We start from the raw sequence: 72089 nt of genomic DNA on the forward strand, positions 1-72089 counted from the left end.
TCATGTTTAAATTTATGCACAATATATGCTTGTATTGCTTATTCGCAGGTAAACCGGCAAGCAATGGCCATCTCAGCAGGAGTGGTCCCGCTCCAGTTCCCGCATCCATATCAAACCTAAACATTTCCAAAAACCTACCACACACCTGACCCTAGATATTGCGTCCGTTCTTGAAAAATCTCCATCGGCATACTCCGCCGATGGATGCGGAACTACATATGGCATGATTCCTGTAAGACCAGGGATATGTAGACAGCTCGAAGCTAGGGCGCGGCCTAAACCTCCTCGAACCGTTGCGTTCGGTCAAAATTGACCATCATATCTTTACCCGATAACTCTTTCATCCTTCCCGGGTAAAGAGAGACAGCTATTGATACCCAATTTTTTTGTATATTTTATTATGCAAAATACTTTCAAAATAGCATATGTATGCATATATAAGTATTTCCAAATGTTTTATTATTTTTCCTTAATTTTTAATATTTTTACATCGATTTATTGCCCTATTTCATCCATAAAACCCAATAATTATTCCCAAAATTATCATTTTGGTGATTCATTTATTGTATTCTCATATTTATGCTAAAATATAGGTAATCTAAATTTTGCATATTTTTACAAAGTCATTTAGTATTTTTAAAGTTAAATTGTATATAATTACAACATTAGCCTCTTTTAAGATTAATTACGTTTATATTCATAAAAATTAGGTCTGGTATTTTTAAATAGTTAATTATGTGCTATAAATATTGGGTTTCTACGTGCTCGATTATTATGGTCTCAAAATCATCGGAGACCTATATCCACCTCCCATGGCTTCTACGTGCTCGATTATTATGGTCTCGAGGCTATCGAAAGAGCTTGGTCCGGGCTTGTTCGATTGCACTTCATGACTGTTCTCCAGTCGTCTCCGACTTTTTCTGCGGCCAGCCATGGCTATTCGAGTCAGACTCTTGACTCTCATGCTTAGATCGTTGGTTTTCAAAGCCTTTCTCACCACTTGGGGTTCTTCTGAAACCTTAGCCTTTAAGGTTCCTTCGATTTCTTTTTAGATCTGTTTCAGATCTATGCTTGCTCTGAACTTCTAAGTGTTTTCTCAAATTTTCTTTTAAAACTCTGCTTTCAAAACCCCTTATCTTTTCGATTAGGGTTTCTGTTAAGTTATTTCAAAATGTTTCTCAGATTCTTTGACATGTTTGGCTATGTTTGCTTATATCGTTCTTCTACCTGAGTTTGCATGTTAAAACCCCTAGTTTCTTTTAACTGTTTACTAAATGAATGTTTGTTTGCCTGAATTTTGTCTGATTTGTTTGCTTATTCTCTTTTAAAACTTTCATATTGTTGAAAATCTGAGGGTTTTGGGTCTGAGACTATTCGTTTAAGTGCATGACTCGATTTGAAGTTCTTTATTTCGAAATATTTTACTCCCTTTGTGTGATTCTTCTGATTGCTAGGTTTCTATCTTCTCTAAAACTCAAATATGCTCGAAAGCCTAATTTTTCTAAAGGGGTTTTCCTCACCTGCTACTGTGAGACCTTGGCATGCTTTTGATATTCTATGTTTTCTTCACTACTTGACCTACTGGACTATCATGCTTCGAACGTTGCTATCTACTGAATCTTTGTGCTACTGTTGTGTGCTATTTCTTCTTGCCAACAGGCCTAGCCTCACATGTATAATGTTTATGCACCCTATTTATATGTTGAGTCTCCTTCTCTGACTAATTTTCAAACTCGTGACTAAGTTTAAATTTTTCCTTTGTGAGATTCTGATTTCACTCGCTTATTAAGGTTAATTGATTTCTTTCCTGTTTTGCCTTACTGAATCCTTTCCAAAATTAGAGTATCTCTGTACCTAGACACGAATTGCTTACTTGTTATTTTACTACTTCTTTTATGGAAACTTTCAGCCTGCTTTTTAATTGATTGCTTTCCTTATTTCGAACCTGTCACTTCCCGTTAAGCAAGTGACCCCTTAATTAAGGGCAATCACTTGTATAATTGATTCTGAATCATAATTGTTTCCATGTTTGTAGCTTATTACCTCTTTCTTACTCGTTTTCAAAAACTATAAATACCCGTTACTTCTTCTCTTTCAAAAATACGAACACTTTTAGTCCTGAACTCACACTTACACTCAAACACTCTCTCTTGCTTTACTATTACTTGTGCTACTGCCTGTTTAGCCGGCTGAAAGCCAAAGCTATATTTCGAAGTCCTGCTACTTTTCGTTACTGCACTTTGCTTCTTTGACTGGTATGTTCTAATTAAGTTTTTCAGCACCAACAACAACATGCTTACTTACTGATTTTGCATTCTTGTCTGCCTGTTGTTGTATTCAATTCAGTACCATTATTTAGCATGTTGTAATTTCCTTTCTCCTGTTCTGAATCAATGTATTATGAATCCCAAACCCCTGCCCCAATGTGATTAATACTTGTGGTTAGTTTGGGGCATGACAGCATTGAATATTGCTGAGCATGACCCAAACTTGATCCTCCTAGGATCATAACCTCCATGTTACCCTTATATGTTGTGTGTTCTGGTTGATTTACAATCATGACAACACTCTCTATTGTTGTGCATGCCCAAAATTAACCCATGCCTAAGTATATAGGACCCCATCTAAACACTTAGGCAAGATTTAGAGTAATACCTGTAAAATTGAATCCGCCTTTGTTAATTGTTACAACCACAGGCAGGCCTGATTCGGACTTCTTATCTGAGTTATGTAATAAACTAATCTGCCTCAACAATTAACTTCCCTCGTCTTTATGTGCTTTAAATCAGACCTAAAAAGTATGTGCAAGTCATGCTAGTTATGTGCTTTTGTTTTGAGGAGGTATACATGAGTCTTTTGTCTGTTTACATGTTTCCCCTTTATATGCCATATTATCTATTTTTGTATGTCGCCTTAGATTTTTTATCCTTTGAAACCAATCAGCCTAACATCCCCTCCCTTTAGGAATAATAGTCCTAAGTGCCTTCGGGACTGATAGGAATGGGACGGGTAATAGCATGCAATAGTAATCGAGACCAATCCGCACTGTAATACCTTAACGGGGTGGGAAGGGTAGATATGGATATGATGACCGGTGCGCTAATGCCACGTGTAACCTCTCTTTTGAGGAGTGATTACCGGGTATTGCATTGATGTGATCCATATTTTTGTAAACCTAGGACCCCCTTTCTTTATTTCCCCCTTCTTCTTTTTTTAAGCATTGTAACTCCTTGTTAAAAATCAGCTCTTTTAATTGCTCTTTCAAACTTTGTTTGCTTTCAAACTATTGTGCATTGAAATCCCTTCTTATTTGAGCCTTATCTGCTTATATGTTAATTGCACCCCAAATTCACAATAACTGTCTGGCCGGGAACCACACTAGTGAATCTTGGGGGGTGCCTAACACCTTCCCCTTGGGATAATTTCAAGCTCTTACCCAATCTCTGGTTACCCAAACAGACTTAGAATTGAATCTCTATTGGTGTTCTAATGCACCTTAATCATTAAGTGGCGACTCTTCAAATGCAAAAATCCAGTTCCCAAAAGGAACGAGTTGTCCTTCCAAATGTCATAAACCCGATTTCGCGAGAAAAAGGGGGTGCGACGGTAGATAAATTGCAGATAAAGTTGTATAATATATAATTAGTTGTATGAAATTTGTTTTTACTATATATAAATCAGATACAAAATATACAAAAGATATATTGTATAAAAATTGTATTTAAGTGGTATGAAATTGTAGTTGTATATAACTGGGTAAAAATAATGTATGAAAATTGTAGAAATAATGCTATATCATGGATCCTGCAATTAGCAATAGAACAAAATTGGCAAAGTATTTACTTGAATATTTGCTTGGTGAGACAAAGCGTTTTGTTGTACTTGTCTTAACGGGGTGATTCTGGTAAGGTTAAATTTTCTTTTTCGTTCTGTGAACCATTGCTAAATTGAAAAGAAGAATCGAGTCTAAAGGGATCAAAAGAAGGAAAAGACGGGATCAACCATGAAAAGAACTCGTCTGAAAATTATTTTCCCAAAAAACTTACTGATGTGATTTTTGTATCTTTTAAGTGGGAATTGGTATTTGGGAGAACTATACAAGAAATGACAGGGTGGAGAAAAATAGCTTCCATGATTACTGTATATTAAGGCGGAAGAAAAATAAGGAAAGAGAAGAGGAGGAAAAAAAGGAAAAATGTGTAACTAAATCCCTTGATTGAAGACATAAATAATGGATTTAGGAGCCTTTTAAGGTGAATTGTATATATTTTGTAACTAAAATGTGATTAGATCGGGTAAATACCAAAATATGAATATTTTTCATAATAAGGTTTCAAATAGTGTATAGGAATGAAAAAATCCCTTTTTGATTTTGATCGTTGGCAACGGTCCAGAAATTTTTTTTAAAAAAAAAAATTGTAACCGTAACCAGGCTGGACCGGGCTACCCGGTAACGGCTAACCGGGTTCCGGTACCCCGGTTACCAAATTTTGTTCGTTCAAGCCCGGCTCCCCGCCCAACCCTCCCCAGCCCGTCCCCACCCCCTACGGTACCGGGCTGACCCGAGTTGAACCGGGTTGTGAACGGGTCAACCCGGACCGATTAACAGGTATAATTCACACTACCTTCCTAGACTCCACTCGTGAGATTACACTTGATTTGTTGTTGTTATTGTTGTTATTATTTTAAGCTTTAATACACCTCTGCTTCCCGAGTACTTGCATCTTCTATCTTTTCATAAAGATGTTTATGTTCATCCTGCCATTTCTGGACAAAAATTGCTTTTATAAGCTAGCAACGTACTTACTACTTATTAACCCAATTATTACACCATGTACTAGCAATATCTTTTCTATTTTTTTGGTTCAAAGCAATATCTTTTATGCTTTCAAAGGTCCAGTTCATTATTGGCTATTACATCTAGACAATTCTATAAAGTACCTTCTATACATAAATGTGAATGCATCTTTAACTGACGAGCTACCAAAAAATGGAAGAAATTATAAAACATGTCCAAAATACTATTAGATAATCTATTTTTAAGGCGTTAAAATGGGTTGGGTACCATTTTGCTACCCTACTCAAAGAACATTAGATGACAAAAAACCTCGTGCCTTCCATGCCTAACAAGTAATGGCAAGATTAATAAGAGAAAAATACGCAAAGAAACGAGAGAGAACACAGAAAACTTATCTTTACTCGCAAAACAAGGTCTAAAAAACAACCAATTCCATAAATTCAACAAAAGCAAAACAAAGAACAACGGCATCATACAAATTCACTTCTCTAACTTCCAGGATACACGACTCAACACATTTAAAAGATGAAGCCAAGCACGTCCTGCTAAATTTCAGCACGTCAAATGCATGAGTTAAATAGGCTTGATCTTGAAATGGAGTGAGATGAGAGAGAACACAAAACACTTCAAATCCTGCAACAAAAACCAAGAGTCGAATTTTGCAGAAGTATTCCAAGACTGAGAACCAACACCAATTTGCTGAAACAAACTTAAAGAAATGCATCAATGATGTTTGATTTAAAGATAATAACATGTCAACTACCATAATAAAATGGCGCAAAGCAGTGAAATTAATTGATCGAGAACAGGAAATCCTTCAGAATCCCTCCAACATAAAAGAAAGGAGACGATGAAGGGTGTCCAAGCTGGGGTTAACTCGTATGACAAGTGGGGTGATGATGTGGGCTTAAGGGGGTCAAGATGGAGGATGGGATGGCTTGTAGCTTCTATTTCTGCTTAGCAATGTGAAGGGGGAGAGGAAAGAGGGTAATAGAGGAGGAGGAGGAGGTGAATTGCTGCAACATGAAAGCATGTCAGTTTTATTGCTAGCCGGTCTTTATAGCCATCCAAGGTCATTTTTGTCGTAAGGTAGAAAGGGGAAAGAAAAAGGCTGGCAAGAATCTTAAGGATGAAGTTGGTTCAAGTTGTAAGTCAAAAAGTATTACTTTCTCACACATATCCATTACTCTTTCTTTTCTTTTATTTTTAACTATTCTAATCTCTCCTCTCCCCAAAGACAATGTATTAATAAAAATAACCATCACTTCTCCCTTCTAATTATGATCAGACCATGTTTCTGTTAAAAGGGTAGAAGATGAGGAAAAGAAGAAAATAAGCCACTGAATAAGCAGCATTAGGCAGAAATGAGGCCACAATTTAAGTCCAGCTTGCATTAAGAAGAGTATCTTTAAACAAGAGGTCTTTGATGGAAAGAAATCAAAACCTCACCTCTCTATTCATTTAAAGATGGAATGAGGGACTTCACCAACCAGCTTCTAGTGCAATCTAAAGATGGAGTTTGTGGGATTAGATTTTCTTATGGAACTCAGAACTGGGAAGCAGATCAAGTCCAGGAGGTTCACATATATCATCAGTTTACACAGAGAGAGGACCCTTTTTACAGTATACAACTAGGATTCCTAGTGTGCTTTCAGTGAGTTATACATGTAGCTAATGGTGGCAAAATGGTTAAAAGAAAATAGTTATCTACCCATATTATCCTTTAAAAAATGGGTTGGACAATGAACTTTTTAAAAACGGGTCCAATATGGATAAGAACCATATTATCCACTTAGAAAATGGATAACTGACTAATGGATTTAACTTTTACATTTGTAAAACCTCAAATAGGGTTCCTCAAGTTTAGGAGACTAGGAATTCTCCCAAAGTGATCATATTCAAGAAGCCATGGATAATATGGATAATATCCGCCGGTTAACCAGTTTTTTATCTATATTAAATATGGGTCGGGTCGGATAATTTATCCGTTTTTGCATTACCCGTTTTCGGCCTGTCCATATACGACCTGACCCACCCGTTTGCCACCCCGACATGTAGCTAATTAAGACTAATATTATCTTGCTTGTAAAGCTCCAATAAAGGCCAAACAAATGGGTTAATTTGAAGTAAATCAGAAAATCGACCCCCAACATCGTACATCTAGACCATTAGAAAGGAGAAAGATGAGTTATCTGAAAATTAACTCTGTTAGATGAAGGTCCAAAATTGTAGCTTCACCTTTTTTTTTTGTTGGGGTGTGTGTGTGTGTGTGTCTGGGAGAATGTATATTTTACAAAAAGTGAATGTCAGTAGCCAAAACATTTTTTTTGCATTTCTATTACAATTTTCACAAACTAATGTGTACAACAATGCAACTTGTTACAAAAAACTTTCTAATGTATTCATATAAAGAAGTAAAGAAAGATAGAAAACTCTTGTAGATCCGTACCTGAACAAGATAATAGAAGATACGAAGTCCCTCGGGATCTTTACTGGTCTGAACATCCATTAGCGAACCAATCTTAGATGTAGTGAAAGATATGTGTTCATTTCCCATCACAATCTCAAGCTCCTGCCTACCCACTCTATCTGGTTCAGGCCAGTTGTTATCATCTTCTTTCATGATCTATAATAAATGAACATCCAGAACCTTTAACCATTTCCATTTTGTAATCAGAATAATAATAATCAAGTACTAAAACTGATGAAGTAAAGAGGTGGAAGGGGTACAAAACGAACATATTACTTCAGCCCCAATAAAAGAAACCCCAATCCTCCACTACCCCTCCCTCCCCCTCCCCCCAAAAAAGGAAAAAGATTCAACCTAATACAACAAGAAATCTCCTCTTCACCTATTCCATAGCTAAACAAAGGTCAGGCACTCAATCTAAGGTGGCATAATGACAGGTGAGAGCAATAACAACAAAAGCATCGGAAGATCCTAAAGTAGTATATTCAGCTGGTCATTCTATCCCATCTAAATAGATATTATGTTTAATATGGATACCTACATCATTACATTCCATTCACGATTAGGAATACACATGCTTACACCTAGTTGTCATGTTTTCAAAATGATAATTCTGCTTCTTTACAATGAACTTTACGCCAAAATTGCTCAAAATATCGTGATTATTTCCTTCCAGGATGAGAAGTTTGCTGCTTTACTAACATTCTTAGATCAGAATGGCTCAAGAATTGGTATTTCTTTCATTGGCCTTCCCACAATCACTGGCCTTCAAAATAACTTGCATATTCCCAGCATCAGGATGAAAGTAACAACCTAAAGCTAACAGCCAGCAATTTGAAAACCCGTAAAGAATCAATCAACCAATCAGTTATGCCTCTGTACCGCATCAATTTTTATTTTGTTTTGGATAAGTTAATCCTCCACATCATAGCTTTACACGAGCTTGTAGACTATGCTTTGCATTAGGCAAAGTACAGACCAACAAATAACAATTTAGCAAAAATCGCTGTAAATTAACCCCGAAAACACAACCAAAAAACCTAAAACACCAAATTGAAATACCAAGATACCGAGTTTGACCCAAACCCTATAAATATAATCGAATAGAAAAAAGAAGGAAGAAAATCAAGGGGAGAGTTCAAAAGGACCTCGCTATCGGCAACAATGCGACGGCATTCTTTGAGGACAGCAGGGGTAAGGAAGACCTCTTTGCGAATCATGGTATCGTTCTTGTAGTTTGAATTGTTAGCATAACGGAGCTTGCCATCTGGTCTAAACTCGAACTCTAAGAACTCGTGCCCGAATTTTCCCTTGTGACCGACGTAATATCTCAGGTAAAACTCGTCGTTCTCTGCCATCTCTCCCATGTCTTCGTGAAAAATACGGTGTCAATGGAGTCTCTCTCCCTTATAGGTCCCCGTTGACCCCAACCTGAGATTATAAGGCCCAAAGGCTTGCAATTTAAAGGCCCAGTCTGCAGATTTTGGAGGAGAGCAAACTTCATTTATATTGATTTGATTGCAAATTATAGCCAAAAACTTATTATATTGGCTACACACAAAAAAACATGTGCTGACCCATTTGATCAACTCTTCAAGTTGCAAAATAGAGTTTTTAATCTATTCTGAGTTGTGAACAAAGATAGGTAACATGAGTCTTGTGGTTAGAGTAATATGATATATACTCTTTTGTTTTTCGAAACTATCTAAAATACTTTAGGCAGCTTTATTTTTCTACCAATTAATATTTTTTATATTTTCAAAATATTAAACTATTTGCAGTTCATAATTTTTTTTGAGATAATTTCTGAATCAAAGTAACTTTTTATTACTTTAAATAATTCATTTGCTTTCATTAACATCATAGTAATTCAAACCTTTACACATTCAAAATTCCAATAATACGGACCAAAGGGGGGTAACAACAGTCATAATTCATTAGAGAGTAATTTCGTTTAATATGTTTCATGAAGAAAAAAAAGGCTTTACATTCAATATCAACCAAATTATGTTTGCTTGCAAAAGGTGTCGAAATTTTTTCCAGACACTCCTTCAATTTATTGAAATCTTTTTGGGAAAATTTATTTTCATCTCATTCTTAGACAAAGCATCACCTTAACCTCATTATAATTGCAACTTGAATAGAGTAACATGAGTCTTGTGAGTTGTGATTCAATAGAATTACTTTAATCTTTTTGTGAGGTGGACCTATTGTTTTTTTTTTTCATTACCGTTCTTTGATTTTTATTTTAATAGAAATGTCAGCAGCGTCTTAATTATAAATTTTTATACATAAGGTTAAGGTAAAAGAATAATATATATATATATATATATATATATATATATATGCTTTTATACATCATACAACAGTCTACACACGTTGGATAGATACAAGTGCTCGGGATACAAAATAGACCATCACTATACAAAATATATAAAAAATAGAGTGTCACTATACAAAATATATACAAAATAGACTTCCACTATACAAAAATTATACAATAAACTGTCACTATACAATTTATATACAATAGAATGTCAATATACAAAATATATTCAAAATAGACTATCACTATACAAAAAATATACAAAATAGATTTTCGGACTACTAAATGTAATTTGTTTGGGCCGAAGGGACATTTCATGTCAATAGAAAAAAACATGAGCTATTAAAATTTTGAGGGGCTATAGATGGTCATTTTCTCAGAGTGTTTAGACCCAAAATAGTGAATGGAGCAACTATTATAATAGTAGTATTAATGAATAATGCTTCTTTCGTCCCAAAATAATTTTTCTACTTTGATTTGAGACTGTCATTTTCTGAAAATTTGAAAACATAATAAGCTTTTAAATAATGTGAATATTTGAACTCATACATAGACTTTTGTGATTTTTCTTTTATTTATGAATAAAATTGAGGTTAATTTCATAGATGGTCACTCAAATTTTATATTATTATACTAGAATAGCTTAACTATATTTTTGTAATAAAAAATTCACTCAATTTTACTGAAGTACCACAAAAGTTACTAAATTATGTTTTATAATAATAAAAAAATATTCAATTTGCTTAAAAAGCAAAGAGAGATACTAGGAGGAAACATATGAGATATTTCTACGATACTTCGGCAAAGTTGTTATGACCTTTTTTTAGTAAAAAAATTATTTTAGTGGCTTTTGTGATATTTAGGTAAATTATTTTATTTACTATTTTTGGTGTAATAAAGTAAAAGTGAGTGACGATATGTGTTGAGTTCTATAAAATGTAATCTGACTACTTTCAAAATAAACAAAATATCGTTTAAGCCTATAGGCATGGTAATTAGGTAGGGCAGGGCAAGGCAGGGCAGGGCAGGACAGGACAGGGTAAGGTGTGACATACTAATCTTTTGACCCACCTAACCATGTTCTATTTAGCACCTTTTTAAGTTTTTGCCATGTTAAGCGTTGTTCTGTCGTGCCCTGTTTAGACTCTTTTTAAATGTTCTTTTTATTTTGCAAGATTATATTTAAGTTTTTATAACTTTTTAAATGAAGCTAAAACTTGGTGCATTTTCTAAAAGAAAAAAAAAATTGACCCGCCCTACTAGCCTAGTAAAAATATTGCACTACCCTGCCCGATTAAGGCCCTGTCCTGCCCCTGCACGCTGCCTCATTGCCATCTCTGTAAGCCTGACCTAAATGAATGTAATCATCTTTTCGGATAAATGTCTCATTGTCCTTTGCAACCCACTGGAAAGTATACGTCTTTCTCATATAACATACTAATATTTCTAGGCCAAGTAATTGAAAAAGGACTACTTGGAAGAAAAGTACAGTTAACAAATGATGAGATCAACTCCAACTTCTCAGACTCAGAGTAAACAAACCAAAACACACCCTCTTAAACTGTGAAAATCCTCATATTTACATGAACCAAAATAGCAAGGACAAGATTCCAAGGTTTACTAAAAGTAGAGAACTTAAACCAACATGGTTAGACACATTAGTAATAGAACTAGGAACAATAGCTGAAGGGTTATTATTTCTCTTGGAAGCTGAAGGTGTAGGAAAAGAGACCCTGGCCTGGGGTGCTGGTGCTGGTGCTGCAGCTGGAGAAGCTACTCCATTATCTTCTACATTTACATCAAGTTTCATTCCCCCTAGGCAATGTAATCTGTTCCCACAAATAAAATAACTGTCCCCTGGCTTTGTTAATGGAAATGTTGTATTGCCTTTACTGCTTGATTTTAGTGCATTTGTTGTGTTGCACCTATCGAAATTCTCCTTAGTTACCTCATACACACTATGGTAATTTGAGAATTGGAACACTACAAAAAAAAAATGATGAGTCCATATATCGATGTGATTAACTAAGATTTGAGGAAATTAATTAAGTTTTCATCTATAAATATGTAATTAGTGAAGATGATATACTTACGAAGAACATCACCGACGATGAATCGTTTGCCTGATAACCATGTATCAAGATCAGTACTAATATCCCAGCCAGAATTATCACCCACCAGATAATTAGTGGCTGAACATGAGTATGCAAGAGCAAGAATTACTGATATGACATAAACTAATAGAAGCTTTGCCATAATTGTAATTACTTGGAAGAAAGATGAAAAATGGGCTATATATAAGTATATTATGTTGTGGCATGCAAGATTGGAGACTTTGCAATTAGATTACCTAACGATAATAAATAAAAAGCTTAGCTGAAATAGCTTTCATAAGGGAGTTAATTACAGTCTGCACTTCTTTAAGTTGTAAAGGGACGAAATAAACGTTTGTTGAGATTATGGAGAATCAGAAACTATTTTAAATTGTTATGTTGGTAGGGTGGTGGAACATAAATTGTGCTGTTTTAGAAGGCAGTTTAACGTCTCTTGACTCCTAATTATTCTTTGTCTTTGTGTTTTCACTTTGAAAATGACAGTCCGATGATAGGCTATAATTGCGTATTTTAATCGCTTATTACACTCTAGTTTACTGCACATTAATTGAGTTTGAGCTTTAATCGTTAGAGTTTTGCATTAAAATATGTGTTTTATGCCTTGTAGGAGTGATTCCGATCTATGTAGGCGTTATGGAATGAATTCAAGTGATTTGGAGCTTTGAAGTCTGAGTAAAGCCCAAGAAATTAAGCCGGGATCGTATTCGGGGATCAATGGATGATAGTTAAGAACGAAACGAAGAATCGAGCGAGCATATGGCGCATTGTCTAGTAAAATGCGCATACTTTTTCGCTCAGAACACCGTTTGCGCTCCACAATATATCGTTGGAAAGCTATTTGAAAGGGCTACAACTTTCATGTTTTGCATTTTTGCGAATTCCCATTACCGCACCGCACACTGCGCCGCACCTGTGCAATTTTCCAACAGTCTGCCAGAAAATAGCTCTCTGAACTTTCCCACTGCCGCGCCGCACAGTGCGTCGCCCCATGCGGAGCGCCTGGACAAATTTCAGAGTGATTGTCCTATTTCGCGCGGGAGAAGGTGTTTTCGTCTGGGCCTGACCCTACTTGTTATAAATACATATAAAAATGCTATTTTGAGGACTTTTAACACATCTTAGACCTAGGGAGACTATTTTGGAGAGGAGACGTGGGGGAACATACACCATGTTTGGAGGAGGCTTCTAACTAGTTTTTCTTCTCTTTTCTTCCTTTAATCTCATAGTTTATTAGTTCTAAAGTTTTGGGTGCTACATGAACGTTGTAGTTTGAAGCTTAGATTGTTCTTATTATTTTATCATATTAGTTTATTTATTCAATCTTGCGCTTAATTATTTGATTGATCGATCACCAATTGAATACTATCTACGAATTTAGGATTGAACTCGAGAGAGGGAATTCTAGATTGCATATAAGATTGAGTAGAGCAAGATCTTAACTCTGGGGGGGGGCGGATTTGCGGTTAGGATAGGAATATACCTAATCGCCTTGCTTGGTTATTATACGGGAATTATAAATGTGTTCTTGTTAATCCTAATTCCAAAGGAATATAGGCGTTAGGTTAGCTTTACTAGGCGAGTTGTACTTCGGGAGAAGGCTACGAGCAATATTAACCCTGTCAACCAATAAACCAGATAAATTAATTAGACGGTTTAAGTAGAAAACTCAACGGGATTGTTAGCTAACCCATAGCTCTAGAATATTCACTCACATTGAATTCGTCTCTATAATTAGCCAACTTGTTTTCTTTAATCTCTTAATTTGTTACTTTAGGTTAATTTTAGTTAAATATTCATACGTTAGGATTCGCTTGAATAGATTAATTGTTTGGTTTAATTTCATTGATAGTTAATCACAAGTCCTTGTAGGTACGATATCTGGACTTACAATCCTATATTACTTTTCGACCACGTATATTTGCGTGCGCATTTGGGAGCAACACAGTCTCATCTGGTAAACCAAAAAGTGAATTATACAGGAATATTGAACTTAATATATGTCAAGTTTGATAGAAAACAATTGTTTATCCATCACTTAACAAAGTAGAAGTAGGCTGAAAGTACAACATACTGGTTACAACATACTGGTTACAACATACAACTATGCAAGATTCAAATCTCACCAAAATCTTAGTCTATTCTTGTTTCCCTTCCTCCCTATTTACATGTTATAATATTTTCTAGTCTCGATTATTTTTTTAAAGTGAATTTTATTATCCACAACGGGCACCCCTCCCCCTGATCCACCCCTTGTCCCACACCAAGGAATCATGTGTATAGGCAGGACAACCCCAAAGTCTTAATACACTCAGTCCAGATTGTCTTTTAATCCATAACTGATATGGAGTAGTGTTAAGTAATTTTGTAGGCACTCGGCTAAGTACATATGTGGCAGTAAGCAAAGCATCACCCCAGTAACTAATTTAAAAGTTAGCTTGTGTCATCATTGACCTAACTATTTCTAGGAGAGTTTTGTTTCTTCTCTCCGCAATACCATTTTGTTGTAGAGTATTTGGGATAGTCAACTGATAATGTAATGACCCGGCCGGTCATTTCGAGAGTTGTAGTCTCGTACCCCAATTTACTGCTCCCTTTTATGCTTTATAGCTATTATATGACATATTGGGTTAGTTGGTTCGGGTCCGAAGAGATTTCGGAATGAATTGAGACATTTAGTCTCATAATGGAAAGCTTAAATTGGAAAAGTTGACGGGATGTTGACTTATGTGTAAACAATCCCAGATTTGAGTTTTGATGGTTCCGTTAGCTCCGGGTGATTTTGGACTTAGGAGCATGTCCGGATTGTGATTTGGAGGTCTGTAGTTGAATTAGGCTTGAAATGACGCAAAGTTGAATTTTTGAAAAGTTTGTCTGGGAGTGGATTTTTTGATAACGGGGTCGGATTCAGATTCCGGAAGTTGAAATAGGCCTGTGGTATCATTTGTGACTTGTGTGCAAAATTTGGGGTCAATCGGACGTGTTTTGATAGGTTTCTGTGTCGTTTGTAGAATTTGGAAATTTTAAAGTTCATTAAGCTTGAATCTATGTGCGATTCGTGTTTTTGATGTTGTTTGAGGTGGTTTCAGGGTTTGAAGAAGTTCATATTATGTTTTAGGACTTGTTGGTACATTCGGACGGGGTCTCGAGAGGCTCGGGTGTATTTTGAGTTGAGTTTTAAGTGAGTCTGCGCATTTCAGCACTCTAATGTTGTTCTGGAGCTTTTGGGAGTGGGTGGGTGGGGGTGCATTTTGGATTGCGGATGTGCGGCCACAAACTCCCAAAGTGCGGAGGTAGTGGTAATTATGCAGACCGCAGTTGAAAATGTGCAGACTGCAGTTGAAATTGTGCGGTCCGCAGAATACTGCTCGCGGCCGCAGAAAGGGGATTTTGCAGGTTCGATGGTCTAACTTTGGAAGCTTATATCTTTTGATTTATAAGTAATTTGGAGATGATCCAAAAATAGAAGTTGTAGCCCTTTGACTCTAGTTTTCCTAAAGTTAAACTATTCTTCATTTGGACATTTGTACAGAAAGTTATGGCTAATTTACTAAAGCCTGATAGTGCAGCCACCGTTGAAGCGCGACCGCACAATTTGGAATTTGCAGCCGCAGGACCTGGGATGTGCGGCCGCACAAAGAAATGTGTGGCCAGCACAATAGTAGGTCGGATTATGTACTATATAAATGAGGGTTAGGGTATTATTTCACATTTGAACTTCGGGAGCTCGGTTTGTGGCGATTTTTTGTGAGTTTTTCAAGAAATTCATCAGGGTAAGTGATTCTAATTTGGATTTGGTTAATATACATGAATATATCATTGGTTTCATCATTTAATTATCACTTTGAAATGGAAATTTGGGAAAAATTATAGAAACTTCATAAACTATAATTTGGGGATTTAAAGGTCGAGTTGTGATCGAATTTGACTAATTTTGGTATGGTTGGACTCGTGGTCGAATGGGTATTCGGATTTTGTGACTTTTACCCAATTCCGAGACGTGGCTCCGGGGCCTGACTTTTGAGTTGACTTTTTAACTTTTGACTTAAAGCTTAGTATTTTCTTATGGAATTGATTCATTTAGCTCGTGTTGATTGTATCTAATTGTTGTGGCTAGATTAGGGACGTTTGGAGGCCGATTTGCGTGGCAAAGGCGTATTGGAGTAGAAGTTTTGCTTGGATTGAGGTAAGTAATAGTTCTAAATCTGGTTCTAAGGGTATAAAACCCCAGATTATGCGTTATGTGATTGATTTGGAGGTGACGCACATGCTAGGTGATGGGCGTGTGGGCGTGCACCGTAGGAATTGTGACTTGGTCCATTCCATGGAACTGTTAAGTTAAATAACTTGTTGTTAGCTATATTTTCTCCCTTTGTTATAGAAATTTGACTACAAATCATGTTAAAAATCATATTTAGGATATTTGATGATACCGTTGGGACCCGGAGAGGTTGTGTACTTTTTGAATTATCTGTTAATTGTTGTTTTGTGCTCATTCACAGTTTTACTTACGTATCATATCTCAGTCTCTTCGTTTCTTGTTGATACATTACATTTATTTCTATTTGGGTTGATTTATGATTTCTGAGAGCCCGAGAGACTGGAGAGATTGGTGACTGAGTTAAGGCCTGAGTGCCGAGCTGTGAGCGATATATATATATATATATATATATATATATATATATAGATCGGGTTGCGCGTAGTAACGAGCCTTAAGGCTGCATATATGTGGATCAGGTTGCACTCCGCAACGATCTTTATGGCTATATATATATTATAGGATCGGGTTGCACGCCGCAACGATATAGCACTTGGACTGAAGGAGCCCCTCCGGAGTTTGTACATACCCAGTGAGCGCAGGTACCTGTTGAGTGCTGAGTGCCGAGTGTTGAGCTATTGGGAAATATTGAGTGATTATTGTTCTGAGAGGATACTTTTGATTTCCTTATTAATGCACTTAACAGACATATATCACTGCTTTGAAATTTCTGAGAGATAAACTGATTTGACTTAAATTGCCGAATTTGAAGGCATGCCTACTTTCTTTTGTTGAGATTACTGAAATTGAACTATAACTGTGTAGCTCGTCGCTATCTTTAGTTCTTTATTTAGTCTTGTTACTTACTGAGTTGGTTGTACTCACGCTACACCCGGCACTTTGTGTGCAGATCCAGGTGTTTCTGGATACGATGGGTGTTGATATTTCCCACAGCTGATCGGTGGAGACTTCGAGGTAGCTGTCCGGCGTTCGCAATTCTTGTTTCTCATTCCGTATCTTTTCTTTTATTGTATTTAGATCCAGACTGTCATAGACATTACTTTTCTAGACTGGTGATGTATAGATGCTCATGAGCTCAGTGACACCCTGATTTGGGAGTTTTCCGAATTTGTGTTTTGGGATTTTACCCCGTTTATGAGCATTTTTGTTATTTAAACTACTTTGACTCATTTTCTTAACTGTTGGGAATATTTTGAAAATGTCGGTTTTCCTAGTACCATGTTAGGAGTCATCACGACAGGTTAGGGTTTTGGGTCGTGACAGATGAACTATTCCCTTTTCATCACATAATCCATTAAACTGGGTTGATAAGTATTCACGACCATGGTCAGTTTGAAGAGCTTTTATCATCTTGTCTAATTGATTTTCCACTAAGCTCATGTAGCATTTGAAGCAACTTATTGCTTTTGATTTGTGGGAAATTAAATAGACATAACTGAAACTGGAAAAGTCATCAATAAATGTGATGAAATAACTTGTTTCATGCCTAGCCCTAACATTCATATGCCCACATATGTTTGAATGGACTAATTGCAAAGGATATTCAGCTCTAGTCGCCTGACCAAAAGGTTTTCTTGCAGATTTTCCAGCTAGACAATTTTCACAAGTGGGCAATTCAACATGTTTAATGTAGGAAAGAAAACCTTATTTTGCTAACCTTTGCATCCTTTGTTGGCCAATATGACCAAGTCTAACATGCAATATGTTTACATCACTATCATATTTATTTGAAGAATCAAACATAGAAAAACTAGCATTATTATTAAATGAATCATAATCCAAATCGATAATAATTAAAACTCTAGTCATATGACCAAAACCAAATAAAGTTGAACCAAAAGTTAACTTGACAGAATTGCCATGACAAAACAAGTTCAATCATAGCTTTAGCAAAACAGAAACTGAAATAACATTCTGGCGAATTATTGGTGCAAAGAGAACATCATGTATTATTAGGTCTCGATCACCACGCAGGACTAACTTGCATGTACCGATCTCTTTAATAACAACTTTATTGTTATTGCCCACATATATCCATTTTACTCCACGTGGAACTCATCGAAATTCAACAAAATATGGTCTGTTGCTTTTGAGTCTACAATCCACAAAGGATTAGATTCAGTTAGAAAAATAAAACTAGAAACACAAAGTTCACTAATTCGAGCATCGTGAAATACCTTTCTAGGAGGCTTAGAGCAATCTCTAGCATAGTGACCTTTTTTGTCACAATTATGAAATCTTACTTTAGCAACTTTGACACGTTTGGGACGTCTGTTCTTGCTTTTTCAGACTTTGCTCTTTTAACAAGCTGAATTCCCTGAGCTTGATGTGGCCCTCTCTTCTTTCCCCATTTCCTTTTCTTTGAATCACTCTTTGTTTTGGAGGTTGTTGCCATGTGCAACTCAGCTATTGGCTTTGCAGCCTCAAGTCGTTCCTCTTCTAACTCAAGATGCTTCCGAACATCTTCCAGAGTTGTGATTCGCTCATTATGGGTCAAATGTATTTTCATATGATCATAAGAACTAGGTAAAGAACGTATGACAACTTGGATTTGTTGTTCATCAGTCAACACATGACCAACATGTTTCAACTTCCCGATCATATTTGTCATTTGCCTCAGATGCATTTTCATTGAATGTTCTGGGCTTTTCTTATATGAATCAAATTTGATTGTTAAGGATCGCAGCCTTGCAGTGGAACAAGTACCAAACCTTTCCCCCAAAGCATTTTAAAGATCCATAGCTCTTTGGTGATCCTTAAACTTTCTTAGGATGTCATCATCCAAGGTGCTCAACAACGTAATTCGAGCAATGTATTTCTTTTTCTTCCAACTGTCATAGGCTTCACGCTCACGCCTATGTGAGCAGTGTTGCTTTTCTCAAGTTCATTCATGACATTGTTAATGGCCTCCAGAGCCTCTTGCTCCTCTATCACATACTAGACTTTCACGCTCCAAGTTTTATAGTTGTCACCATTGAGTTTTAACCCTTTGTTGAGCTCATCAACAATAATTTTCGAAGTAATAGTCATTCTTTAACAAAATAAAAAATATTATGAGGATCATGAAAAAAATAAAATAATGCAAGGCACGATGTTCAACATACATATATATTATGACACTAAGCATCGATTAATTAAGTTAATAAATACATATATTAATTGTGGAGTCGAAAGTTCACTATGTTCCCAATTATCATACAAGAATTAAAATTTTATAAAAATTAACCTATTTAATTATCTATCTAAGTGTCTTAATCTTGTTTAAGATAACATAATTATCTATCATGATTTTACAATTTTATATGGATCATAAGTTAACAAATAATTAATATTAGCATGCAAATAAAATTAATGTCAAACTAATTAATATTTATTACATGCTATACAAATTTACATAATATTTACTTTAATGTTAAACTAATTAACATATCATACATGTTAAACTTAACAAGTAATTTTAATATTAAACTAATTAATATTGATTTCATGCTTAACAAATTAATATAAAGCATATGCTAAACTAATTAACAAAAGTAATGTCAAAATAAATTAACATTTCAAGCATGTTAAACAAGTTAACAAATAAATATAATGATAAATAAATTAACATTTCAATTATGTTAAACAAATTAACAAATAAATTTAATGTTAAATAAATTAATATTTCAAGCATGTTAAATAAATTAACAAGCAAAAGTTTAATATTAAACTAATTAACATTACAATCAATTGAGATAATAAAATTATTATAGTTTTCATAAAAGAATATAAATACTAAATTTATATTCTGAAACTTAAGTCCATATGACTAATTTTCAAAATCTGAAATTAATAAAAAACAGACAACCCAATAATATTATGCAAGACATAAAATGGGCCTTTAGTCCAATAGAAAGATAAACCAATCTTAAAATAGGGCCCTCACTAATGTACCATGTAATAGGCCCATACGTTTGAAGCCCAAGATGCTTAGAGCCTTTGTTAGGTCTATCAATTTTAGAACATAGCAAAAACTCAAAATTTTTAACTATTTTGAGATGGGCCTTTAGCCCATTAATGCTGTTGTCTCTATCATGATTTTAAGTAGGAATTTTTACTCGTATAGCAAAGATTGATATCTTATTTATTTTAAGTAAATACTCTTTTAAAAAATTATATTTTATAGCTACATTTTGGTTTTTATAACCAAATATCTATTTATGGTCAACTCCTACTCTAAAGTCATAAAACACGCATTGTATTATTTTTCTCTCTCGTTCTTTCAGATTTTTCTCCACCCTCTCTTTCTCAGCTCTAGTCTTTCTCCATGAATACATCCATGATTCTCCTAAATACAAATCGAAACCACGATTCTCCCAAATACAGATCGGAACCGAAACCGATTCTGCGGTAGAGTCAATTCTGCGCCTACAACATATTTCACAACGCATTTACTGGCAAGACCGTGAGGCAAGCTTCATCAATTTAAGGTGTTGTTGCTGCTATGCGCTAAGTGTGACCTACAGACACGTCACTATTTTTCTTTACTTTTACTGGGTTCGTATCCATGTATAAGCAACGTTAATAAATTAATAATGCGAATGGATCCATGAGCTCTGCCGACGAGTTATTTCCGAACGGCCAGATCCGATGAACAGTGGCGTTTCGAGTCCAAAAATTTGGCCCATTGTATCACGAGAAACAAAACTCTATATAAATCTCTTGATTTCCTCTTCTCTTCGTCGTTCTAGGGTTCTGCCCAATCTGGGTTTTCCGTTCCAATTCACAAATGTCATTCAAATTCAATTGTAAAGAATAGGTTTTTTGAAGCGCACGTGAGGGTATTATGGTAACAGGAACAATGGCGTTTCGAGTTAGAATCGTGGCCACTTGAAGATTTTGTTAATATATTTCAATATATCTTGCTGTATTTCAATGTATTTCATTGTCTTTTTTTCCATTGTATTTCAATGTATCTCGTTGTATTTCATTGTATTCACTGTCTCGCTGTATTCCATAAATGTATTCATATATTTTTTTTAATTAATATAATTTACGTATTCAGATGTATATATGTATTTAAATTGCTCTGCTTTTATTGTATTAATCGGCTCGAAAAAATATTCAGCATATTTTCTCTGAAGATTGCTATATTTTTGGAGTATTTTTCGGTTGAGAATGTTTTCTATAACTGAAAATACAAATTTTGTGTGTTATAATTGAGCTTGTTGAGTTATATTTGGAGTCTATTATGTTAATTGATTCACTTTTCATTTAAAACAACTGAATAGATCATGAATTGCGCTATTTACGTTACTGTATTCATAAATACATATCGTGAATACAGTTGAATACAATAATATGTCTAGTTGTAATCCCTTATTTCACACCGTGAATACAATCGAATACAATAATCTGTCTAACTGTAATCCCCTATTAAATGCTACTGTATTCATGAAAATATAGCTATAAGAAGTAATATAGTAAATGACAGTTACAACTAGCTAATAACTACTAAAATATAGTGATTTCTCAAAATTTCCCTTTTAAGTAAATTGGTTAAATAGCTACTGAAGCCCAATAAACAAGTACACCCTCTTATTATTTTATACATTATTAAAGTATGTAAGGGTTTGGAAAAGTTTCTTCCTCACTCTAGTTGGCCGCCGATATTCACCGGAGCATGAAGCTCCAAAATCCCCCCATCTTTTTTAATCTTAAAAAACTGAAAGAACCCTTGTTCCTTCTGTTTCACCATTGACGTCTTTGTCTTTTTGACATTGGAGCATAAAACTCCTTTGTTCTACCACTAAAGAGAGGAATATAATTGTTTTGGTAGATATTTTCCTCTCCATACTATAGACATTCTTGGAGCACCAAACTCAAAAAGAATTATTTGTCTACGACAGTAACTCGCCGGAAGCCATAACTTTTTCCGACAGTGGTTCAACGGGAAGCCATAGCTTCTAATCAATGCTCTTTTGGAGACGATTGTCAATCTGTGGCGGAGACGAACGTCACCAGCAGCCATCGGCCGTTAGCCTTGGGCAATATTTTACAGCGGTGTTACGGGTGGGTCACAGATCGATTATAATTTTAAGGAAATCATTTTTCCTTCTTTTTTTGATCGATCAGTTTTAATCTATATCTATACTATATTAAAAGCACGAAGTCAATTAGCAAAATATCTTCCTCTTTTTTACCCTTTTAAAATAAAATTTACACTAGACAAAATAATCACATAATTATTTTCTAATATTTAACACTTTGAAATCAATTAAAACATTGTTCATTAGAATTTTCCTTATTTGATTTGTCACGTTAGAAGTCCTAATAATTAGGACACAAAAATCAAATAAGATTTACTTTCTATAAATTATTTACCTTTTAAATTAATGAGCTTTATTCTACTTTAGTTCTGAATTGAGAATTTTGCTTCTCTAAGTATTTGTTCATTTTTTTATATTTTATTTGATATTAAATTTTATGTTAAATATCTTTCCCAATAACAACAAAAAATATTTTTGAAGTACAAAAGTATAGAAAGCAAGTTTCTTTTCCTGTAAGAACAACGATGCTAAAACATTGTGTAATTTTTGTTTTCTTACCAATTTTGCCTCTTTATTTCCCTTTCAAATGAAAGTAATTGGTACCTTAAAATTTTAATTAGTAAGTTTTTATTTAGCAACTAAATATATCTATTTTATTTGGTTTAAATGATAAAATTTCAGTCTAAACGTCAATGAATTTATTTGAAAAAGAAGAAATATACAGTTAAAATAAATATATTATTTTGCTTAATACTTTTTCTTTCACAAAAAATAATGGAGCTTTCAGCAAGTATATTTACATATTTTTCTTCCCAAAAAAATACACAGTTGAAATAAATAGTTATTGCATGTAAAGGAAAAATAAAAATAAAGTATACAATTGCAACTTCATTATTTTGGTTGTACATATTTTATAAGGCAAAAAAATAATGGAGCTCTAACCAACTTTTTTTTACTAATTTGACTCGAAAATAAAAATATACAATTAAAATAAATAGTCATTTGTCTAATGAAAAATAACAAGAAATACATTATTGGTAGTCCATTATTTTGGATAAAAAAAATTTATTTGGCTAAAATGAAGGAGTCTCAGTTAAGATTTATTACAAATTTGACCCCAAAAAAGAAATACACGATTGAATCATGGCAATTGTTTCCAAATAAAAAATTTAAAAATGTAAAATTAAATGGGAATAAGATATGCATTGTATATTAAGAACAAGCAAGAAGAAATACACAATTCATACCAATAAATATTGTATATGACTATGTGATAATGACGAAAAATACCCGATCTGAAAATTAATTATTTTTTTCCACTCTTACTCGCCTAAATGAGAGTGTCAATGCTCTTTGTTCGGGTGAGTAACTAAGACTACGAACAAGTTAGGTGTGTAACTAATAATATGTGTCAAAATTAAAATTTTCTTAACATAAACTTCAACTTTTGCTCATAATTAATATATCCTTTCAAATCTATTAACATTAAGAAATTCCATGATAGGGGTCGTTTGGTACCGGGATAAAGTGAGGTACTAAATTTATACTATGCTTGGTTGGTGGTATAAATTTATCCCAGAATATATTTATACTAACAATCAAACATAGTATAAACTTTGTCCTATATTTAATCCTTGATATTCCATCTTATTCCATATTATCCCATCAAACTTGGTATTATTTTATCTCACCTCTCACCTGGGATAAATTAGTGTAGGGATTATAAACCCAGGACTATAATACGTGTATAATTTAGTTCGCGTACCAGACGACCCTTACTTCCGTAAAAAGAAATTTTCAAATGTACAGTTATGTACTAGGACAGAGAAAGAAAGTCACTTACAAAACTAAGGAAGAGCGGATTAATTAAAGCATAAGAATTGAATCCAATACATTTGCAATAGCATTTTTTAATCTTTTGAAAATAATTATTGTTGTATTTCTTATTGGTTAAGGAAATAAAATAATTGCATTTTGGTCGTGAGAAAAAAAACTGTCTTTTATCAGTTTTTTTGAATGAGAAGATTAAGGACTTATAAATGGAGTTTCTTACTTTATTGAATTAGCTAAATAGGATCAATAATCATCATTTTTAGAAACTTACACTTTTGTTAACATTAATTTTAAACTCAAACAAAAAATTTAATATAATATTTATTTAATGTTTCAATGTTTTTATTTATTGAGATAAAATACACGTGCAACGCACGTACCCTAAGACTAGTTACAAAGAAGTGATTAACACCAGATTTAACGAAAAATCATTCTGATTTTCTCAGAATCAGTGTTCAAACCTTAACACACTGATTTAAACATGTAACGACCCAGCCAGACATTTGATAGTTTGATGATAGGCTATAATTACGTATTTTAGTTGATTATTACACTCTAATTTACTGCACTTTAGTTGAGTTTACGCTTTAATCGCTTGTGTTTTGCACTAATTGTGTGGTTTATGGCTTGTAGGAGTGATTCCGAGCTATATAGATATTATGGAATGAATTCAAGTGATTTGGAGCTTTGAAGTGTGAGTAAAAGCCCAAGGAATTAAGCCGGGATCGTAATCGGGGATCAACGGATGATAGAGCAACGAAACGAAGAATCGAGTACGCATATTGCGCACTGTCTAGCAAATACACATAACTTTTTGCTCAGAACTCCATTTTGGGCTATATAATATATGGTTGGAAAGCTAACTCAAAGTGCTACAACTTTCATGTTTTATGTTTTTCCAAATTCCAAACGGAACAGGGTGAAAAATGCGGTCGAAATCGCGACCGCAGACCTGAACACGGATCGAGGCAGTGCACTGGGAAAATACCGCCCCCGGACCGCGACTGCGAGCGTCCAGACCTGAAAAATTATCCTTTTTCGCATATGAGAAGGTATAATTATTTGGGTCCGACCCTACATGGTACATATACATGGAAAAATGGTATTTTGAGGAAGTTGGACATACTTTTGACACATATTCGACCTAAGGAGGCAATGACACAATAGGAGCAAGGCGAGGAATTCTTCTACGAGTTTTTCCTTCCTATTCCTATTTTTTCATTGTTGGTTATGAATTTTAGTATTGTAGTTTTACATACTATTATGAATAGCTAATTTGTTATCTAGGGTTTTGATAGAACCTTTTGTAGGATATATTCTTGTTATGTTTTTATATAATTGAGTCGTTGGATTTCTCTACTTGTTCAACTACGTGTTTATTGTTGTTGATTGAATGGTCATCGATTGACTGTGCATATTTATTATGTGTTACTTGAGAAAGGATACATATTTAGGTGGTTGTTGAACAACGTCACTCCTAACGTATGTGAGAAATTAATACAGCAGGTTTAAAGGTAGGTTTAGAAATAACAAAGCCTTGACGTGGTCATAATGAGCGGTTAGATAAAGCCAACTAGCGCAGTTCGAAAGAATATGCATAGTAAATTATTGTAGTTGCTCGAGAGAGAATTACGGCATCTAAAGTGCTCACTGATCGTAGAGAATACATAGGCGAAATTGTTGAAAACATAGCGGGAAGGATTCTAATATTTGGGGAAATCTTAACTCTAGACCTCCTTAGTTTTCTCTCAAATTTTATCATTGTTAGTTGATAATTTTACTGCTTTATAATAGTGTTAGTTAATTAGTTAGAAATAAATATTATAATCTCTATAATTAGAAAATTGTTTGGACTTGTGGTTCTTAGCAATATTGAACAACTGCAGCTAAGCCTTACTTCTCTGTGGGATTTGACTTCAGACTTTTAGACCGAATTATAATTGCAGCGATCGATTATCCTTTTTAGGACTAGAGTTGGGCGTGACCAGAGTTGTACCCTCGTTCATCCATTTACTGCTTATTTTTTGCTTATTAGTTACTATGTGACTTGTCGGGGTATTTGTTTCAGTTCCGGGATGTTTCGAAATGAGTTGAGACATTTAGTCTCAAGGTAGAAAGCTTAAGTTGAAAAGGTTGATCAGATATTGACTTATGTGTAAGCGACTCCGAAATAGAGTTTTGATGGTTATATTAACTTTGTTGGGTGATTTTGCACTTAGGAGTGTGTTCGGATAGTGATTTGGATGTCCGTAGTTGAATTAGGCTTGAGATGACGAAAGTTGAAAAATTAGAAGCTTTGGATATTTAGAAGTTTGACCGAGAGTTGACTTTGTGGCTACCGGGCTTGGATTGGGGTTCCGGGAGTTGGAGTAGGTCTGTTGTGTCATTTGTGACTTATGTGCAAAATTTGAGGTCAATCGGGCTTGATTTGATATATTTTGATGTCAAATGTAGAAGTTGGAAGTCCATAAGTTCATTAGGCTTGAGTGTTATTTGATGTAATTTGACACTTCGACCGAGTTCGTATGATTTTTTGGACTTGTTGGTATGTTCGGACGGGGTCCCGAGGGCCTCGAGTGTAATTTGAATCAAGTTCGGCTTCATTTTGGACTTTGTTGGATTGCTGATATCTGTGTATCTAGTTTTCACTTTCGCGATCGCGAAGAGTCGTTGCTGGCAGGTGGTAATTTATTCTTCGTGTTTGCGATATTAGGCCAGCGGTCGTGAAGCTTTGAGATTCTCAGGTCACACGGATGCGAGAAGATTCACGCGTTTGCGTAGAGGAGTGGTCAGTTGGAGCATCAGGCTTTAAGCCTACGTGATCGTGTAATTGTGCACGTGTTCGCGAAGAGTCAGGTCGGGTAAGCACCGCATTTGCGGTAGTGTCTTCACATTCGTGTATACTATTTTGGAGGCTGTGATTATTTGTTCTTTGAGATCACGATGCAGGTCCCGCAATCGCGATGCATAACATTTGGGAAGAAACTTAAATATTTCAAAACTAGGGTTTGAATTCATATCACAAATTTGATTTTGGGAGCTCGGTTAGAGGCGATTCTTGGAGAGATTTTCAAGGGAGTGATTGGGGTAAGTGATTCTTACTTAGTTTTGGTTAAATTCCATATTTATGTCTTTGATTTCATCATTTAATTAGTGATTTGAGTTGGAAAATTGGGAAAAAATGGAGGAAAGTTCTTAGGCCGAATTTTGGTATCGGATTTGAGTAACTTTAGTATGGGTGGACTCGTGGTTCAATGGGTGTTCGAATTTTGTGACTTTTATCGGATTTCGAGACATGGTCCCGGGGTTCGACTTTTGGGTTGGCTTTTTGCCTTTTGATTAAGAACTTAGAAATTTCACATGGAATTGATTCCTTTAGCTCGTTTGATTGTATCGTATTGTTTGTGGCTAGATTTGAGGCATTCAGAGGCCGTTTCATGAGGCAAGGGCATGTTGGAGTAGAGTTTTGCACTGTTTGAGATAAGTAACAGTTCTAAACTTGGTTCTGAGGGTATGAAACCCCAAATTTACGTGTTATGTGATTGGTATTGAGGTGACGCACATGCTAGGTGATGGGCATGTGGGCGTGCACCGTAGGAATTGTGACTCGGTCAATTCCATGGAACTGTATAGTTGAATAATCATGTTGTATTCGTATATTCTCCATATGTTAGAGAAATTGAGCTGCAAGTCATGTTAGAAATCATGCTTAGGCTATATGTTGGTACTGTTGGGACCTACAGAGGTCACATTACATTTTGAATTAATTACTTAATTTGAAATCACACACTCAGTCACATCTATTATTTGCATATCATATCTCAGTTTCTACTGTCATCCATTTATACATTATATCATCATTGTTTGGACTGATTATCATGATTCTTGTGAGCTCGAGAGACTGGAGAGATTGATGACTGAGTGAGACTGAGCACATGATTGTGAGGATATTATGGGATTTGGCTGCACGCCACAGCATGTTTATTTTATTCATGCCATGATTGGCTTATTATAGCACTTGGGATGGAATTGCCCCTCCAGATTCTGCACATCCACATTGAGTGGAGGTACCTACCGAGTGCGAGTGCCGAGCGTGAGCGTCGAGTGATTGGGAGGATTGAGTGGCCGTGAGGATGGAGTGAATGGGATGACTTAATGACTGATTCTCTGAGAGTATGCATATGATTTCATTTCTTTCTTTATATTTTAGTTCGCATATATAACTGTCATGTAGATACGGAGCTGTACCATATCTTGTTTAAATTGAAGTTGACATGATTTACCTGTTTGGGCTTTAAATGTTAAATTTGAAAGCATGTCTACATTTTCGTACTGTAATCTTGTAGTTGGACTGCACCTGTTAAGCTCGTCACTACTTTTAGTCCAATTGTTAGACTTGTTACTTACTGAGTTGGTTGCACTCACGCTACACCCTGCACTTCCTGCGCAGATCTGTATGTTTTCAAATACGGTGGATGCCGATTCTGAGAGTCGTACAATATTTCAGAGATCTTTTTGAGGTAGCTGCTTTGGCGTCAGCAAACCTTGACTCTCCTCCCCTATCCTTCAATTTTATTTATTCAGTTTCAGTTTCTTAGACAGTGATTCAGACTCTATATTGGTATAAATGCTCATGTACTTAGTGACACCCTGGTTTTGGGAAAAATATATGTATTGAGTTGTGATATTCTATTCCGTTTTATGAGACTTCTATTTATTTAAACTGTTTTGTTATATTTCAAAGTTGAAAGTGTTGAAAATGTCTGGGTAGTCGGCTTGCCTAGTACCATGATAAGCGCCATCACGACATGTTAGATTTTGGGTCGTGACAAAAAACTTATTTAAAAATAGTGTAACAAAATTATTTTATTCATTCCAATTGCAAACAACAAAACAGAAACGCTTATTTGTTTCACCAAAAAGACAGAACAAATCTATTATTTTTCGGACTAGAAAGCTAGTATGTGGCTCTAATACCAATGTAGGAACGCGATAAACTAAACACATTAATTTGGCGTGTAAATTATAAAACAAGAACTTATTTGTTTTTCGTGAAGCGGAAGCGGAACAGAATGAACCACGACTGGAATCACTGATCGATGGTGGTTGTCACATTATGACAGAGCAACCCCCTAAATCACAATCTAAACTCTCGTCTGGATTGAGAGAGAGAAAGAGCGCGGGGAAAAATACTGCTCAGGGTATATTTTAATGTACACTATAAGTGTACTTACAAAGGGAATACTAGAGTTAACTAATAACCTTATTGGGTCTTAAAGCACCCCTTATGGGTGGACCCAAAATTTCCTACACAAATTTACACTTTTAATAGCTTTTTTGCATCAATTTAATCATTCTTTTTTATTAATTAATTTTTTCTTGCTACACTTGGATATTTTGGATATTTTCTGCAAAGTTGGAGGGATAATCTTATTCAATTTGATCAGCAGTAAAATCCTTCCAATTTTTTGAGCTCAAAATCAATATCATAAAGGTATAAAATTAAGTTACAAAGAATGTGGAACAATTACATTATTACTATATATAAGTAGAAAGAGGTGCACGAACACAACAATAGTCCATTGTACATAATGTTGTATTAATTGTACTATAGACCTGGACACATTTTATTGGTTTTTGAATTCTTTTGTCCTTCTTCCGTCAACACGTGTGCTGCTACTCTATTTTAAGTAAACCACGTGCAGCACTTTATATGCAAAATAATATTATTTGGGTCTCTTGGATCACACTCTCTTAATGACGCCTCTGTCTTTCTCTGTTTCCGCTATTCTTTTCTCTATCCTTCCCTATTCGCTCTCTCCTCTCTGTATCTCCATGCAGATAACCCCCAATTTTTCCAGAAAATATCAAATCAAAGCAGAGAAAGCCAATCAAAATTCTAAACTCCGGCACTATTCAGAAGCGACAAAGGGATGTGCAATTTCAGTTGAAAAAGGAGACTATTCACTGTATTAACTTTGAAGATGCTGAATTACTGATAACTCTGTGCATAATTTTGCTTTTTTTTTTCTTCTCTTTTTCCTCTCTCTCTCTCTTTTAAGTCAAAGTGAATATAGACATATAAATCATCTAATTATGAATCTATACTCTTTTTCTAGGATGAATCTCAGAGATGTCTTGATTCAGTCAGCATTTTATGGTTCGGTAAGAGCTTGTTCTTCCTTTAGTATGCATGTGGATTTTTTTCAAAAATCATGTGTATATGCTGTTTTTTTGTTGGTTCGTCGTTTTCTATTGCCATATATAATTAATTTTTTGGCATAAAGAAAGGTGAATAACGTTTTTTTTAGTTAGAAGAAAGGTGGGGACCTGAAGGAAAACTTGGGTTATTACCTGAATATATCCTAGAATTATCTAATGAGTTCACAGCTTGACCGCTCCTTTGTATTCTTTTTTGTGTTATAGTGGAAACATTGCCTAAATGATTTGAATTAAGATAAAAGAAAAAAAATTGTAGACACATTAGATTTGCTAACTCAATTGATTCTAATTAGAAATTTCTAAGATGAAGCTTTTTTCACATTCTGTTTTTCATTCAATTGATATTTAATATTATTTTATTAGTTCCTTATCGTTTCATATGTAACTTAGGCATTTTTGCAAGTCAATCTTGTGATTGATCTTGTCTATATTAAAAACGTAAAATATCTCGAGTTAATTTAGTGTCTTTCTTTCTCCTTTTGTTCTTTTCTGCACAATATGTGTCCTATCCTTTTTTATGAAGGTGCAATTCAGGAAATACTGCATTTACTTAGTTGGACATTTCTCACCAAGGTATACATGATTATTCAGTATGAAGAAACTTCTACATATTGGATTAGAAATTTATATTTTCTTGCATAATAGATCATTTCTGCTCTGTTAGCCTTATATATCTTTATGAATTTGAGATGTATAACACATATACATATATTTTATTGAAGAAAATTTACAGGTATCAAAACATCATGGCAAAGGAAATAACATTAATCAAGTAACACCAGCTACACCTGATTGGACATGCAAAATTCAAAGTTCTGGACAGAAGTTGAGAACGAGAAAGTCTTGAGAGAAAGATGAAATTTCAGAATCTTGTTTTTGCAAGATGAATAGGTAATTTTATTTATCTTCTATGTATACAATCAACTTTGTTTAACTAAGCTTAAATAGTTATCCTTTCAGTCCAATGATGCAGTTTTTTGTCAATCGGTTTTTTAAGTACATAAAAATTAGAGATTCTGGTTTCACTGAAAAGATATGATTCTTGAGAATATAATGATACTTTGGTGAGTGTTTTTCTTTTAAATCAGTTATATATGCTATATCTGACACTGGCGCTTATGACATAGTCTTCCATAATCTATACTCTTGAGATGACTCCAACTTCCTTCTAATTCTTTGTAAATGCAACTTCCAAAGCACTTTCCAGATATTAATAAGTTAGATTCAAGATCGATATGTGGACAAGCTCTTTTCAAGTACTGGTTAATGCATACAAATAGCTGAATTTTCATCTTGATTACCATTTCAATTCTCAGAGTTATAACATTAGTGACAACCTCTAAGGTAGTCAAATCTTCTGCTTTCTCTTTTTGAAAATAGCAGTTGGTAGAAAGTCACAGTTGGTTCTTCAATTTTCTTTACTTCTAACCAAGCATCTTGCTCACTCTTAATTTTGTAGATGTTCAGTTTCGTGCTCCTATTCTTTATGTCATTCTGAAAAAATAAAAAGCTTAGAGTTTTTAACCAATTCTCATTGCCTTCTGATTTATAACAGAAGCTTTTGCCTTTATAGCTGAATATATTCTGCAGTAGTTTTGTTAAACTGGTTTCTATATTCTTAATCATATACGTTTTCCCTCATCTATGTCTCCTCAAGTTCCTATATTTTACTCTTCAGTATCTTTGCATCACCATTTAAGTAATTAAGTCACCTAATGCTTCTGTAGACCACTAACTTAACATACTACCAAGTATAAAAATGACAACAGAGAACTACACGGAAAAAAGGCTTAGCTACCTGCTAAAAGCCTGATAATTTGTGGAAAATCGATGTTAGCGAAGGAACATATGCCTGTAATGCATCCTTGAAAGGATTACATGAATACACAATCATTTTATAGCCAAGGTATATAGACATGATCAAACAAGTCTTGGATGAGTTATAATTTAGGGAATACATTTAATCAATGTTCTCAAGCACAGAAACATGTGAAGGGGGGAGGGGGAAGAGAGTTGATCGAAAAAAGAAAGCAAGATTGATCACGTTATGGTAATAGTCCTATAGCTTTGATCTGTATCTCATAATTTCACCCATATTTATTGATTTTTCTCTGAATGCTATGTCTCTAACTGCAGAATTTCGTACCTTGTCTTTGAATTCTAATTTAGACTCTGGGGGTTGAGCAAAACGTTTTAGAGGATATTTATATACTAATCAGGTGAAAAAAGTCACTAAGTCAAGAAAGTGCTAAATTCTCCACTGAATCTCATTGTGATCATCAGGTTTTAGATTATTTAAGCGATCTGATGCATGAACATGCAGAGTATCAACTTTTGGTGATCTTAGCCTACTCTATTATATGTTTTCTTGTGTGATTTGCCTCTCATGTGCTGGATACCTGCAACATTAGTCCAATACATTTATACAAAAGGGCTGAAAACATCTTGGGTATATCGAGCTATTAAAAGATTTCCTCATTGTGTATATCGAGCTATACAGATACTTCCTCATTGTAGAAGAATTCTAACTTTGTTGTCACTTTCATTTCTTTTCTAACAGTAGAGCTTCTTTGTTTCCGAAAACTTCCCAAATAGATCGCTCTTTCTTATGGAATTTTTTCAAGAAGGAAGCATCATTTCTCTTAAAGAACTGCAAACTACAGTCTTACGGCAAAGACCGGAATTCATCATTAAATTACAAATATTTTACTTCTCAGAAGAAAAGTTCCTTAACAACCAAATGAAGTTACTTTTTCATGATTTCTGTTTTTTTCATCCATAAGCACCATTTTATCATCTTTCTTCGATGGTGTTTATACGGTATGGTTCTCTTAAATATAGTTTAAAAAAAATATGCATTCCACTTCGCCACTTTGTAGGTTTTGACTGAATAAGGTTTTTCATTAAGGGCAAATTCAAGTAACCAACAACATTCCTACTTTTCATGGAACCATTAGGCCAAAAAATCTTAATCTAGGCTTATTTATGACATGTTGAGGAAAGTAGTGGTAGAAACTGGAGGGGTAGAAAAAGCTTTTGATTTTCTTTTCTATTTATACATTTCAACTTCTTTAGACCTGATTTCTACAATTAGTAGATGGATGGAAACTGTTATTACTTGAATGCTTCTTATATGCTTCCCTTTTCACATTGCAGTTTTCATTAGTTGTACTGCTTCTTACACACTTTCCGTTTTACATAATATTTTTCTATATCTTTTTTTGTTAATACATTCTTTCAGACATAATAATCTCTTACTTTAACTTCGTCATAACAGGTCATTATGTTGTAAATGTGAGAACTAAAGAGACGCACTAATTCAACATTTTTTTTCATTTGGAGTTGGAGTTAGATGTTGAGTGGCAACACCATCAAAAGGACTGTAAATATTTGATCTGCAATGTCAGTTGTCCCTTTGATATTTTAGGAACATCTATTATAGACTTTTGATGAAGTACTTATTCTTCAGCTCTACGTGTAGTGCTTAATTACCATAATTTTCTCCTACATGGTATGAGTTCCCATAAGCTATGATTTTCTTCACATACAAGCCAACCTTGATCAAAATCTAACATGTTGGGCCGTGCTTAGCACGGGCTTCCCCTTCTAGTATATGATATATGTATTCAAATGAATATGTCCACTATCCATATTAAATGCTTCCATCAGCAGTATTTCCTTTCGAAAGAAATAGTTAAGCAGCCGCCTTTTGAACTCGGAATCCGGATAACCGAACCTAGTTTTACTGAAAAAAGGCTGCGGATTTGACTGTCGCAAAAAAAACGCAAAAATTCAGGATCCAACGCTGTTATTACACGGAGCAGCTTACCATAGAATAGTTGTACCAAATAAATAATTTGGTTACAACATCCACAAATTAAAGTAACAATACATATCATTTAACGTTTGATTAAGTGATAAAATTTAACCCAAGTTAAATAACTTCATATGCAGGACACATGTCCCGTTCATTTGTTACAAACACCCGAATGCGAATAAATTTTATCGAGTAGATATGCAAACTCAAAAAAGCTTCAAGTTGTCTCTTCTATTTTGAAACAAAGCCATAGTATTCTGCTTCGTAAGCATCCATCAATAGATCAGTTGAAAAATTCCAAAATCTTGAAAATGACAGCAACCATGATATCAGTACTGCAAAACAAGGGTCTTGATACATGCAGCAGCCTTTTTTTGTGTTACGTAGGTATAAAGGTGAATAATGTCTTATTTGTAGATGAACATGGACAAGACCCTTGAGCCAAAACGCGCAGCTGTTCCGTGGATGGACACCCTGAATTCCTGTAGTAAAACAGAGTCAACATTAAACGCGCAACATGTATACAATTAAATGAACCATAGTTAATGCATATATATAATATCTCGATAGTATTATGTTAAGTAGATGCTCGGGAATTCGGGACCTCCTCTTGGAGCCAATCCATATCCACACGGATAATCCAAGTGAGGTGGTGGAGGAAGAGTCATGATTCATGACTTATGCAGAAGCTTCAACCATGGATGTATATATGCGTGCACATTTAGTATTGGGAAGGTGATATCTTTAAGTGGATACTTCAATTTGTAAATTAATGGTATTAGGTCACTCACCTTGGCTAGGATTCATTTGTTCTGTTTTCAATTCAAGCATATCTAAACCGTCACAATAAGCAGCTAGCACAAGTGTAAATACCCATGAGTACGTCTACATTTATATATGTTAATATACCATTCATTCTTGTATACAATTTCAGCAATAATCCATATTTTGCCTATAGCTTTGGGATGGGCGACGATAATGAAAGCTCAAGCTCATTTCCAATTGGGGAAACTGCACAAGAGAAGGGGCTATCCTATGTCCCAAAGTGTTACATGATGCCACCTTCACAACGGCCTAGTTTGAAGTCCGAGTTTGCAAATGTCCCAATGGTTGATTTGGCTGGTATGAATGATGATAATCCCCTACAAGATCAATAATCATCCAAGACATTGCTAATGCTTGTCGCCGCAATGGTTTCTTTCACGTAAGTATTAAGATGTTGTAACAGATAAATTGTCCTATTTTTCTGGTTACTAGCTAATCCCTCATTTTATGGACGGTTACTTGTTTGTAACATGTCAGCGTACAGAAGTTAAAAGTCATTTGCAATTAATGTTTCTGCTTATTTCCTTATTTGAAGGTTATCAACCACGGAATATCCCAGGCTATACTAGATGGAGCACTTTCAGCCGCCTTTGGTTTCTTCGACCTGGCTACTGAGGACAAAGAAAAAATTATGTCGAATGATGTGTACAAGCCTGTTCGATATGGCACGAGTTTGAAGGATGGTGAAGACAAGGTTCAATTCTGGAGGGTCTTCCTCAAGCACTATGCAAATCCTCTTATTGATTGGATTAAACTGTGGCCTGAAAATCCACCAGACTACAGGTATATATACCTCGTCAACTTATTCGTACTCAAATTGTGTAAATATCACTTTAGTTGCATGTTAGTCATTCATTGTTACATGGAGTATCTAGGGACTGGTGATTTCAGGATTTAAATTTGATGCATAGTCAACTAGGCTGCACGTGGCTCATGTATGTTTATAAATTTCAAATGTCAGCATTTAGTTGTTTGCGATTATATTTATTTCTAATATAGTACTTAATTTCAGCTGATATATTTGAACTTAGTTTAAGCTGACTTTCCAAATATAGAAAATTTAAAATTGAGATTGTCTATTCTCATTGTTTTTATTCCTCTCCCCCCCCCCCCCCCATTTATCCACTTTGTTGGAGCTATTGCTCCTTTGATGACTCAAACCCACGATCCCAGGATTGTAGTTGGGGGTGCTGACCATTTGGGTAACCCCTCTTGTCGGATTATCTACTCTCCTAGACATCAGATGTATGTACATTAATGGACTTGGTTAATAAGCATTGTACCCCTTACATTTTCAAAACAATTTAAGGAATAACTCTGGATGTTGAATGACAGGGAAAAGATGGGGAAATATACAGAGGAAGTACAAAAGTTAGCCATTAAGATCATGGGCATAATCACTGAAGGCCTAGGACTTGGTCCAACATATCTAAGCCAAAATTTTCAAGATGGAGTGAATGTAATTGCTGTCAATTGTTATCCTCCATGTCCACAACCAGGCCTTGCACTTGGTCTCCCCCCACATTCAGATTACAGTATCCTAACCATTGTCCTTCAAAGCTCAGCAGGATTAGAAATTTTAGATACACAAAATAATGAATGGAGGGCAGTTCAAGATCTTCAGGGTACATTACAAGTCCATGTAGGTGACCATCTTGAAGTACTAAGTAATGGCTTGTATAAAAGTGTGGTACACAGAGTTACTTTAAACTCTCAAAAGACAAGAATTTCAGTTTCTAGTTTGCATAGTTTGGGAATGGATGAGAAGATGGAGACAGCTAAAGAGTTAGAGGATGAAGAATATCCAAAGAGGTATAAAGAAAGCAGCTTCTCAGATTTTCTCAAATTTCTGCATGAGAATGATATTGGACAAGGGAGTAGCTTCCTCATGACGCTCAAGAACAACTAGTATCTTGGATTGAAGAGGTCTTGGACTAGTAAAAAACAGAGCAATGGTTTGTATAATGAGTTTAATTAGTTTTTCTTTCACTAGTTTGGCTTTAAGTTCCTTGACTCTATATCAAGATCATCTTTGTTTGTTTGTTTTAGCTTTTTCCGAAACCTGAGAAGCTGCTTTCTTTAAACCACAATGACATTGGTGCGAGTTTAATGTGAGTCCAATTCCCGCTGCTATCCTTTCTACCATGTTATGAGTGCGCGCGCATGCGCAAGAAACCCAACATAATTGACTGAATTACTTTTGGCAATGAATTCAATATCACAATACACTAGTGAGCAAGGTATATTATATGATTGTATCTCAAATCATATATCTGTCTATTACCATTTTTGTATATCAACAGCACAAAGCGGTCTGCTGAAGGCCATGTACACTTTTTACCTTTGCTTTTTATTCACTAACAATCTTTACAACTGAAAATGGTAGTATATGCTTATTTCTCCTTTTTATTATGGTGGAGAATAAGCACAATGACTACAATTATTGTTTTTCAAAGTTTTTTCATATTGCCAGAATGTTTTACTCATCTTATTAGTTGGACTTTTCCCCCCCACAATTTTAAGCATGCTAATCTAACTAAGGTCATCATATACACATATTTCATCAAAAAGATATAAAGTCCTTGGGGAAAGTAAGCTTCCCTCTGAATTTCTAGTACCTTCTCCTTCATTTTCTTGAATTCCTTGTTGATTCAACCGTGGATAATCAAGAATTACGGTATGCCTGATACCTCCGCTGCTTGAGTGAACAACTAAATATAGAACTGCACAACACCAAATCAGTGTTATTCAACAAAGGAATAAGAGAAAAGGTAAGAGAATGACACGAAAATCAAGTCATCTGACTCTCTGTTTAAATTTTGCCATTAGCAGTTCCGAAACTTGCCTTTGTTGCTAACTTGATGTCATTAGAGAAATCACTTCAATGACTCTTCATATTAACATCGTTTAAGGCCCTAATTTGTAGTTTTTAATTAAAATAGAACCAAGCCTGCCTTTTCTTTTTTTAATTTTTGAGGCTACTTGTTTAGCCTTTTCGAACTCACCAAATGCTTTAGGATATGCAACCGTTTGGAGGTTTTCTTCACACTTGTAACTGAAAATTTGAGAGTTGGATGCAACCCAAATGTCTTTAGCCCAAAGTATCTTGCTAGAACTGCATTATAATTAGGCATTCATATAACAATTAAAAATTTGAAGAAATTAACATGATGCCTACAATTTAAAAATTTATAACGCAGTGCTAGCAGGATAAAAACGGCAGACGGCAGAGATCCGAGAGCAATGAAGTTTAGGGCTTTTGAGTGGTAGAGAAGTTTATCAAGCAGTAATGTTGACGCCTGAAAACCTATCTCTTAAACGCGGGTATTTATAGGAAAAATTTAGGGTAAGGGTGTTGAATTTGAAATTCAAAGAGGAACTAAATAAAAAGAGAGAAAGAACGGGCGGGGGGGGGGGGGAGGGAGTTTCGGATTAATTCAGAGTCACGAGTCTGTCTGACTCTTGGGCGAATAATAGGAAAGCTTTCTTCTGCAGAGATTCAAAGGAGGAGAAAAAGATAAAACTTGCACTATAGAGGAAAGAAGTATTCGTTTGAGATGAATCAATCTCTGCACAAATCTGAAAAAGTATTTTGGATCTTTATATTATCTGTCTTGGAATTCAAACGATTCATTACCATGTGACAGAATCCCAAAGCTATGGGAAAGAGGGTGGGATTTTTCATCAAAAAGGGAGGGTCATATTTCTGGTCAAAGAGAAAGTAAGACCGAGTTCTTTACCAAGATTAGGGGTGTTTATAAAAATTCGAAAACCGAACCAAACTAAATCGACCAAAAAAATCGATACTTTTTGGTTTGGTTTGGTTTTGGTTTTGAAATTTAAAAATTGATCAAATTTGGTTTTAATTAAAAAAAATCGAACCAAACCGAATATAGGAGTAACTACTTTAAATTTATTATTCCACCTATATATATGTATACTTTTATACAAAGTTTTAAAATTTTTATAGTAAATATTAAATCGTTTGCATATTTAGTACAGTTCTTTACCTTTACATTTTAGTTTAATTGGTAGTTTCTTTTGTTAAGTGTAAGAATCTATTTCATGTTAAAAATAATATATTTTTAATTGAGTCCTTATATTATTCATCACTATTTGATTCAATTATCATCAATATATCTTGGTAAATAATAGATTTCTCAAAGGGCAATTGATTTGAAGTGTTACGTTGAAAATATGGTCGCCGAAATGTGTGTTTGGTAGTGTATGTCTTATATTTAAGAAAAAATCGACAAATAACCGGAAAAACCGAAAAATCGACATAAACCAAATCGAGAAAAAACAACTTAATTGGTTTGGTTTGGTTCTAATATTTAAAAAACCGACTTACTTGGTTTGGTTTCTTTTTAGGAAAAAACCGATCCAAACCGACCCATGGACTCCCGTAACCAAGATGGGTATGGGGAAAAATGGGTTTTGGAAATTTTGTTATATGAAAATAAGTTGTAAATTTTGGTTTTATTCCTTATAAAACAACAAAAACAAAACAAATTGACAGTTTTGATTAACACTGTGTGTATCATTAAGATCACTTTGCTGGCAGGTGATACCAATCATAATTAATACGCGAATATATAAACGGTTCCTTTAAATTGTACTCAATGATCATTTGAACACCTTAATTTCCCAATTGACCAACTATACATCTTTTCTTTCAACCTAATTTTCTTTTTCTTTGACAGAAAAATACATCTTTTTCTCTTGGTCTCTCTTCTACCTTCATAGTCGACACTCACCTCCATTATCGACCACAATCCATGGCAGTCTTGATCAAGTACCCAAAAAGTTATACTACTACAATTTTATCTAAAATACCCATCTTCAATAATTTTCTCACTGTTAAGTTGCCACCACATAAACACCAATAGCCCTATCAGCTTCATCTCCACCAAATAAATACCAACAGCCCCTTCAACCACTGTCGATGACAATACCTTACTTCTAACAGAAACACAAAAACAAGAACCAATGCTTGAACCGGCTAGACGACAATTTAAGGAGAAATTTACACAAAAAATAATAAACTAGAAACAATGATATAACCCAAATTCAGCATCAAGAAGATGATAAAGAGAGAAGACTAAAGATTTCAATAGAGTCGATTCTTTCAAACTTGTCCGGCGAAGGTGGCAACAATAGAGTCCAATTGGTGGCATCTTCACTTTAACTCCCCCTAACAATTAAATAGATTGATAAGTTTAAGAGTTCTCTCAGACGTGGAAAAATGAGACAAACAGAGAAATACCGTCGGAGATGAGCTTTTTCGGCAAGGTCCATCAATGACCCTTGGAGGGTTATTCACTTGGTTATTCTCTATTTTTTAAATATTTATATGAGTTTTGTGGAAGAGTTTTAGTGTTTAAGTTTTGAAAAAGAGTGGTTAAAGTAATGAAGGGAGGTGTGTCAAAGAAAATGGTGAGGAAAAAATGGGGAAGGACGGTGGTTTGGAAAAGCGGAAATGGGACGGGAAAGGAGGAGGTGTTTGTTTGGAGAGACGGTGGTTTTGTTTGGATGAAGGTGGTTTTGGGTTTTGATTTTTGATTTTTATTTATTTAACTTAATGAATTTATTTCTTTTAATTATTGGTTGCAATTTTTAATTCTAAGTTACACATGTTATATCTTATTGGTTCATTTGCCACGTAACCAGCAATTGCATTTTACACATGTGATCTGTTGAATGAAGGTGTTTAGAAGATACACTTCTAGCAAGTAGAGGTGTCTAATTGGTCAATTGGAAAGTTGAGGTGTTTACCTGATCGTTGGGGACAACTTAAAGGGCCCGTTTATATATTTCGTCTAATTAAGTAGATATGTTTTGTAAAAATAATATTAATGTTATTAAGTAAAATTTTAAATAACTAATTATACATTAAAAAATAAAGTATAAGCTTTTATGAATTATGAATGGGATTGTTATCTCTGAACCTACGAAGATAAACAATTAAACTGTATAAGATATAGTCCCTCTGTTTCAATTTATGTGAATCTATTTCCTTTTTAGTCTGTGCAAAAAGGAATGACCTTTTTTCTTATTTGGAAACAAATTACCTTTACATAATGATTTATAACCACACAACATATATGTGCCTCATTTTACACCATAAGTTCAATAATCTTCTCTCTTTTCTTAAACACCGTACCCAATCAAATAGGTTCACATAAATTGAAACAAAGTATGAGATTTCTCTACTTTTATTAATTTAATAAGGTACACATACAGTCCCTTAAACTGGTCCTCATTTACCACTTAGACTCCTCAACAAACTCATTTAATTAGACATTCCAACCGTAGAAAGGGTGTACCTATTAAACACCTCAAGCTGATGTGGCATACTCACACTTGTTGGTCGCGTAAACATTATTGTAATATATTTTTCTTATTTCTTTTAAATGTCTATTTTTTTCTTCTTTTTTTCTCAATTAATTTTGTTTTCAAATAACTTTTTTTCCTTTCTTCTTCTATCTAGGGATGGCAGGCGGGGCAGAGCGGTGCGGGTGCGCTGCGGGTTCTATATAAAATCGCAAAATTTCAACCCGCCCCGTCCCGCCCCGCATGTCACTTCCACCTGCACCACAACCACACTCGCATCCTTCCGCCCCGTCCCGCCCCGCTTCAATTTTTATTATTTTATTATTTTTTATTTTGTTAGTTTGTTTCTTTTTAAATTTTTTTGGCTAAAATTCTCCATGTAAGTTAAGAATTTAAGTTTGGGTGAAATTGCTTTCTTTATTTTCTCCAATATATTGCATAGGATTAAAAGTAGATAAAGACTTGTGAGGCTTCCGTACTGGTTATAGATTAGATTCAGTACACCATGTAATAAGACACTAATAATCCTTGTAAATTATTTTTTATGAATTACTCATTACAAAAATACGAATTAGGCTAATAAATTTAGGGTTATTTATTATGATAGTAGAAACACTTTCTAAGGCAGACAAACATACTTTGATAGGAACACTGAAACTTAATATATTAAAAGTACATCAAAGACATCATTGAAGTGTTGTAATTTTAAAAAAAATTTAAGCTCTAACCCGCACAAGATTTAAATTTTTTTATTTCAACCCGTCTCGTTCCGCCCCGCCCCGCCCCGCACCCGCATGTGTTTAAACTTGGACCGCCCCACATATATTTAAACCCATCTCGCTCCGCACCCGGCCCATCCCATTGTCATACCTACTTCTTATTGGGAATAAACCACGTAAAAATAATATTTACGGTATTAGTGATAAACGCAGACCACTAAGTTATAGTTAAATCGGCAAGAGTAAAAATACAACAATAATGACACCAAGATTTTACGTAGAAAATCCTTTTGAATAAGGGAAAAATCATGGCCCCGAGAGGAACAACTGATATCACTAAGAAATTTTACACTTTGTAAGTCCGAGTAAAATACTCCAAAAACCACTATAACACTCAAAAGAAATAACCCTCCTTTGATATTCTCACTTCACTACAATATCGCTCACTCTCTATTTTCTTCTACATGGTCTATTTCTCACAATGCCCGAGAAATACTCTCTGCAACTATTGTGTTGCTTCTTTTTCTGTGTGGTGTATCAAATGAAGAAACCAAACCTCTCCTTTTATAGGAGAAATGACTCACATCTTCAACCAATCAGAATGGAGTATTGGTAATGCAAATTTTTCTTCCTTCCGCCAAACAATTTGGCAGCCAAATCCAAGTCCAAGTCCATCTTGGCAACTTTGGATTTTTGGTAGTTGGGGATGGACCCCACAATCTCCCCCTCCAGACCCATTCACCTGAAGGAGGTAATACTGAACCTTTAGTTTGAGTGCATGCCGACAAGTTCTTTGCATAGCTCGAACTTGTCTCTTGGTACCACCTTGGTCAACATATCTGCAGGATTTTCACTCGTGTGAATCTTTTTGACTTGAAGTGATTCGTTCTCCACTTGCTCACGAATCCAATGATATCTGACGTCAATGTGTTTTGTTCTCGCATGGTACATGAAGTTTTTGCTCAGGTCTATTGCACTCTGACTGTCGCAATAGACAACATACTCCATCTGTCCCAATCCAAGCTCTTGAAGGAACCATTTCAACCATATCATCTCCTTGCCAGCTTCGGTAGCGGCAATATACACTGCTTTAGTTGTATACAGTGTGTCACACCTCCTTTTTACCTTACACCCCGAAAAAGGGTGGAGATGAGGGAGTTTTTTCCAACTTAAAGTGACAATCGAAAACGAGATTAATTTATTTAAAGATTCAGAGTCGCCACTGGGGAGATTTATGGTGTCCCAAGTCACCGATTGAATCCTGAATCGAGGAAAATATGACTCTATTTAACAGTCCGCAAACCAGAAATCCGAGTAAGGAATTCTGTTAACCCAGGAGAAGGTGTTAGGCATTCCCGGGTTTCGAGGTTCTAGCACGGTCGCTCAACTGTCGTATTTAGCTTATTTATCTGATTTTATCACATGATGAACCTATGTGTCGATTTTTACTTTTAACCGTTTTTATTTAGTTTTTTAAAGAAAGTTGAACGTCGTTTAAAACATATCTTTGGATCGCGTCACATGAAATGCACCCGCCATCCCGAACACATTTTATTCAACGTTTTGGGATTTGATTTGGGTCACATGAAATGCACACCCTAATTTAAGAAGGTGAATTATTAAAAGCGCGCCTAAAGTGACTAACACGTTATTATCTTTGGGGAGGGCCATGAAATTCGTCAAACGGCCCATCCCGAATTCTAAGTATTTTAATATCACCATTTATCGAGGGCCCCGTAATTTGTGTATTTTTGTTTGGCTAGGCTCATCTCATTCATTATTTAAAAGGTAAACCTAAAAGCAACTATGATTTTCTATTTTTATTTTGTCTCCCATCACAAAACACAGGTCCTAGTTAATTATAGTTTAAATATTACTATATTTGGACCCTTGACTCTCATTCAAAATTCAGCAATACTTTTGGGCCTCAAGCTTAGCCCAGTAGAGTAATACACAATTAAATTCAAATTGAACTTCCGATCCAGGCTTAACATTCTAATCCAGGCGTGTTTTTGCATACATGCTCAGTTCGTGCATTTGACAAGTTAACGGACTTATTCTGAAACTGTCAATAGCCAATTAATCACACATTATGAAATTTATTTGAACCTAGGAGTGCAACAACAAACTGAGCCAATCATTTTTTTTAAAAATTGCCAGACGTACGTGATTTCATGTAGTTACAAGTATACTATTTCCAAATTTAAACAAATCCAAACATTCTAATGCTTCTTTTTTTGATTGAATTATCGTCACTAACTAATTGCCCACTCTGAAATTAACCACTATAGCGGAACAAACCACAAGCTAACACCACTTCATACTAGTACTAATGGTTATGGTGAAACAAGCCCAAAAACTAACACGTTTGAATTAGCAAACTAACAGAATCGCAACAATTCAGCACAGTCCTATTAATTGAAAATGAAAACACAACTAAATGTTTTATCTCAGTTCTGAATTGCTTTTAAACAGATTTGCGAAAAACAACTAACATGAACCTAACTACTACTAACGTGACCCATTCTGTTAACCTAACAGGAAACCGAAAAATTCATCTGAATCTATCAAGTAGCAGTTTATACAGTCCATTTTCAGTCCAATTAGACAAAGTAAACACAAATCAAAACTAAAACTAAGCAAGTATAACTTGTCTACTATCTATCCTCTTATAGCAGTTTGAATACACATGTTCCAGGAGAAATAGTTCATTTCAGCATTTCAATTCAACATTTACATCAGATCAACCTCGAGCGTGTACCTGGGATTAGAATAAACGAGAAGAGAAGAGGATCAGCAGGAGCAGATTCACAATCCAAACAGCCCAGAAAGCAGAATCAATAATCCAGCAGCGTTTAAGTCAAATAAGGCTCATAGATCAACTCAAAGCAACTCCAAATTAACCACACAGAGTCGAGAATGAACCCAGAACTCCTCTGAAACTTCCAGCAGACAAAACCTTAACTCAAACTAGTTTAATCATACCAAAAATCACTTGAAATCAACTCAAAACACCTCTGAATACTTCAGCAACCAAACATTGAGCAAAGATGTGAATCAATTGGTCAGAGATCGAAATTAACCTACAATTCTTCAGTGAAGCAGTGCATTTTTTGGATTTTTTTGCAGATTTTGTATTTTTGTTTTATTTTTCTTCTGAAGAAAGCTAAGATCTGAAGGAATTTGGATCTGAAATTTGAATTTCAGATCTGTGAGGCTTGAGGAGTATTTGGGGGGGAATTTTGGAGCTCCCAACCTTGTCAAAACAAGGCAATAAGGACTGCCTTTTATAGGCAAAACTAAGGGGAAGCTTCAGATTTTCAGTTGCCTATTAGTCCCTTGTTTTCTGACTTGTGTCACAAGTTAATACTCTACAATTACTGAAATTACACTAAAGTCCTACTTTGGAAGGCCCTAGAAGATTCTAGTTTCAACTACCATGTGTTACCCAATCCTAAATGTCTAAACTACCCCTGAACTTAAACTGAAATTACATCTATAACCAAACATTTTTCTAAACTCTGAATCTATCCCAATTTAAACTCTTATTGAATCTAGCAATTAAACTCAGAATTAATGACCAAACTAACTATCAAAGGAAAAGCTAACGCAAGCTAATCTAATCAGAATTGACAATCACAGAGCTAATAACCAAATTAAACTATCAACTAAAACCAAATTCAACTAATTATGACGATTAATTAAACTGAAACTGGACCAACTAGTAATTAACCTAAACTAAAGGAATACCAGAAATTAATTCAAACAAAACTTAATAAAACTAATTAACAAATTATCAAAAGCTTAACTAAAAATCAAACTAAAATCCGGAATTGGAACAGGTTAAAATCAAACAAACAACTAGGATTAATCAAAACAAATCAGGACACAAGATTAGAACAATATTGACAAAAACTAAAATGTAAATTAAACTAAACGTCAACAAATATGAGAACAGAATCAAAAGCAAGAATTTAAACAAAGAAAGGGAAAAACTCAAAAGCTCACTGACTCAACTTCCAAAATTTGGCCAACTCTCAAAGTCCAGATTCGATCATCTCCAGTGGGAATTGGGTGCTATTGACTGCAGATTCTTCAAGAGGGAAGCCCAGGGACCATGTGGTATCAATTTGGTGCAACTAGGGTTTTGGCCGAAAAAGTTCAAACTAATATTCGAATAGTTCCGGCCACGTTCGAGGGTCAGGACCTTGGGGTTTTGATAGAGGAGGTTGTGATGGTCCTATGGTGTAAGTTTGGTGGTGTTTGGGCTACTTTAAGTCATGGCCGGAAAAACTTCGATCCAATATTTGACGAGATGGGGTGGGATTCGAAGGAAACAGAGGGTGGATTTGTGAAGAGGAGGAGAAGGGGAACAAATGGTGTTATTTTGGATGGGAACGGAGTGGTTACCGTCATCGCCGCCGACGAACTTGATGGAGCGTATAGAGGCGGCGTCTCTAGGGTTTGGGTAGGGGTGAGTTCTGAGAGGCGAGGTAGGGGGGGGGGGTAACGTTTGGACATTAATATACTAAATGACCCAAGCTTCTCGTCCGTTGGATTGATTAACCTCGACGGCCCGGATCGATCGACGCCAAACGACGTTGTTTTAGTTATGTAAAGGGGCGGACCAGGTAAAGGCTACTGGGCTGGGTCATTTCGGATGTGTAATTGGGCTGAAGAAATGAATTGAACGGCCCACTTTATTGTAACAGTCCACTTCTCCCTTTTTATTTGTATTCTCCTTATTTCTTTTATCTATTTTTGTATTTCATTATGTATTTTTGTATTTTTTTATGATTTTATAAAAATGCAAAAGTAAAATAGAGTCCTAATATATTTCAAAGTTAAACCAATTAACTCCTAAAATTGTTTAAATCTATTTCGTGACAAATTCTCAATTAAATAATTAAAAATGCAAAAATGAACTATTTTTGTTATTTTCTTCATATTTTGTTTTAAAACAAATTAATCCCTAATTAATACTAAAACATGAAATTAAAACCTAGATGCAAATGTATTTCTGTATGTTTCATATGAATTAGAATGCACAGATAAAAATGCAACAATTACTAGAAAACGACACAAAAATTCACAAAAATTGTAAAGTAATAAAGAAACTGTTTTATTTGAATTTTGGGAATAATTCATATATAGGGCAAAAATCACGTGCTCACAGCTGCCCCTCTTTGCCCGGAAACACGAAGGATTTTCGTGCAAAGATAAGTGAGCGGAAACAAGCGATTTTTGCCCGTTTGAATATTCTGTGCGAAGCATTTGAAAAAGTTTGACCGCACCATACTTCAGAGGTTGCCTACATATCCTAGGCTAAACAGGAATCAGGTCAGTGTAGTTCGGGAATGTCTGGTAGCTGGGACTACCAAGAGCTGTGATTTTACTGCGATTGCTGCTGCCACTGCTTGCTGACCTCCCTTATTACACCATGTCAAAATAAAAGAAGCTAAACTTAAGCTATGATCTATGAATTACAAGAAATCCTATCTAAGTTCTTCAAACTTGTTCTTGTACTTCCTTGTTGCCTTGTTGTCTTGTGTTCTCTTGGTAAAATCCATTGTTACCATTGCAAACTACAAACTGAGGTGTTGTTCCTTTCTTCAAATTGCTGAACTTGAATGTATTCCCCTGTTGTACGGGTGGGCTCCCGACTTCAAAGCTCGAAATGGATTCTCCTATGCTCCAGGAGGACTCCTGACTCTATTCTCCAAGCGGGCTCCTGACTTCTAAACTTGAAATGTATTCCCATGCTATCCATGGGGGTTCCTGACTCCTAAACTTGAAATGTATTCCCTGATCTCCAGGTGGGCTCCTGACTTCACAAAATAGACAAAACAAAGAATTTTTTAAAGCTAAAACTTTACATTGTACTCCCTTGTTCTCCAGGCGGGCTCCTGACTACTGCGATTGAATGTATTCCCTGCTTTCCAGGCGGGATCCTGACTGCTACATTTGAAAGTATTCCCTGCTCTCCAGGTGGACTCCTGTCTTTAACAAAACATACAAAAACAATTAAAATTTTCTGCCCTAGTTTGGTGGCTGGGCCCATGGGTGAGTGTTGCTGAATCACAAACCAGCTATTACTAAGAGTTTGAAAGCTAAATCCTATTATTCAGGGAGGCCCTGACAACTCCAAAAATTACGAACCTAAGGTATTAATCTCACTACAGTATGTCACCTACAAGGGTCTTAAACTACGTCCTGTTATCCAGGAAGGTCCTGACAACTTCCACCCATTACGAACCTAAGGTATTATTTTTCACTACATCATGTTATCTTACAAGGGTATTTGAACTACGTCCTATTATCCAGGAAGGTCCTGACAACTTCTTTTTGAATTTTATCCTAAACATGCAAATTTTGCAACCAACTTATATTCCCCTATGCTATTCATAATTATCTTGTGGTTTAATCACACCATACTTTGCGGTCAAACCTGATTACTGCTTGTTTTTCCCTTACTGAGAGTTCCTCCGGCACAATCGATTTTTCTGCCCCTGTTTCAATCAAAGAAAATTTCGTCAGTTTAAAATGGTGGTTAATTGATGGCATTCTTGCTGAAAATCGTTCCACTGTATTGCTTTGTTTTTTCCTCGAACTGGCCTTGGATCGCTTGCCTTTCTTCCTGACTTTCAAACCCCTGAATCTGACAAACCGAGTGTTCTGTACCCATGTTGTTGTTTCACACCTCTGAACCTTTTATCTGAACCTTTGCACTTCCCATGACATGTCCCAATTATCCCACCGATGACACTTCCGGTGATTCCCCATACTCCACTTTACATCAGGTTGTTGCTGACATGCTCTGACCACATTGTGCTTTACCATTTTTGGAAGCTGGTAGTGAGCTTTGGAATCCCTTCCCGCTTGCTTTGCACAGAACTAAACCCCCCAAAAGAAATGAAATGCAATGATTTTACGAGTTAAGGATACAGATAATCCAAAACCGGATGACTGCTGAAAAGAAAAAGGGAAAGAAACTTATCTGACCGGAACAGCTAGTACCAATGGTCATGACATGCATTTCGGACTAATCGGCCCAATCTGTCCAACTACCCAGCTCTTGGTCGCCACACTTTGTTGCCCTAGAATTTCCATCACTTGACTACTTTACCCAAACCTTAAACCTTGTTCATCCTGCGGCGCCTTGAAAGATTTTCACCAGCATGCCTATTTCATTAGTTCATCTCTCAACTCACATCGCCTTACGGTGCCCGTGAGGGTTTTCACCAATAAGACTCTCTCATTTTAATTTCTCTCAACTCCCATCGCCTTACGGTGCCCGTGAGGGTTTTCACCAATAAGACTCTCTCATTTTAATTTCTCTCCTTGCTTGTACCATAGTGTTTCCCCTGACGGGAATTACTTTTACCTGCTTGACTTGGCATTTCTCAAAGACTGATCAGAAGGTCTTTCTTTGGACCGTAATGTGGGCTTTGGACGGGGTTAGAAAGAAAGGGTATGAAAGGTTCAAAACAATTTCAAAATGGGTTAAAATTACAACTTTCGGAATCCAATTTCTTTCACAACAACCACAACTTCTGCCCCACTTTCTTGCTTGGGGACTTTAGATTTTTTATTTTGGTATGACTGAACCCCAGCGAGGCTGCCTACGTACCCTTTCGAGATCAAGTCAAACGTAGTTCACGTTATAGAGACTACGTTGTTGTGTGTTTTTTGTTTTTTTGTTTCTCCTTCTTTTCCTTTCAATTTTCTTCTTCTTTTCTTTTCTTTCTTTTCACTTTTCTTTCTTCTTCTTTTCTTTTCTTTCTTTTCTTCCTTTCTTTTAACTTTTATTTCTTTTTCTTTTCTTTTCATTTTCTTTTCTTCTGCACTCGCGTTTCTTAATGGTGCCATTGATTCTGAAAGAGGGACATGAAAGAGAATAAGTAAGGCTCAAAAGGGATGAAAAGGGGTAAAAGTATTTAGATAGCAGAACAAAACGCCTTCGTCATTTCAAACTTTAAAATATGCCAAATACAAACAAGTACAATCAAAATAAAGAAATCATACATAGTATCTCTTGACCGCATCGGAATTGATGGCCATTTCTACACATTTTTCTTCCACATCTGTCAGATATAATGCACCATTAGACAACACTCTGGTTACGACAAATGGTACCTGCCAATTTGGAGCGAACTTTCCTTTTGCTTCGGCCCAATGAGGCAAAATATGTCTCAACACTAACTGTCCCACCTCAAACTTCCTTGGACGCACTTTTTTGTTGTACGCTCTTGCCATTCTTTGCTGGTACAACTGACCATGACACACGGATGCCAATCTCTTTTCATCAATCAAACTCAACTGCTTAAGGCGGTTTTTCACCCATTCATCATCATCGATCTCAGCCTCCGCAATGATTCGAAGAGATGGGATTTCCACTTTTGTAGGTATCACTGCTTCCGTACCATACACCAAAGAGTAAGGAGTCGCCCCCACCAAAGTCCGAACAGTGGTACGGTATCCCAACAATGCAAAAGGCAGCTTTTCATGCCACTGTCTAGATCCTTCCACCATTTTCTGGAGTATTTTCTTTATATTCTTATTGGCCGCCTCAACCGCACCATTTGCCTTAGGGAGGTATGGAGTAGAATGACGATGAGTAATCTTGAGCTGCTCACATGTCTCATTCATCAAATGACTATTGAGATTAGCTCCATTGTCTGTAATGATCACTTTGGGTATCCTAAACCGACAGATAATGTTCGAATGCACAAAGTCCACTACAGCTTTCTTGGTCACGGACTTGAATGTTTTAGCCTCTACCCACTTGGTAAAATAATCTATAGCCACCAAAATGAACTTGTGCGCATTTGACGCTGCTGGCTCAATTGGCCCAATAACATCCATGCCCCATGCAACAAAAGGCCATGGTGTGGACATCGTGTGTAACTCCGAGGGTGGAGAATGAATCAAATCTCCATGCACCTGACACTGATGACATTTGCGTACATAGCTGATACAATCCCGCTCCATCGTGAGCCAATAATAACCTACTCGGAGAATCTTCTTTGCTAAAACATACCCGCTCATATGAGGCCCACAAACTCTGGCATGTACCTCAGTCATGATAGATGTGGCCTATCTCACATTAATGCATCTCAACAACCTGAGGTCTGGAGTTCTTTTGTACAACACTCCTCCACTAAGGAAAAACCCGCTTGCCAATCGTCGAATTGTTTGTTTCTGATCACCTGTGGCCTGTATCGGATACACACCCATCCTAATATATTCCTTGATGTCATGAAACCACGGCTCACTGTCAAGTTCCTCTTCCACCACATTACAATAAGCGTGTTGATCGCGGACCTGAATCTGCAAAGGGTCTACGTAAGCCTTATCCGGATGGTGTAACATCGACGCCAGAGTAGCCAACGCATCGTCCACTTCATTATGAATCCTTGGAATGTGCTTGAACTCTATTGACTGAAACTGCTGACAAAGCTCATGCAAACATTGTCGGTACGGTATAAGCTTTAAGTCCCGTATTTCCCATTTTCCTTGAATTTGGTGTACCAGTAGGTCCGAGTCACCCATGTCCAAGACTTCCTGGACACCCATATCTACAACTAATCTCAACCCCAAGATACATGCCTCATATTCTGCCATGTTGTTCGTACAATAGAAACGAAGCTGAGCTGTAACAGGGTAATGTTGCCCTGTTTCAGAAATAAGCACCACTCCTATTCCCACGCCTTTCATGTTTGCAGCCCCATCAAAGAAAAGTTTCCATCCTGGCTTCTCAACTTGTTCCAACTCTTAAACATGCATCACCTCTTCATCAGGGAAATAAGTCTTCAAAGGTTCATAATCTTCATCAACCGGATTCTCGGCTAGATGGTCCGCCAAGGCCTGTGCTTTCATCACAGTCCGAGTCACGTAGACAATGTCAAACTCTGTGAGCAGGATCTGCCACTTTGCAAGCCTCCCTGTGGGCATAGGCTTCTGAAAGATATACTTTAACGGATCCAAACGAGATATGAGGTAAGTAGTATAAGATGACAAATAGTGTTTCAGCTTCTGTGCCACCCAAGTTAGGGCACAACATGTCTTTTCAAGATGAGTATACTTAACCTTGTAGGGTGTGAACTTCTTGCTGAGGTAATAGATGGCCTGCTCCTTCCTTCCAGTGATATCATGTTGACCCAATACACAGCCGAACGAATTGCCCAATACCGTTAAATATAGAATCAAAGGTCGCCCTGGTTCTGGCGGAACCAACACGGGTGGATTTGACAAATACCCCTTTATCTTATCAAATGCCTCCTGACATTCATTTGTCCACTTGACCGCAACATCTTTCTTTAACAGCTTAAAGATAGGCTCACAAGTTGTCGTGAGCTGGGCGATGAACCTGCTGATATAATTCAATCTTCCCAGCAAACTCATCACCTCGGTCTTGTTCCTCGGAGGTGGAAATTTATGGATGGCCTTGACTTTTGATGGATCCAGTTCAATACCCTGGCGGCTGACTACGAACCCCAACAACTTTCCAGACGGCACCCCGAACGCGCATTTTGCAGGATTAAGCTTGAGATTGTACCTGCGAAGCCTTTGGAAGAACTTTCTCAGATCCCTGACATGGTCATATTGCTGTCTAGACTTTACAATCACATCGTCCACATACACCTCGATTTCCTTGTGTATCATATCATAGAATATTGTTGTCATTGCCCTCATATAAGTTGCCCCAGCATTTTTCAAACCAAACGGCATGACTCGATAACAGTATGTTCCCCATGGCGTGATGAATGCCGTCTTTTCTGCATCTTCCTCGTCCATTAAAATCTGATGATAATCCGCGTAACAATCCACAAAAGAACCAATCTCATGTTTGTCACAATTATCAATCAATATGTGGATGTTCGGCAGCGGAAAATTGTCTTTTGGACTTGCCTTGTTAAGATCCCGATAATCGACACACACCCTGGTCTTGCCATCTTTCTTCGACACAGGCACAACATTAGCTAACCAGGTGGGATACCGTGTAACCCGAATGACCTTCGCATCGAGGGAATGTTGGGTCAGTGGGCAATTTGTGAACCACTAAATCAGTACTTAGCCCCGACATATCATCATACGACCATGCAAAAATATCCTTGTACTCAAACAATGCTTTGATTATCTCCTCCTTGAGTTGTGGCTCCAGATGAACACTTATTTTAGTTTCACGGACATTGTCTTGGTCCCCTAGATTAACTGCTTCTGTGTCATTTAGGTTAGGTTTGGGTTTTTCTTCAAAGTGACTTAATTCTTTACTAACTTCCTCATAGGCCTCGTCATCATCATATTGCACCTCATCATCACACTCGATTTCTTGTACTATTATTTTTGAGTTAGATTGACTTTTAAAACTGGGCCGAAGATTCCTCATGCATGTCATGTCATTGATATCAGCATAAAAAGAACTGTACAGAAAAGAAAAGAAAAAAAATGGAAACAAAATTAGGAATTAAGAAAGAAAAGGAATTGCATTTCATTGAATGTACAGATAACAGGATTTTAACTCATCCAAACGGACGAAACATAGTAATTGAATTACAAACCCTGGAATAATCCAGGTGAACAAAAGGAAAATAAAACCCACTACCGCGACTCCCTCCGAGATGAAAGAGGAGTGGCTTCCCAGTTGTTGACATTAGCACGTGGCCCGATGTACTGTATATCTGCTTTGCTCGACCCTTCCCCGGCCTCAACCATGTTCACCTTAACAAATACCCTCTCAAGCCCTTTCTCCAAGTTCCCATCCGCACCAATCAGTGGACTAGACACCTTTGCCAATAATTGCTTCCCGATACTTGGCCTGACGAAGGACCTGAACAGACGTGGAATTGGTTTGGGAAGAACCCAGACTCTTTTCTTCATCTTGCGGGATCATCTCACATCCTCCGCCGTAGGCTTGAACCCCAGCCCAAAGGTATCCAGATTCTTGGGCAAATAAACTGGCTGAACAATACCTTGCAAATCAGCACCCAACCTTTTGCCTGGTACAAACCCGTTTTTCAATATTTCAGAGGCTACCATGATAGTTGCAGCCGTTATTCTGGGGATTGGGACGCTTTTACCTTCAGGAACCTTTTCTACCGAGACTGTGTCAAAAATCTGGCAAAGCTACGGCCCCTTATCATCATCAGTCTCTATGAAGGGTACGATGGCATCACTTACAGTGCTCATGTTGTCTTCCCCATGTACTACGATCTCTTGTCTATCCCACTCGAATTTGACCATCTGATGTAGTGTAGAAGGCACCGGTTTGGAAGCGTGGATCCATGGTCGCCCCAACAGAAGATTATAAGACACCACCACGTCTAACACCTGAAACTTCATGGTGAACTCGACCGGCCCAATTGTCAATTCAAGTATGATGTCACCCACTGTGTCTGTACCACCACCATCAAACCCTCGAACGCAGATGCTATTTTTATGAATTCTGTCATCATCAACCTTCAACTTGTTCAATGTAAACAAAGGACAAATATTGGCACTGGACCCATTATCAATCAGTACTCGAGTGACTACCGAATCTTCATATTTCACGGTCAAATAAAGAGCTCTATTATGTTCTGTACCCTCCACGGGAAATTAATCATCAGAAAATGTCACTCTGTTTACCTCAAAGATTTTGTTCGCGATTTTCTCCAAGTGATTCACTGAAATTTTATCGGAGACATGAGCTTCGTTCAATATCTTCATCAGAGCCCGGCGATGTTCATCCGAGTGGATAAGCAATGAAAGCAACGAGATTTGGGCTGGTGTTTTCCTTACCTGCTCAACAATAGAATAATCTTGCACTTTCATCTTTTTCAAAAACTCTTCTACCTCTTCCTCCGTAATAGCTTTCTTAACTGGCACCGGATATTCCTTGGGAGCCCTGGCCTTTCTCAACTCTTCGGTGGCAAAACAACGTCCCGAGCGAGTTAAACCTTGTGTTTCACAGACTTCCTCTTTGATTTCCTTCCCCTTGTAGGTCACAACTACCTGTTCATACTTCTACGGAACGACTTCACTGTCAATTACTGGTAACTGGGTTACTGGCTTTATGACAACTGGTTCTATGTGAGCCCCCTTCACGACAACCGTAGGTGTGCTTGATATTCCCGAACCACTACCTTGATCGGCTCTGGTTTCTTCGCAACAATGGACGATCTTTTCCCCATCACCACAACTGGCTTGTTGTCTATACTTTTCAACTGAACCACTGATTTCACACTAGCTGACTTTTCATTCACTTTGGCTTCGCTAGAACGGATCATCATGACCGTCTGTGAGGGCTTCTTAATCTCTGCTCCCTTATGTATCAGTTCAATCATGTTGACCTCATGATGCACTGGCAACGGGTTCTGGTTGATATTTGGTGCCTCCGGGGCCTGAACCTTGATCCTGTTTGTGTCAATAAGCTCTTGCACAACAGTTTTCAATCTCTAACATTTCTCAGTATCATGTCCGGGATCCCCTGAACAATATTCACAGCTCACTAAATGGTCCAGATTCCTAGGAAGTGGATTTGGCATTTTGGGCTCAACTGGGTTCAACAGGCCTAACTGCCTCAGTTTGTGGAAAAGAGTGGTATAAGATTCTCCCAGCAGAGTGAATGTTTTCTATTTCTGTATTCTCTCGTTTCTGAAAGCTTGGTTTGGGCGGAAGCCGGATCCTGGCCTGTGAGACCTCGGGGGTGGATATGTGTTTTGCGAAGCTGAGTATGTATTTTGGGGAGCCGGCGCATGCCATTGTGCGTGAGCCGGAGGCTGGGTATAAGTTTGGGCATGGTGGACGGAAAAGTGTGGCTCTGGTGGTGGATAATAGTGTTGAGAAGGGCCATATGGAGTATATGGATAATTTGGGTGGTGGGGTCTGGGTTGGTTGTAATAGGGTGAAGGGCTTCTAGACCTGGACTATGCTCCGGATTCGACAGTTGCAACCTCTTCTTTCTTTTTATTCCCAAGCACACCCCAGTGCCATTTTGAATGGCTTGGGTAGTTGCTTTGATTGCTGAATAACTCATGATCTTATTGGATTTGAGTCCCTCCTCAACCATGCCTCCCATTTTCACGACTTCATTAAAGGACTTGCCCACTGCTAACACCAAATGACCAAAATAGGTGGGCTCCAAAACCTGTAAGAAATAATCAACCATTTCACTCTCTTTTATTGGGGGGTCAACCCTCGCCGCTTGCTCTCTCCAACGGAACCCATATTCTCGAAAGCTCTCACCGGGCTTCTTCTCGATCTTTGTCAATGACAGTCTATCTGGGATGATTTCAAGGTTATATTGAAAATGACAGGCAAAGGCTTGGGCCAAGTCGTCCCAGGTGTACCACCTGCTATGGTCTTGTTTAGTATACCATTCCAACACCGATCCGCTCAAACTTTGGCTGAAATATGCCAACAACAATTCATCTCTCCCTCCTGCTCCTCTCATCTTGCTACAAAATCCCCTTAAATGTGCTACTGGGTCGCCATGCCCATCGTATAAATCAAACTTAGGCATCTTGAACCCGGCCGGTAACTGAACATCTGGGAACAAACATAAATCTTTATAGGCCACACTTACTTGGCCCCCTAACCCCCTCATGTCTCGGAATGATTGCTCCAGGCTTTTGACCTTTCTGATCATCTCCTCCTGCTCAGGATTTTTGGGCGACTTATCGGTGCCTGCCGTGAGATCAAGATGAGGGTTATAAGAGTAGGGTTCTGGGACTTTGAAGGTAGGCTCAGGGGGATAATACTGGTTGTCATGCGTATGGAATAGAGGTTCACTGGGGGATCGGTGTAGGGTAGCAGGCGGAGGTGCCACAAAAACGGGAGTGATTGGTGGAGGAGGGTATGAGACTTGTTTGGATGGAGGAGCCTGTGATGTATGAGAAGTGGTTCCTTGGCATTGTTGGTAGAGGGGAAATGCTGGAGATGAGTTCACAGTGGGTGGCTCCTAAGGCTGAGCCAATGGTGGGATATAAGCGGGGTTAGCAGGATAAACTGGCGGTGGATGGCCCTTCGTCCAGGCTTGGTACATTTCAGCCATCTGTTGCTTCAGCTTATACATTTCCTCCCTCATTGCATGAACGTCCATTTCTTCTACTTCTTTCGATGGGTCAGCAATACTCGTATCAGATTCTGGGCCAGTCATGTTCACTTTATCATTAGACCGGGTGTTGTATGGATGGGTTGCCAGAATGCCAAACAACTAACCACCTACCTGGACTCAACATCAACAACATCTTGGTCAATGGTTAGGGCATGAGCAGATTTGATAACCGCATGTTAGGGAAATGAATGCACCTAAGCAGTTTAACGGATTCTATTATGCATTTGCTCGGCTGCTTGCGTCATCCCGACTTTTATTTCCAACGGCAACTTCCTTTCTCTTTTTGCTTCCTTTTTCCCTTCTTTCTTTTTTCTTTGCTTTTCCTTTCTTTTCTCTGTTTCCTTTTCAATTTTTGCCTTTATTTTCTGCTTATTTTGGTTCTCTCACTCCCTCGACTTCTTATTTTCACTCTTTCTTGTTTTCCCGCTCTTTTACTTCTTTTCTGTTTTTCTTTCATTTCCTTCCCTCTCTCTTTTGCTTTTATCTTAAAGTTACGACCGAATCCGACGAGGATTGCCTATGTATCGTGACCCCGCACGAATCAGACCGAGCGTAGTTCGTGAAGATAAGTGTGAAAAGTAAAGAGACAATTTTGGAAATTTTCAATTTTCATTAATAAACATTCTATTACAAACTAGACGCTTTCAGAAAGGAAAATAACAGACTCGAAACCAAACCAAATACAAACTCAAGAACTTCTGACAAACTCTGACGCGAAAGGAAAAACAGACTCTAACAGACAACAGACTCTAAGGAGAAAGAAAATGCATACTCGACCTACGAATACATTAAAGCTTTAAATTTGGGTGCTCGCGGGGCGTCATCCGGCCTTGCCGCGGGTTTAGGTGTAAGGCCCCTTTCCAGCTGTTCCAATTCATACATGATTTGCTTTACAAATATCATCACTGCCGAGAAGAAAGTAGTGCGGGTCATGTTTTCACACACCCGACATTTCCTGGTAATAGCATGAGCAATAGTCAAAACCTTCTCCCTGATTTGGTCTTTCTCCAGGAGTAGGCATTCTATCTGATCCCCTCTAGCCTTCAAAACCCGAGAATCATGCAGATGTTGTTTCTGTAACTGCTGTATTTCATCTTCCATCAAGGCCATTAGATCATAGCAGTGTTCACTTTCGGTTTCAAAAGCCTTGGCTTGTTTAGCCGCCTCACTATCTAGGGTGGTCACCTTCCTTTTTAGACTGGCAATGGTCTTTTCATAATCTTTCATTGCCTGCTGTAAGTACTGTGTGCGCTCTTTTGTTCTTTTTGCCCATTGTGCCCGGAGTTGTGCTATGGTATCCTCAGATTTCTTCAAATCATCCCGGCACTCACTGATTTCCCTTTTCAATCCTTTTATTAACCGCTCATCCGACCGACTCCTTTGTTGGTTGTCAGCATCTATCCTCATTTGTCGGATTTGGGCTTTCAGCGCCTCATTTTCTTGGGCCAATTTGTTCTTTTCTCCCCACTCGGCATCAACTTGCAAACTATTTTCAAATTCCAGGTCTCTAATCTATTGATTCAGCTTGCCTATTTCTGCCCTGTAACCCTCTTTTTTTGCTAACCAACCCCATTGCTCTTGTGAATCATTAGTAAACTGTTGGACATGGGCTCTTTTGGCGGGCCTTTGGAGAATCTGGAACCTTTTCCCAAACCACGCATTATACTTCGGGTCCACCTCATCTTTAGCCAGATCTCGGATCATAGTCTTAGGCTCGAGGAACCGACATTCGTTCCATAATTTGCGAATTTTATCTTCCGGGAATGCGACTCTCGGACTCAACTCAATGACGTGCTTGCTCAAGTCTTCATCTTTGGGGACGACTTGAAACCTTCCAAGTTGGCATAGTACCCGATGGGGAGCATACGGTTGGATACTCCGAACACCCATTAAAAGAATATGACACTCTCCCGCTGACATATATAGCACCTCGGTAACGGGAAACCACCCAAATGCCCATTCAATTTGATTGTCAGTCAATGACCTCAGTCGTATGAGCCAAGCTTTGGTACCTTCAGGAAATGCAATACCCCTTACCCACTTTTCAAATTCTTCGATACAGCTTAACCCAGTCAGCCCATAGTTCATGTACCCCGCCCGGTGGCACAGATGTTCTTGCATCCACAACTGAAGTAATAAATTGCAACCTTCGAAAAAATTTCCTCCCTCCCTGCACACAGTCAATGCTCGGTAAATTTCTGACAAAATCAGGGGGACTATAGTGCTATCTGCCCTTTTAATCGCAACATCAACCATCCCCACAATACCTGCCTCTATTTCTTATCTTCTCGTGGGCAAATCACGATTCCCAAGAATGCCGTTATGAATGCCAAGGTTCGTCTTTCTTCCCACTTACTTCTGTTTCCAGCATGGGTCAATCCCAGATTTGGCTCTTCGAAACCCGAGGATTACCATAACGCTGATACAAGAACTGAAGAGTGCAACATCCTCCCGACAAATCATCATTCTGAACACTCCGGCTGATGTTTAGCAAATCCAAAATTTTTTGCGAAGATACCGGTCTTGGTGATAACAAATATTGACCCCTCAGATTTCCATTTAGACCCTCATAACCTGCGACTTCCTCCAGCGTGGGCGTAAGCTCAAAACCCCCAAAGCGAAACACATTGCGGGTCGAGTCCCAAAATGGTATTAAGGCCTCGATGACATCCGACTTTGGCTTGACATTTAGTAGTCCGACAAGACCTCCTAAGATTCTAGCCACTATTTTTTTGTTGTCTTCTCCCAAATCATTCCACCACATGTGGAGTTGGAGGGGGACCTCATTAAATATGGTGAAAGATTCATTTGCCTTTGTGCTCATCCTGCACATTTATTAAGGTGATTAAGAAAAAGATACATTTATTTGATTCAAAACAAAACTACTATTTTTCTTTTTTTTTTCAAACTAAAATGAAGGACCCGATTTTTCAAACACGACCTTTCAACACTTCGGAGACGAGGATTTTAAGGCTGTGTGGATTAACCGATCGACATCTTAAAAATGACCAAAGGTGGCTATTTATGCAAAATCGGCCTTCCGACATCCCTTTTGGGGACATTCGGCTATTTTTGACAAAAACGACATCACCCGACTTATTTATGACGAAAATTAAAATTTGACATTTTTGGCTATTTTTGCAAAAGGGGAGGTTGGACCCGATGAGGGTTGCCTACGTATCTCACACCCGGTGAGAATCAAACCTGCGTAGTTCGGGCGGAGAAACTAGCTATTTTTTGAAAATAAGATTCTTTTTCCTTTTTTTCCTTTTATAACAAACAAACAAACTATTTTTCTCCTCCGTTTTTGAAAACAAGACAAACTAAAATAAAATATTCTTTTTCACGCATATTTGCTTTTGAGTAAAACAAACAATTAAAACATAAAATATTTTCTTTTTATTTTTTCTCAAAATTTCGGCAGAGTTTCGACAGTACTTGACATTGGTTTTATTCTAAAAATAAGTAATTAACTCTCTACACTGCTATTTCCTCTCTCTTTTTCTTTTCTCAAATTTCTGATATTCCCAAGATTCAGAAGCCGGTCAGCATGCAAGCCCGAACAAATAAGTGCACAGTAAACAAGTAGGATGCATCAGGATGGTCTTTTTCATTTCAGGTTGCTTGTCCTAGACGGACCCAACCCCTGTGTTGAGTCCCCTAAGTCAAATGCACATGATGCAAATAAGCGTTCCTACTAGGGATCCGGCATGAAGTTGAGTTATTCTAGGTTCAGAACCTGGGTGTTTGCTCTAGACCTGGCTTACCCGAGCGGACAACTCGAGCCGAGGGGGCAGCGTACCGGGAATACAGAAGCTTCGCCGGCTTTGCAACTTGTCCGAACCTCGTTCTAAATTTGGGATATGACTCTAACAGAAAAGAAGTCACACGAAGTGCACACTTCTTCATGATTTAGAAGACTCAGAGAGAAGAGGGATTTCGCAACAGTTTATATACAGTTCACGGAATATCAAAGCGGTAAAAGCAATCAATTAGCACATTAGGCCCAAATCATGTAACAAAATCAGATAATGGATAAATCCAACTATAACAATTATTTTAAGCTCGAATTCTTGAACCCTGAACCAGAGATTCTGGGTTCGGTCCCCAGCAGAGTCGCCAGAGCTGTCACACCTCTTTTTTCGCCCGCGCCACCCGCAAAAAGGGTGTAGATGAGGGAGTTTTTTCCAACTTAAAGTGACAATCGAAACGGGATTAATTTATTTAAAGATTCAGAGTCGCCACTTGGGAGATTTATGGTGTCCCAAGTCACCGATTGAATCCCGAATCGAGGAAAATATGGCTCTGTTTAACCGTCCGCGAACCAGAAATCCGAGTAAGGAATTCTGTTAACCCAGGAGAAGGTGTTAGGCATTCCCGGGTTTCGTGGTTCTATCACGGTCGCTCAACTGTCGTATTTAGCTTATTTATCTGATTTTATCACATGATGAACCTATGTGCAGATTTTTACTTTTAACCACTTTTATTTAATTTTTTAAAGAAAGTTGAACGTTGTTTAAAACGTGTCATTGGATCGCATCACATGAAATGCACCCGCCATCCTGAACACATTTTATTCAACGTTTTGGGATTTGATTTGGGTCACATGAAATGCACACCCGAATTTAAGAAGGTGAATTATTAAAAGCGTGCCTAAAGTGACTAACGCATTATTATCTTTAGGGAGGGCCGTGAAATTCGCTAAACGGCCCATCCCGAATTCTAAGTATTTTAATATCACCATTTATCGAGGGCCCCGCAATTTGTGTATTTTTGTTTGGCGAGGCTCATCTCATTCATTATTTAAAAGGTAAACCTAAAAGCAACTATGATTTTCTATTTTTATTTATTCTCCCATCACAAAACATAGGTCCTAGTTAATTATAGTTTAAATATTACTATATTTGGACCCTTGACTCTCATTTAAAATTCAGCAATGCTTTTGGGCCTCAAGCTTAGCCCAGTAGAGTAATACACAATTAAATTCAAATTGAACTTCCGATCCAGGCTTAACATTCTAATCCAGGCGTGTTTTTGCATACACGCTCAGTTCGTGCATTTGACAAGCTAACAGACTTATTCTGAAACTGTCAACAGCCAATTAATCACACATTATGAAATTTATTTGAACCTAGGAGTGCAACAACAAATTGAGCCAATCAGTTTATTTTAAAATTTCCAGACGTATGTGATTTCATGTAGTTGCAAGTATACTATTTCCAAATTTAAACAAATCCAAACATTCTAATGCTTCTTTTTTTGATTGAATTATCGTCACTAACTAATTGCCCACTCTGAAATTAACCACTATAGCGGAACAAACCACAAGCTAACACCACTTCATACTAGTACTAATGGTTATGGTGAAACAAGCCCAAAAACTAACACGTTTGAATTAGCAAACTAACAGAATTGCAACAATTCGGCACAGTCCTATTAATTGAAAACGAAAACACTACTAAATGTTTTATCTCAGTTCTGAATTGCTTTTAAACAAATTTGCGAAAAACAACTAACAGGAACCTAACTACTACTAACGTGACCCATTCTGTTAACCTAACAGGAAACCGAAAAATTCATATGAATCTATCAAGTAGCAGTTTATACAGTCCATTTTTCAGTCCAATTAGACAAAGTAAACACAAATCAAAACTAAAACTAAGCAAGTACAAGTTGTCTACTATCTATCCTCTTATAGCAGTTTGAATACACATGTTCCAGGAGAAATAGTTCATTTCAGCATTTCAATTCAACATTTACATCAGATCAGCCTCGAGTGTGTACCTGAGATTAGAATAAACGAGAAGAGAAGAGGATCAGCAGCAGCAGATTCACAATCCAAACAGCCCAGAAAGCAGAATCAATAATCCAGAAGCGTTTAAGTCAAATAAGGCTCATAGATCAACTCAAAGCAACTCCAAATTAACCACACAGACTCGAGAATGAACCCAGAACTCCTCTGAAACTTCCAGCAGACAAAACCTTAACTCAAACTAGTTTAATCATACCCAAAAACACTTGAAATCAACTCAAAACACCTCTGAATACTTCAGCAACCAAACATTGAGCAAAGATGTGAATCAATTGGACAGAGATCAAAATTAGCCTACAATTCTTCAGTGAAGCAGTGCATTTTTTGGATTTTTTTGCAGATTTTGTATTTTTTTTATTTTTCTTCTGAAGAAAGCTAAGATATGAAGGAATTTGGATCTGAAATTTGAATTTCAGATCTGTGAGGCTTGAGGAGTATTTGGGGGGGGGGGAATTTGGAACTCCCAACCTTGTCAAAACAAGGCAATAAGGACTACCTTTTATAGGCAAAACTAAGGGGAAGCTTCAGATTTTCAGTTGCTTATTAGTCCCTTATTTTTTGACTTGTGTCATAAGTTAATACTCTACAATTACTGAAATTACACTAAAGTCCTACTTTGGAAGGCCCTAGAAGATTCTAGTTTCAACTACCATGTGTTACCCAATCCTAAATGTCTCAATTACCCCTAAACTTAAACTGAAATTACATCTATAACCAAACATTTTCCTAAACTCTGAATCTATCCCAATTTAAACTCTTATTGAATCTAGCAATTGAACTCAGAATTAATGACCAAACTAACTATCAAAGGAAAAGCTAACGCAAGCTAATCTAATCAGAATTGACAACCACATAGCCAATAACCAAATTAAACTATCAACTATAACCAAATTCAACTAATTATGACGATTAATTAAACTGAAACTGGACAAACTAGTAATTAACCTAAACTAAAGGAATACTAGAAATTAATTCAAACAAAACTTAATAAAACTAATTAACAAATTATCAAAAGCGTAACTAAAAATCAATGACGTGCTTGCTCAAGTCTTCATCTTTGGGGACGACTTGAAACCTTCCTAGTTGGCGTAGTACCCAATGGGGAGTATACGGTTGGATACTCTGAACTCCCATTAAAAGAATATGACACTCTCCCACTGACATATATAGCACCTCGGTAACGGGCAACCACCCAAAACACCTCTGAATACTTCAGCAACCAAACATTGAGCAAAGATGTGAATCAATTGGACAGAGATCAAAATTAACCTACAATTCTTCAGTGAAGCAGTGCATTTTTTGGATTTTTTTGCAGATTTTGTATTTTTTTATTTTTCTTCTGAAGAAAGCTAAGATCTGAAGGAATTTGGATCTGAAATTTGAATTTCAGATCTGTGAGGCTTGAGGAGTATTTGGGGGGGGGGGGGAATTTTGGAACTCCCAACCTTGTCAAAACAAGGCAATAAGGACTACCTTTTATAAGCAAAACTAAGGGGAAGCTTCAGATTTTCAGTTGCCTATTAGTCCCTTATTTTTTGACTTGTGTCATAAGTTAATACTCTACAATTACTGAAATTACACTAAAGTCCTACTTTGGAAGGCCCTAGAAGATTCTAGTTTCAACTACCATGTGTTACCCAATCCTAAATGTCTAAACTACCCATAAACTTAAACTAAAATTACATCTATAACCAAACATTTTCCTAAACTCTGAATCTATCCCAATTTAAACTCTTATTGAATCTAGCAATTGAACTCAGAATTAATGACCAAACTAACTATCAAAGGAAAAGCTAACGCAAGCTAATCTAATCAGAATTGACAACCACAGAGCCAATAACCAAATTAAACTATCAACTATAACTAAATTCAACTAATTATGACGATTAATTAAACTGAAACTGGACCAACTAGTAATTAACCTAAACTAAAGGAATACCAGAAATTAATTCAAACAAACTTAATAAAACTAATTAACAAATTATCAAAAGCTTAACTAAAAATCAAACTAAAATCCGGAATTGGAACAGATTAAAATCAAACAAACAACCAGGATTAATCAAAACAAATCAGGACACAAGATTAGAACAATATTGACAAAAATTAAAATGCAAATTAAACTAAACGTCAACAAATATGAGAACAGAATCAAAAGCAAGAATTTAAACAAAGAAAGGGAAAAACTCAAAAGCTCACTGACTCAACTTCCAAAATCCGGCCAACTCTCAGAGTCTAGATTCGATCATCTCCACCGGGAATTGGGTGCTATTGACTGCAGATTCTTGAAGAGGGAAGCCCAGGGACCATGTGGTATCAATTTGGGATAATTTGGTGCAACTAGGGTTTTGGCCGGAAAAGTTCAAACTAATATTCGAACAGTTCCGACCACGTTCGAGGGTCAGGACCTTGGGGTTTTGATAGAGGAGGTGTGATGGTCCTATGGTGTAAGTTTGGTGGTGTTTGGGCTACTTTGAGTCATGGCCTGAAAAACTTCGATCCAATATTTGACGAGATGGGGTGGGATTTGAAGGAAACAGAGGATGGATTTGTGAAGAGGAGGAGAAGGGGAACAAGTGGTGTTATTTTGGGTGGGAACGGAGTGGTTACCGTCATCGCCGCCGGCGAACTTGACGGAGCGTATAGAGGCGGCGTCTCTAGGGTTTGGATAGGGGTGAGTTCTGAGAGGCGAGGTAGGGGGGGTAACGTTTGGACATTAATATACTAAACGACCCAAGCTTCTCGTCCGTTGGATTGATTAACTTCGACGGCCCGGATCGATCGACGCCAAACGGCGTCGTTTTAGTTATGTAAAGGGGCGGACCGGGTAGAGGCTACTGGGCTGGGTCATTTCGGATGTGTAATTGGGCTGAAGAAACGAATTGAACGGCCCACTTTGTTGTAACAGTCCACTTCTCCCTTTTTATTTGTATTCTCTTTATTTCTTTTATCTATTTTTGTATTTCATTATGTATTTTTGTATTTTTTTCTGATTTTATAAAAATGCAAAAAGTAAAATAGAGTCCTAATATATTTCAAAGTTAAACCAATTAACTCCTAAAAATTTTTAAAATCTATTTCGTGACAAATTCACAATTAAACAATTAAAAATGCAAAAATGAACTATTTTTGTTATTTTCTTCATATTTTGTTTTATAACAAATTAACCCCTAATTAATACTAAAACATGAAATTAAAACCTAGATGCAAATGTATTTCTGTATGTTTCATATGAATTAGAATGCACAGATAAAAATGCAACAATTACCAGAAAACGACACAAAAATTCACAAAAATTGTAAAGTAATAAAGAAACTGTTTTATTTGAATTTTGGGAATAATTCATATATAGGGAAAAAATCACATGCTCACACAGTGCGACACACTTCTGCAACTTTGACTGCCATGAGATAGCTCCCCCTGAAAATGTGAACAGGTATCCCGTAGTAGATTTACGATTATCAAGATCACCTGCCATATCAGCATCTGTGTAGCCTTTCAAGATTGGATCAGATCCTCCAAAACACAAGCAATCTCCTACAGTACCTCTTATGTACCTGAGTATCCACTTGACTGCTTCCCAATGTTCCTTTCCAAGATTTTCAAGAAATCTGCTAACAACACCGACTGTATGAGCAATATCTGGTCGAGTACATACCATTGCATACATCAAACTTTCGACAGCAGAGGAGTAAGGAATCTTGGACATTCTCTCTTTTTCCTCCGTTGTTGAAGGACACATCTTCTTACTTAACTTCAGATGACCAGGAAGGGGTGTGCGAACCAACTTGGCACTTTTCATATTGAAGCGCTCCAGTACACGTTCTATGTACTTCTTCTGTGACAAGTAAATCTTTTTTTTTATTTCTCGAACGAGTAATTCTCATGCCTAAAATCTGCTTAGCATGACCCAAGTCTTTCATTGCAAAAGACTTATTCAACTGTTTCTTCAACTCGTCAATCTTGGAAGCATTCCTGCCCACAATAAACATATCATCCACATATAGCAAGATGATGATAAAGTTATCATCAGAAAATCTTTGTACAAACACACAATAATCTGAAGAAATCTTCTTGTAGCCTTGCTCCCCCATAACAGTCTCAAATTTCTTGTACCATTGTCTGGGAACTTGCTTCAATCCATATAGTCTATTCTTAAGTTTGCGTACAAGATTTTCTTTACCCTTTGCCTTGAAGCCTTCAGGTTGTTCCATATAAATCTCCTCTTCTAAGTCACCGTAAAGAAAAGTAGTCTTCACATCCATCTGCTCAATCTCCAAATCAAGACTGACAGTCAAAACAAGAACTGTCAGAATGGAGGACATTTTCATGACAAGAGAAAATATTTCGTCAAAGTCAATACCTTTCCTATAACCAAATCCCTTGACAACCAATCTAGCTTTGTATCTGGGCTTCAAACTATGTTATTCAGCTTTAACTTTGAACACCCACTTGTTCTTCAAAGCTCTCATGCCCTTAGGCAATTTCATAAACTCATAAGTATGGTTCTCATGCAAAGATTTCATCTCATCTTGTATGGCTTCAATCCATTGATCTTTGTGCTCATCTTCTATGGCCTCTACATAACATTCAGGTTCTCTCTCATTAGTGAGTAATACATACTCATTGGGTGAATAACGGGAAAAAGGAGTACGAGGTCTAGAAGACCTCCTAAGTGGAATATCTAACTCGTCCACAACTTCGTGAGTAGGAGCATTTACCTCATCAGCATTAGCATTGTTATCACCATTACCATCAATATGCTGATCTGGAATATGGTTCTGGGCATCACCATCATCATTGAGCCCATCAACGTCATCTGCATTTGTATGAGGAATTTGATCAAGATTAACTAAACCTTCAGAACTTGGAGATTTTAGCTTCTCCGCTTTGTCAATATCTTCAATGGTTTGATCCTCCACGAAGATAACATCACGGCTTCTCACGACCTTCTTCTCAATTGGATCATAGCCTGTAACCAAACTCATCAAGGCTATAACCAATGAAGATGCACTGCCTTGTCTTGGCAGTTAATTTTGACCTCTCATCTTTAGGTACATGAACAAAAGCTTTGTAACCAAACACTTTCAGGTGGTCATAGGAAACATCCTTGCTATACCAAACTTTGTTTGGAACATCACTTTGCAAAGCAACCGCAGGGAATAGATTAATAACATGTGCGGCGGTCAACAAAGCCTCACCCTAAAAGGAATTCGGCATCTTTGCTTCAGAAAACAAACATCTGACTCTTTCCATCAAGGTCTTGTTCATCCTTTCTGCTAAACCATTAAACTGAGGAGTTTTAGGAAGAGTCTTCTGGTGTCTGATACCCTGTTGCTTGCAGTATTCGTCAAACGATCCACAATATTCACTACCGTTATCAGTACGAATACACTTCAGCTTCTTTCCAGTTTCTCTTTCAATTGAAGCCTAAAACTACTTAAAGACACCCAACACTTGGTCTTTAGTTTTCAAGATGTATACCCAAAGTTTTCTTGAGCAATCATCAATAAAGGTAGCAAAACAAAGTGCACCGCACAAAGTCCTTGTCTTTATTGGACCACATAAATTTGAATGCACCAACTCAAGCAACTTTGTCTTTCTTGAAGGAGGATGAGACTGGAAAGAAACTCTTTTTTGTTTTCCAGCCAAGCAATGCTCACATTTTTCTAATTTTGCACTTTCAAAATTTGACAACAATTTCTTTTTGGCCAAAACATTTAGTCCTTTCTCGCTAATATGGCTAAGCCTCTTATGCCATAACGTTGAAGAGTTATTGCTCTCAACGACATTCACCATATCAACACAGGTAGAGGCCGTAGTCCAGTATAAACCACGACGTTCTTCCCCACGAGCCACAATCATGAAACCCTTAGTGAGCTTCCACTTTCCAGTACCATTGGCACTGACATATCCCTCATCATCCAAAATACCAACAGAGATCAAGTGCAAACGAACATCATGTGCTTGTTTTACATTGTTTAAAACTAGTTTAGTTCCAATACTAGTTTTCAAACAAATCGTTCCAACACCAGCCACCCTAGATACAGTCTCATTACCCATACTCAAAGTTCCAAAGTCACCCTAAGTATAGGATGAGAAAAATTCCTTCCTTAATGTCACATGATATGCGGCACCACTGTCCACAACCCAGCTTGACTCATCACAAGCAATATTTATCAGATCCGCATCAAGGACAGTAACAAGATCTTCTATAGTGACGACGACCATACGATTGCCATCTTCTTTCTGTTCTTCCTTGACTCTATTATCCTTTTTCAAAATCCGGTAGAACTTCTTTGTGTGCCCTTTCTTCTCGCAATGATAACACTCAATATCTTTAAGTCTGCTTCTGAATTTTCTTCTATTATGTTCTCTATTTTGAGAACCCCGATTCTTGCTTCTCCCCCTAGAGTCAGTCATCAAGACATCTGATGAGGAGGGACCTTGAGATTTTCTTCTCATCTCTTCATTTAAAAGGCTGCTCTTGGAAAGATCCATAAAGATCACACAATTCGGAGCAGAATTTGATAATGAAGTTCTAAGAATTTCCCAAGAATCTGGTAGGGAACCAAGTAGAAACGGGCCTTGAATTTCTTCATCAAATTTAATGCCCATAGCAGATAACTGGTTCATGATCCCCTGAAAATTATTCAGATGATCTGTCATCGCGGAACCATCATGCTATTTTAAACCCAACATTTGCTTTATCAAAAACAACTTGTTGTTTCTAGTTTTCCGAGCATACAAACTTTCAAGGTGCTCTCATAGGGTCCGAGCATGTGTCTCCCCAGAAATATGGTTCAGAACATTATCGTCAACCCATTGTCTAATAAAGTTGCAAACCTGCATGTGTAACAAATTTCACTCTTCATCTGATTTATTATCAGGCTTTATAGTAGTGAAGGCGGGTTAATGAAAATTCTTGACATAGAGCAAATCTTCCATTTTGCCCTTCCAAATGACATAATTTGTGCCGTTCAAAGTAACCATTCTACTAGTGTTGGCTTTCATCGTTTATCACAAATACAAATACTATTTATTATGAGACCAAAGTCATTCTTTTCTGATGTGGAAGTTCAGACTATGTGGCTACCATAAAGCATACTCAGACAGAACCTTGGCTCTGATACCACTTGTTGGGAATAAACCCCGTAAAAATAATATTCACGGTATTAGTGATAAACATAGACCACTAAGTTATGGTTAAATTATCAAGAGTAAAAATGCAGCAATAATGACACCAAGATTTTACGTGGAAAACCCTTTTGAATAAGGGAAAAACCACGGCCCCGAGAGGAGCAACTAATATCACTATAGTGAGAAATTTTACACTTTGTAGGTTCGAGTAAAATACTCCAAAGACCACTACAACACTCAAAATAAATAACCCTCTTTTGATATTCCCACCTCACTACAATATCGCTCACTCTTTATTTTCTTCTACACAGTCTATTTCTCATAATATTGTGTTGCTTCTCTTTCTGTGTGGCGTATCAAATGAAGAAACCAAACCTCTGCTTTATTGGAGAAATGACTTACCTCTTCAACCAATCAGAATGGAGGATTGGTTGAAAATTTACAATGCAAATTTTTCTTCCTTCTGCCAAATAGTTTGACAGCCAAATCCAAGTCCAAGTCTATCTTGGAAACTTTGGATTTTTGGTAGTTGGAGATGTACCCCACACTTCCATCAACCGGACCCCATATTAGCCACCATAAACCCCTATTCTCCATAAAATTCTATTTCTCACATTACTCCATTAAATTATTCTTAAAATAGTGACATGCCATGCCTTGGTCCATCAACATTCTTCAGACATTAATTAATAAAAAACGTATAAAAAGGTGAGGTTAGTTCTACATTTTTTATTTATTCATTGTTCGTGTAAATTGTTTTCTTATGATGTTTCAAAATTGTTAGATTGTTATATTATTAACTAATTATAAAAGTAAAACATAAAAATTTAAAATGAAAACTTTAAAGGTAAATATGTCTGCTCTTAACTGATTAATACGTACATTAAAACTGATGATGTTTTGTCTAACTGATTATTTCAGGTAGAAAATGAACATCACCTCAACGACATTTTCTCTTAGATGGCATTATGAAAAAAGAAAAAAAACATATAAAATCTCACCCAAGATTATATTAGTCAAAGACGGATCTAAGATTTAACGTTTATGGGTTTTACAACAACCTCAAGTAAATATACAATACGTAACTGAGTTTATAATTAAATATTTATGGATATTTAGTGAATTTTTAATATATATACAAGATATGTGCAAAGGCTACTGAGTTCACGAAAAACAACATCTACTATCACTAAGCTGGATCCGCCGCTGACATTAGTCCTCATTGTCGACTCATCATTTTATGGTGTCTAATTGACACCAAGAACCTAGCTACTGTAACAATGCTGTAAAGATGCCATAAGGAAAACCTAGCTACTATAACAATGTTGTAAAGATGCCACAAGGAAAAAATTGAACTAACTACTAGGGTAGCAAATGAGCCGCATTTAGGCTGGTCAAGATGAGCTGACTCATTAAATGAATTATTGTCCAACCTTGCCCAAAGTTCATTTGGGTTAAGATGAGCTGGGTCAAGATGAGTTAAACAATGAGTTGTAATTCATGCCAAATGATTTCTTTCCTCAATTTGGATTTAGAATTTTATTTGATAGTTCTTCATCTTATAATACTAACAAAGATCAGAATAATAAAAAAGTAATCAAATTAGAACTTCCCACCCACCCATTCTACTTTCCACCACCTCAACCCCCAACCCCATCATAAATAGAAATATTATTTAGAATACTTTATTTTCATGTTGTAGAAAAAGTATTTTATTTTGTTTCAACAAAAAGAGTACTTTCTTTTCATGATGTAGAAAATTATTTTCTTTTTTAGCAAATGAGTACTTTATTTTCATGTTGTAGAAAAAATATTTTCTTTTGTTTCAACAAAACGAATTTGAAAGTAGGGGTGGGGTTGGGTGGTGCGTGCGTGAGAGTTGGGGTGAGGGGGGGAGTAGGGGGTTAGGTAGGGGTAGGGGTGATGGGCGGGGTGGTGAGGGTTGGTGGAGATGGGGAAGGTTGAAAACGAGTTTTCGAAAATATTTTCCCTTCTCTTGATACGGAAAATATTTTCCTCCAATTGGAGAAAAACGAATTCATAAAGAAAATATTTTTCAACTATTTAAACCAACCAAACAAGAAAAAATTAGATTTTTTTTTTAAAATATGGGTCAAGGTAGAATTTTAAGATCTAGCATTTCCATGGGTTAAGGTTGACCATCATCATGGGTCCATTTGGGCTGATAATTTTTGATGGGTAAATGGACCATGATTGTTGATGGGTTGACTTGGGCTAGCCCAAAACATCCCATTTTTAAAATTCTTCTAGCCCAAACCCA

The 72089-nt window shown here is 36.7% G+C and overlaps 3 protein-coding genes and 2 long non-coding RNA genes across 7 annotated transcripts; 2 read left to right on the forward strand and 3 right to left on the reverse strand.

Moving 5' to 3' along the window:
* Positions 1-5176: 5176 nt before the first annotated feature.
* Positions 5177-8744, reverse strand: LOC104212926 (protein mago nashi homolog). Its single transcript, XM_009762303.2, has 3 exons — positions 8417-8744; positions 7248-7424; positions 5177-5431 (listed from the first exon to the last, which is right to left on the reverse strand). The coding sequence occupies exons 1-3, from the start codon at positions 8633-8635 to the stop codon at positions 5372-5374; spliced, it is 456 nt and encodes a 151-aa protein (XP_009760605.1). The 5' UTR covers positions 8636-8744; the 3' UTR covers positions 5177-5371.
* Positions 8745-11127: 2383 nt separating this feature from the next.
* Positions 11128-11850, reverse strand: LOC104212928 (mavicyanin-like). Its single transcript, XM_009762304.2, has 2 exons — positions 11688-11850; positions 11128-11577 (listed from the first exon to the last, which is right to left on the reverse strand). The coding sequence occupies exons 1-2, from the start codon at positions 11848-11850 to the stop codon at positions 11174-11176; spliced, it is 567 nt and encodes a 188-aa protein (XP_009760606.1). The 3' UTR covers positions 11128-11173.
* An 18012-nt stretch (positions 11851-29862) lies between these two features.
* Positions 29863-33680, forward strand: LOC104212929 (uncharacterized). Its single transcript, XR_707478.2, has 3 exons — positions 29863-30011; positions 30802-30959; positions 33346-33680. It is a non-coding gene; the product is annotated as an uncharacterized lncRNA (long non-coding RNA).
* Positions 33681-33888: 208 nt separating this feature from the next.
* On the reverse strand, positions 33889-38419 carry LOC104212931 (uncharacterized). Of its 3 annotated transcripts, XR_707481.2 has the most exons (4): positions 38348-38419; positions 37716-37825; positions 37329-37433; positions 33889-34367 (listed from the first exon to the last, which is right to left on the reverse strand). It is a non-coding gene; the product is annotated as an uncharacterized lncRNA (long non-coding RNA). The 3 variants fall into 3 exon arrangements; XR_707480.2 differs by lacking the exon at positions 38348-38419 and having other exon boundaries at positions 37716-38341; XR_011406150.1 differs by lacking the exons at positions 33889-34367; positions 38348-38419 and having other exon boundaries at positions 37028-37433; positions 37716-38341.
* LOC104212930 (flavanone 3-dioxygenase 3-like) lies at positions 34394-36947 on the forward strand. The gene is given in 5 exon segments (XM_070170953.1): positions 34394-34620; positions 34820-35024; positions 35027-35089; positions 35246-35493; positions 36046-36947. Coding segments are annotated over 5 exon segments (1152 nt in total). The 5' UTR covers positions 34394-34558; the 3' UTR covers positions 36620-36947.
* Positions 38420-72089: the final 33670 nt, after the last annotated feature.

The sequence above is a fragment of the Nicotiana sylvestris genome, chromosome 3 (assembly GCF_000393655.2).
Source record: "Nicotiana sylvestris chromosome 3, ASM39365v2, whole genome shotgun sequence".
Taxonomy (NCBI): Eukaryota; Viridiplantae; Streptophyta; class Magnoliopsida; order Solanales; family Solanaceae; genus Nicotiana; species Nicotiana sylvestris.

Coding starts and splice junctions, on each gene's coding strand:
- LOC104212926 (XM_009762303.2), bottom strand. CDS start 8,635: ATGGGAGAGATGGCAGAGAACGACGAGTTTTACCTGAGATATTACGTC. Junction 7,425..8,416: donor GCATTGTTGCCGATAGCGAG/GTCCTTTTGAAC, acceptor CATTTATTATAG/ATCATGAAAGAAGATGATAA. Junction 5,432..7,247: donor TCTTCTATTATCTTGTTCAG/GTACGGATCTAC, acceptor TTTTTGTTGCAG/GATTTGAAGTGTTTTGTGTT.
- LOC104212928 (XM_009762304.2), bottom strand. CDS start 11,850: ATGGCAAAGCTTCTATTAGTTTATGTCATATCAGTAATTCTTGCTCTT. Junction 11,578..11,687: donor CATCGTCGGTGATGTTCTTC/GTAAGTATATCA, acceptor TTTTTTTTGTAG/TGTTCCAATTCTCAAATTAC.